The 72089-nt window shown below is 37.2% G+C and overlaps 1 protein-coding gene and 3 non-coding genes across 5 annotated transcripts; all 4 read right to left on the bottom strand.

Annotated features, from left to right (window-relative positions):
• Nucleotides 1-22665: 22665 nt before the first annotated feature.
• On the bottom strand, nt 22666-69716 carry Smp_150970.1 (putative rab6-interacting protein 2 (ERC protein 1); the record flags this gene model as incomplete). Of its 2 annotated transcripts, XM_018797499.1 has the most annotated exons (17): nt 69535-69563; nt 69436-69498; nt 69318-69400; nt 68548-68796; nt 67916-68287; nt 66328-66581; nt 65698-65803; nt 61708-61809; nt 60645-60831; nt 56305-56429; nt 54252-54359; nt 53914-54144; nt 50773-51021; nt 29616-30107; nt 27662-27988; nt 24966-25233; nt 22666-23254 (listed from the first exon to the last, which is right to left on the bottom strand). In XM_018797499.1, the coding sequence occupies exons 4-16, from the start codon at nt 68740-68742 to the stop codon at nt 25000-25002; spliced, it is 2982 nt and encodes a 993-aa protein (XP_018652534.1). In that variant the 5' UTR covers nt 68743-68796; nt 69318-69400; nt 69436-69498; nt 69535-69563. The 2 variants fall into 2 exon arrangements, with proteins under 2 accessions (XP_018652534.1, XP_018652533.1); XM_018797497.1 differs by lacking the exon at nt 22666-23254 and having other exon boundaries at nt 25000-25233; nt 69436-69500; nt 69535-69716.
• Nucleotides 26907-27023, bottom strand: Smp_sma.5s-19.1. The gene has a single exon (XR_001974629.1). It is a non-coding gene; the product is annotated as a ribosomal RNA (ribosomal RNA).
• On the bottom strand, nt 46454-46525 carry Smp_tRNA_02296_Pseudo_TTG.1.1. Its single transcript has one exon. It is a non-coding gene (tRNA).
• Smp_tRNA_00171_Pseudo_TTG.1.1 lies at nt 55953-56021 on the bottom strand. Its single transcript has one exon. It is a non-coding gene (tRNA).
• Nucleotides 69717-72089: the final 2373 nt, after the last annotated feature.

Genomic DNA, 72089 nt, shown 5'->3' with positions numbered 1-72089 from the left:
ATTGTGTTATTACGTCATGTGGTTTTCTGTACAAAAACAAGTTATGAATTGTTGTTTAAATCAAAATGTGATATCGTCTATACCCGTTTCAATTCATTGATCGGACAAATATGTTTTACACATTAATTTTCTGTATAGTTTTCATCTCTTTCAAATTATCTAATTGCACAAATGATTGGAAGTTTTCAGACTGATGTAAACATTGTATTTGTGTGTGTGTGTGATTTAGGACAATACTATTCAACACATTAGTTGACCTGTTGTTGGTATTTAATATAGTTGAAATTACGAACTAATCTTATCTAGACCACAATTATAGACCAGTAAGCACTAGACAGGTGTTTCGTACCAGTATGGGACTCTCCCGTAGTCCTTATTTATAACCCTACCATCAGGAATCGAACACAAAACCTTGAAATGTTGAGCCGGCATTTATTGATGTCTATATGTAATTTCAATCAATTCATGACATGTGAGACGATTATCTATCTCAGGAAATGGGAAATGGTCGCACAATATATGTGATTGGTGGAAGTTAGACATGTAAACCATTGAATGTAGGATCAGCGGTCTCGAAGTGAAGCATTCACGCATGAGACCAAATGTTTTGTGTTCGATTCCTGATGGTAGAGTTATAAATGTGGACTAGTGGAGAGTCCCATACTGGTATGAAACACTTGCCTAGTGCTTACTTGTCTCTAATTGTGACCTTGTTAAGATCAGCTCGTGACAACTATGAAAATTTTACTATATTCTTTTGTTTGATGGAGATTTGTTCTCTGAGCTGGATGATTTGGTCGTGGAGCTTTCCTCATTCTTCAGAACGACATCATCAGCACAAACTTCTACTTGTACTATATCCACAAACTCTTCTACACTAATAATTAGGTCTTGGATTCGGACCTCGCGAGGCGAGGTCGCGGATGCGCACTGCAACCGAGGAGTCCCACAATAGGACGAAACGGCCGTCCAGTGCTTCCAGGTTTTGCCTGATGGTAGGGTTATAAATATGGACTACTGGAGAATCCTATACTAGTACGAAACACCTGTCTAGTACTTATTGGTCTCTAATTGTGGCCTTATTAAGATCAGCTCATGACAACTAAGGAAATTGTACTATATTCTCTTTTTGATGGAGATTTATTCTCTGAGCTGGATGGTTTGATCGTGGAGCTTTCCTCGATCTTCTAAACGACATCATCATCAGCAAAACCTTTTCTCGATCAACATACTAATCTTCATCAATATTTCATTGATATCGAAATATTTTGGGGGTAACCTACACATTCATTTATATGTCTAAGGATGAATTCCGAAAACCCTAGATATTATTCTCATAATTTTTATGTACTTTGTTAAATGATAAATGAAGGTTGTCTGGTTACTATTTTTAATTTTGGCTGGTGTTTCCACGTCATGAATTTTTTGTTTAATTTTGTTTATTAACCTTGAGAAGAAAAATTTCGAAATAGAATAGTTAAACAGCCAATTATAGTTATGGATATGAGTCAATAGGATATATAGAAAACGATTTACAATATTATCGAATGATAATCATTTTCAGATAGGGTTTGTGTGGAGATTACAGTATTTTCATAGTTAAAATCATGAATCCATTGAAGCTAGACCCCCATAGAAAACCTGGAAGCACTGAATGGACGTTTCATTCTATTATGGGACTGCACGATGTTCTATGAGGTATTTCCTGGAGTCCCAGTGAGAAGCAGTGTCCAATGGAGTTCAACCGGGTCTCGATAAGAAGTCGAAGATTATCAATCAGGTCTGTTGTGAGATAGTAACTCACTGAAGACATTGGTGAATGATTGCTCAATTTCGTGGATTGGTTGAAGTTAGACATTAGCACCATCGGACGCCGGCCGGCTCAGTGGTCTAGAGGTTAAGTGCTCGCGCGCGTAACTGGTAGGTCCTGGGTTGGAATCTCGCGAGGCGAGATCGTGAATGCGCACTGCTGAGGAGTCCCACAGTAGGACGAAACGACTGTCCAATGCTTCCAGGCTTTTCTTGATGGTCTAGCTTCAATTGACTCACGATCTCGACCATACAAAATTAGATTTGTCTCACATGAATTATGTTTAAAGATTCGTTTTTTTTTGTCAATTTACTTTATATGAAGGGGTTTATGTGTAGAATTAAAGAATATATACAAAGACTGATATGTTATTGAATAGGTCATTATATACTTACTTACTCCTGTTAACCCTCGTCGAGGAGCATAGGCCGCTCACCAGCATTCTCCATTCAACTCTGTCCTGAGTCTTCCTTTTGAGTTCTTTCCAGTTGTTATTCATCCTTTTCATACCTGCTTATATTTCCCAACGTAATGTGTTCTTTGACCTTCCTCTTTTCCTTTTTATTTCAGGTTTCTAAATTAGTGCTTGCTTCGTGATGTAGTTTGATGATTTCCGTAATGTATATCGTAAATCATTATACAAGTGATTTACAAACTACACTGGAATCAATCAAAGTATCATTGAAAGCAGTATATATTCAGCAATCTTACATGGAACGAAACTCTGAACCTCCAACTCAGTAAACTATTGTATTGAAACTTATAGTTCTACATTTTTGTAATTGTAGTCAATTTATGATATAATACAATACAACACAACATTAGCTCTGAGATGCAGGTACATCCAGCTGACGAGTCCCAAAAAACGCGCGTCCTCGATTCCACTGCTAGCCACTATCCATCTTTACTTATAATACAATTGATATTTGATGCCAGATTCACTCCCAATAACAAAGTCATCTTTGAGGTTATACGATCAGATTCATAAATTTCATATTTTCATGTTGATACACAATGGAATAAAACTTCAAGGGAACTAAACTATTGATTAAATGAATGTTCATAACAGATTTGTTTATGTGAAAATGTTTATAAATGTCATGTAGTCGAATAAGAAAACGTGCCAAAAATGTTGAATATTGATCTGTTTTTTTTTGTTCTACATTTGAACCGAATAAGTTAATAGTCCATTTCATCTTATTATAAATACAATATACAAAAACATGAAACTGTAAGGTTGGCTCGTTGCCAAACTCAAGGAAGTCTCAAGAAGCCCAGAAAGAGCCGAAGACATTCCATCCAATCACCGCTAGAGGAACATTCTAGAATGTTGACATGTAGCTTCCCTATTGGATGAGTAAGAAGGATCCCCTATATGCCTATTGGCTATCCGAAATGATGATTTACTTTCAACCAAAAACTATAAATACATGAAGTCTTTGTACTATATTTGACACTGGAATAATATTCCTACTTACTAGTCTTCTGCCTTCTCATTTTGCGACATGGGAGGGTTATAGCTTTTGAGTACTCAAGTATTAAGCGACATACTAGAAATCTACGTTCGAGATATAACAAAAATGATTTATAAATAAAGATGAATAGTGACTAGCAGTGGAATCTGATCGGGCTAAGCAGATAGCAGGACTGATAAGTACTCAAGACTGCTCATATGGCTTTTGTGTATCATTGCTCTGATCGATAATTTGCTCCTCTCTACTTGGCGAGAATCAGCACATTCATATATCAAACAGGTCACACGCACACACTCAATCATAGAATCCAGGACGCGTGTTTCGAGGCAGTCCGCATAAGATGCACATATGCCAACAAGAGACTGATCAATTGCAGTCCAAAATAACATTGGGAAGACACAAGTAAACAACAAGTGAATACTATTTCCCCGTTTGTTTTCAACATGATATCCCATCTATTTAGCTAAATTGAAAAGTCATGAAATAGATCAATTATAGACAAGGTTTGATTTCATAGATTTCTTTCTATGAACTATTGTTAGATTCCAACTGAACATATTCATTTCATAAATCATAACAACCATTCTTTTCATCTTGATATATCATACATAGATATACCAAATCCTTGGAATTATCTGATGAATAGAATGATAGTGATCATCTTTTGACTTGGATTTTTAATGTTGAGAACTCTTCTCCTACACATTGACAATTTAGTTTATCTGAGTTAAGAGTCATACAGTATATCTGCATAAAGCTTTGAATAATTTCTTCAATTTTACTTACTTACTTACTTCTGTTGCCCCTCTTCGAAGAGCATAGGCCACTCACCAGCATTCTCCATTCAACTCTGTCCTGAGCCTTCCTTTCCAGTTCTTTCCAGATGTTATTCGTCCTTTTCATATCTGCTTCTATTTCCAGGCGTAATGTGTTCTTTGGAGTTCCTCTTTTCCGCTTCCCTTCAGGATTCCAAGTTAGGGATTGCATTGTAATGCATGTAATGAGTTCGAGTCCCAGAGTGAACATCAACTCTGAGATGCAGGTATATCCAGCTGACGAGTCCCTAGTTAGACGAAACGCGCGTCCTGGATTCCACTGCTAACCACTCCTTCAAATATAACTTCAGCTAATTCTTCAAGGCGAAAACAAATTAGCCATTAGACTAAGGGGTAGTATGGAGGGGATGGGAAAATTCATACATCTCCCTGAACTATTTTAATTGTTTATACTGAACTTCAAAATATTATTAATGTGAAAATTTAATTCACTTGAAATTGGTTCGTCTAATTGATGATGCATATTTCACAAGAATAATTCAATCCAGTTTATTGATTATAGTTCCCCACAATGGCAGTCACTTTTTGACCTGATCTTGTACAAATGTTATTTTCTATTTTGTAGTGTGATATGGTCTGCTGGGCTTGTATATAAACCAGGTTTGTTTGAAATAAAGGGTTTGCATAGTGGGAGCTGGTATTGGTGTTGTGTACTCAACTGTTAGAGCTAAGAGGAATAAAAGACCAATAAGGACGTTGGACTGCTCATACCGGTCGAATGTCATTTGTTTGACACAGTACTAAGTTTGTATAAATCATGTTCCGATTGGCGAATGAGTCACATGATAATTAGTCAGGCTTAAATTCACAACATAAACTATTTGAATTCGCTAAGTATTGTTTGTTTGAATCTTCCCATTGATGTTTAGGACTTCAATTGGTCAGTCTCTTGTTGGTATATGTGCATACTGTGCGTATTGCCTTAATATAGCCTAAATTCACAAGCATGGTAAGCAAAGATTGATAGTGGCTAGCAGTGTAATCCAGAATTCGCGTTTCGTCCTATTTGGGACTCGAACCCAGTACCTTTCACTTCAAACGCCATCGCGTTATCCACTGAGATACTGAGTCCTGATAGCCACTTGTTTGTGCAATGTGGTTTGACCATCTCAATAAGAATAATGCATAATGAATAATTGGCTAATTGAATTAAATGTAGTATCCAAACTTCTTATTTACTAATGAATACTTAACGTTTTGAACTGAAGGTTGAGTATTGATTCATATTTCATAATAGAAGGAATGTTAATCACAGTATCACATTTCTTGACTTTGGTGATATCAATTCCGTAACCACAAAATCTATCGCAGTTAAAAAGGTAAGACAACTACTCATTATTAAATTATTATTATCACTAATACTGTGTAACATCAACATTTACAACTGAACATTACTTAAGTAAACTGAAACTCTATTCATGAAGATACAAGTCTAATATGATATACTATTACAAAAATGGAACTCCGCTTGTAGCCCCTTCGGATGCTACTGCCGATCCCAAGCCCGTATAAGGGAGGAGGAGGGTCGAGCGACTCCATCCCGTAGAAAACCAACTTGCTTAAAAAAACGCTAACCAGAAAATATTATTCAAGTTATTACAAAAATAGTCTTGTTTGTTCTACAGAATACATACATAGCTGAATAATAACCAATGTTTTTCATTTAAAGTGTAATTCAATTAGAGTAAGGAAAGATGTTTTTAGAATAATTTCTTTACAAATATAGATACTTATAAGAACAGTATTATTATTATTGAAGTTTCATTGTTGGTGCCACGGCAGGTCGATAGAGCTATGGAGGTCAGCGCGCCGAAGACTCGACATCCTGACAGAGATTTTGGCACAGACTTCAGTGCAAGAAGAAAGTGGCATGACGAGCAGAACCACCACATGAATAAATGCTTTAAAGGGGGTACGAGTGTGGTGTGGTCTACTTATATCTATATAAGTAGTATATAACGATTGTCAGTAGAAGATCGATAAGGAGAGAACGGAAACGGCACGCAATTGGTACGAAAATGCATGAACAATAATAATTGGAGACTATGGACACTGATATTTGCAGAACGAATGGTCAAGATTGAGACAATGGATTGATAGTTTGCACATTAACTTTTTGCTGTATGGTTATCCGCATTTAGTGAGATAGTCTGTAATTTGTGTTTAAATACATTCGATTGTTCAAACTTGGGTTTTGTTCACTACACTATATTTGTCATCTTCTAATCGATCTAATTCATATTCTAATCCATACTCTATCTTGATTATTAATCCTCCTTTAACTGTGAACATAAATTTTTGATGTAGGTTTCTTCTCTGAGTTGAATAGTTTAGTCGTGGAGCTTTCATCGTCCTTTTGAACGACATCATCAGCACAAACTTCGGGTGGAAGTGAAGTGTTTGAATTTCTTCACATGTGATTCACAGCTTGTCCTAAGAACATAAAGACTTTTTTGTATTTTTTTTAAAGAATGTCTCTTTTACATACTTCAATGTTACACAAAATGAGTAAACAACTATCAAGAATATAAAGCAAACTATAAATGTAATGTCACTTGTTTAGTTGTTAAGTGAATTTATGTGGGATTTACCACCTTTATTGATTTGTCAACTAATGAACTTTCTTCATCCAAGGTCACACTATAAGGAAACTGTTTTAATGTTATGGCTTAAATGTTTTCTTCTTAAACACAACATTATTGATACAGTTTTTATGATTTTTATGGATAATGGTAATGACTGTTTCTATAATATATAGATGTCATATGTGGGATTCATACACAAAAGAAAAAGCAAGACTCTCAAATACAACACGGAGAACACCAATCCAATCCTACTTGATGGAAAAACTCTGAAAAAGGTGGAAACATTCACGTACCTGGCAAGCATCATTGATGAACAAGGAGGATCTGATGCAGATGTAAATGCGAGGTTTGGCAAAGCAACAACAGCATTCCTACAATAGAAGAACATATGGAAATCAAAACAACTTTCAACGAATTTCAAAGTCACAATCTTCAATATGAACATCAAGACAGTTCTACTTTACGAAGCTGAAACGTAGAGAACTACTACATCCATCGTTTATGCAAAATACTCAACATTCACTGGTCGGATACTATCAGCAACAGTGTTTTATTGGAGAGGACAAACCAGATTCCAGCTGAAGAGGAAATTAGGAAAAGATGTTGGAAGTGGATAGGACATACATTGTGGAAATCACCAAACTGCATCACGAGGCAAGTCCTAGCTTGGAATCCGGAAGGGAAGCGGTGAAGAGGAGGGCCAAAGATTACATTACGCCGGGAAATAGAAGTAGATATGAAAATGATGAATGTTAACTGGAAAGAACTGGAAAGGATTGCCCAGGACAGAGTTGGATGGAGAAAACTTATGTGCGACGTATGCACCTCCAAGAGGGCCAACAGGCGTAAGTAAGTACGTAATATATGGTATTGAAAAAGCCCTATTTAGGTTTAAGATTCCTAATTTGGAAATCTAACTGTCTGAGACTTATTAGCTAATAATATACGTGTATTTCACGTTGACGGTGTTAATTAATTATCCGTAGCTTGAAACCTAAGAGCACTATAGATTACTGAATTAAGATATCTATCAAGTTATATTTTCCTATTGTAGTTATTACCACATGTCACGTTTGTTGAATAAAAATGGTAACTTTGATGATTTAATAGCTTATCGGGGCGGGACCGTGTATGCCCACTGCTGAGGTGTCCAACAATAGGACGAAACAGCAGTCCAATGCTTCCAGGTTTTCTTTGGTGGTCTAGCTTCAATCGACTCATGATTTCAACTATATATTGAGGAATAGTTTGACATTTTAGATAATGGTTACTGGCATCGAATATCATTTTGGGTATCAACATTGAGGTGTAATTACATTAGGACAGATAGATCCTGTGTAGCCTGTCTCACTTGACATACGATATATTGTATAGATACCAAAACTCATTGAAAATAAGATTCGGTGGTCTAGAGTGTATGCGTTTCCGCACCAGACCGAAGGTCCTGGGTTTAAATAAAACTTGAGCTGTCATAGATAAATATCGTTGAGGAGTCCCCTGCTGATACGAAACGTCCGTCTAATGCTTCTAGTCTTGTTATTGTTGTCTGTGTTCGGTTAATTCTTTTGACGAAATTCAATATTCTCCAAAACTCTATACTAACAGATATCAAATCGATAAACAATCTGTGGTGGAAATCATAACGTTTGAATTTAAAAAGAAGAAATAGGGAACTATATTTAACTTGTTACCATAGTTACAGTTTGTTGTACACTTGACTATGTAACATTACTATACTGTTGAATTGTGATTTCTGTATGCCTTTTTTTTGATAAATTAGTGAATTTTCACATGTATGGAAAATGTCAACTATCTAGTTTTTATGACTCACAGTTAGTCTTACAGTTTTCTTGTTGAAATAGACCTAGTTATAATATAAATGAGGAAGAAGCGCTGGAAGTGGATAGGACACACATTGAGGAAATCACCCAACTCCGTTACAAGACAAGCCCTCACATGGAATCCTGAGGGCCAAAGGAGAAGAGAAAGACCAATGAACACATTACGATGAGAAATAGAGACACACATGAGAAGAATGAACAAAAACTGGATAGAACTAGAAAGGAAGGCTCAGGACAGAGTGTGTTGGAGAATGCTGGTCGGTGGCCTATGCTCGATTGGGAGTAACAGTTGTAAGTAAGTAAGTAATTACTATTACATACATATAGCTAGGTAAAGTTGGGCACCAACAGTCTGAGATGAAGTATGTAATAAAATGAAAACCGTAAAATTATGCAGTTAGTCAAGCAATAGATGAGTAATTAAATGAAACGTAAGAATAATATTTCTTAAGTGATAAAATTATATAATATACCCTTATAGGCCAGGGTAATCTTGCACAGGTTTTCAGGAGAACCAGACACCATCCAAACTTTCAGTTCCAGAAAATGTATTATCAAGACAGATTTCAATCATTTGGAAAGTGCGATTAAATTCTTTGAAGTAGTACAATAGGAAAGTATCATGATTGGCATTGGTTTCTGTTCAACGTTTTGTCTGATAATGTATCAAACAACTAGGTTGAACAAACTCTATTGACCTATCCAGGAGAAATAACGGATATCTGTTCAACACAAACACTTTTACTATACCATAAACTAACCACTTCTCGATTCGCTTTCGAACTTCACAGATAATTTAAATGTGGTACAATAAAGGTGAAACGTTTTCAAGCCATAGAAACTGATATTTCAAAAGAATAACAGGTTAGGAGAATTATCTTTTTTACCATATCCAAATATGCACTGACAGACCTCGGTATATCTGATACTGCAATGACATTTGATGTAAGAAATATTTCGGAAATGACAGTTATGTTAAAATTCTAGTAAACATCTGTTTATTAAAGAACCACTCATGAATATGAAATTTTTAGTCACTAAATATGTGGGCAAACTAAGTTTCTGTCGTTTCCAAGTTTGAAACAACCTAGCAATATAGACCGATCACTTTACACAAGATGTAACATATGAGTTTTGGTGCAAGCGTGATATGGTTCAGCCAAAGATAGATTGTCTAACGATCTACCATTTTTTTTCTAAAAATAGCCGATTCTCTATACAGCTTCATCATTATCTAGGAGGTATTGCACCGGACTTCAGTTAATCATACCTTTTTACTGAATTTATTCGAAGGATTATGTGTTTTCTTGTTCTTAGTATTTATACTCAAATTTTTATAATTATTGAGGGGGGTGTTGAGCATCCTCAGTGGGTGCTTTTGTATTTTTTACTGGATTTTTGTGTTACGGCTAGTAGTGGAATTAGTGATGCACATATCATCCCATTAGGGACTCATTCGGTGAATTTACCCATACATCCCAGTAGAGGTATTTATATGGTGATTCTAACTCATCAACTATAGCTTCAGAATCCAAAGGGTTCTATTCTAACTTAATGATTTCTGATAGTCACAGAACTTGTTGAATGTGAATCATATTCATTGTATGTAAGAAATTGTGTTTTTTAACACTTATTGGTGCCCAGATTCTATAATTCATGTACTAGGTAATCCAACAATATGATTTGAATAGTAAGGGCCAAGTAGTAAGAAATCTACATTTTAACCTTCTTCCCAATCGCTTACAGCCAACATCAAAATGGGCCACGGAATGTCAAATCTGTAAGACCAGTGACCAGACGGTATGTCTTACTGAGTAATTTACTTACCATCAAAGATAAGAGAATAGTCAACGTCAAGTAATCGATTGGTGATTTGGGTTTATTCATAAAATAGTGGGCCCAGTAGAACAATGCTTTTAAGGTCAGTAAAACATTGCTTATCATATTACTGATGATGTTAATTCCAACTACCAGTATTCACAGATTCGGTAGTTATATGACGAAAAGAAATGGAATCTTTTTAACTAGACTCTTAATCTTTATCCATGATTTCAGGGCAAAATTGATGTTCACTCTGGGACTCGAATCCAGTACCTTTCGCTTCAAATGCCATCGAATTATCCACTCAGTTACTGATTCCTTCATCAACTATTGATGAGGTCTTGGTTACTTGTTATTGAGGTATCTTGTTAAAGAAATGGCTCAGAAAATACTGTTCATATAACAAAATCTCCAATTCGGAGAAATTAAGTTTAGTTTCTGAGATCCTACGTTACATAGATTCAGCAGTTTGATGGTTAAGGTGTATAATCGAATATCCATATGAACATCAATGATGAGATCTGAAAGTACATTCAGTTGAAGTGTATTAATGAGGATAAAATGTGAATAAAATATTCCATTGAAAGTCACCATTTAAAAAGAATTATGCTTCATACATCGACCTTTTATAATTCATGAGTTTAAAAGACTAGGTATATTGATTAGTGAAGATATTGTCCAATATGTACTTTTATAAGAGGAAACAAAAAGGAAGAAAGTTTAACCAGTTTGTTCCTTTCCACTCCATAATCAATTCATCACATCCCTTCAAATGTCGCTTAGTTATATAAAAGTAGAAAGCAGATGATTCATACGATGAGTAGTATGTGAAAAATTAAAAATTATTGAATTCACTTAGTATTGTTTGTTTGAATCTTACCATCGATGTGTTAGGATTGCAACTGGTCAGTCTCTAATTGGGATATGTGCATACTGTGCTTATTTCCTCGACATAGCCTAGATACAAAAGCATTGTAAGCAAAGATGGATAGTGGCTATCAATGGAATCTAAGACGCATCCACGGGAAGATTCAAACAAACAATACTAAGTGAATTTAAACTTCACCCCATCGCACAAGCAAGTGGCTATCAGGACTCAGTGGTCGAGTGGGTAACGCGATGGCGTTTGAAGCAAAAGGTACTGCTGGGTTTGAGTCCCAGAGTGAACATCAACTCTGAGATGCAAGTACATCCAGCTGACAAGTCCCAAATAGGACGAAACGCGCGTCAAACTGGATTCCACTGCTAGCCACTATCCATCTTTTTAAAGCATTGGTTATCACATTCTTAGAGTTCAGTGGATAATGTAGGCCGGATTCATTACATATTCTGTCTCTTTCGAAAGTATCAATGGTGTTTTCTTTCGAATCGACGGGTGAACGTCGTGTACAAACGTTTCTAATGTGATATCTATCAGAATGAATTGATTTAATATTTGTGGAAAAAACTAAAACGTTCACCTACATACGAAGTAGGTTTTCGTAATATTATCTAGAACAGTAATGAAAGTTCCATAGGAAGTCTATCTAGCTCAAAGAACATCTGAAATAAAAATCTAGTGAATCATTGGAATGATATATTTAAGTGTTAGGTTGTTGAATGTAGAAATCAGGAGACTCTTGAACCTATGTTCCCTGGTAGTTGGTACTCATAAGCAAGGTCTACATAGAATATTCGGGTATCTGATGCTTCTTGATAGATTTTAAGTTAAACTACTCAGTCGCAATAGCTTCATAGTTTGAGGCGTTATCAGGGATTTCTTGGGACAACAAGTAATCTCTCACAGGATTTACAATAACACGGTGGCAACATATCAGACGATGAAGCTGGATGACACAAGTTTAGATCCCAAATAGAGCATCAGTTACCTCAAGGTTATAAGTATGCCCTGCCGAAGGGTAGCAATAAACATGAAACCTAGATCCAAAGTATCTTGTCGTCTGTTTTCAATCATCTAATATCTCAAAACAGTATACACAATGCTGAGCTGCTCAGAATAGTGTCTACATTGTAAATTTATGCTTGGTATTTGTCCAGCATCAGAGGAAGAGACAAACGTGACATTATTCACTACTCAGTAATCAATTAATGAGAGGTATTTAAAGTCCTGATGTAAACAACTAGTTACATCTTCTGTTTCCATTTTTAACAAATGATACCATAAGATATTCTTCCAGATGCTAGTCAATAATTCAGCCAACAAATAAGGTTTTCATTTACTGGCAAGTGCTTCACCTTGATTCATTCTGGGGTTTGTGTCATTAGTTTGGTCGCGCAAACAGTCCCCACCTGATCATAGTTTATGATTAGATTTCATCTATCAATTAATAATTTATTGATTCATATTAAAAGTCTTCAACTATCCTTCTCTTTGAATAATCGAATACTATTTTAGATGATAAACTCTTTTGGATCGCTAACTTGATATCTCATAGAAATCGGAACTCCCTTATAGAGTTTACCTTATAAGAATACGTTGATAAGCGTTTACGATTTAGTTTAGTGCTTTGATAACGAAATAATTGAGGCCTATGTCAATCTTTCTCTAGTATAATTTAGTGTGCATCTAGCCTTCTTTTGAATAAGTTGAAGCACAGTAGCAACGTCTCAGATTGTAAAGCTGGGTAACACGAGATCGAATCCGTTAGGAAGCATCAGTTCCCTCAAAATTACAGATACACCTTGCTGACGAATGTCAGATAGCACGAAACCTAGGTCCAGGGTTTTCTGTTGGCTACCTCCAACCATCATCTTATCTGAAGTAAGGTTCAAACACCGTTTCTTGTAACTTTAGATTCCAAAAGTTGATCATTCTGTATGAAATCTGCACTCCATGATGTTTAGATTCGCTATTTGTTTTCTCTCACTTTTTCGAGTTATTTTGACCTATATATGTAAAACATTCAACTGGGACGAACTGGAAAGGATTGCCCAGGACAGAGTTGGTGAGTGACCTATGCTCCTCCACGAAGGGTAACAGCCGTAAGTAAGTAAGTAATGTAAAATATTCTTAATGACAATGTTTCTCATTGATGTATCTTGAATTTGAATAAACCAATTGAAGTTGTTATACTTTTCACGTAACCTCTTTTTTTCCTTTTAAATATAAACACACTATCCTTTGAACATACATCACATGGAATTTGCTACATAATGTCACAGTTGGTTTTGTATCATTTTAACTTAATCAATTTAGATATAGTTAAGGGGAAGAATTCTTGATTGAAATATTTGTGTACATAATCAATATCTAACTTTTCCTTAAGAACAAATGAACATAACATACATATATTAAGGAAATATATTAAATAGTTAGATTCATGAGTCAATTAGAGCTAGTTCATCATGGGAAACCTGGAAGTCTTGGTAGGGGACTCCTCGACAGTGCGCATCCACGACCTTGCCAGCGGGACTCGAACCTAGGACCTATAGGTCTCTAGGCTACTGAGTCGACATCAATGTCTAACTTCAACCAATCCATGAAACATATTTAGTGTGTTTTAAACTAGGCGACAAGAATAACCGACAAATTTTTGATAAAACAAATTAATATACAAGACTAAATTTTCATCAGTCAGTCAGCCAGCTACAACGTAGGACCAGGCACATATATGCATCGGTCCGAGTTTCCATACCTCATTAGCACAACAAGATGAAAACACTGAATTCATAGTAGTTAATTTAGTGGTGGCAATATATAAGAGAAAGATTGTATATGAGGATATAGTACAGGAAGGTAGACAGATATGAAGCAATTTTAATCTGATGGTTTAAGGGAAGACAAAGTGTGTATACACTTACACCATTGTGATCGATTTTGAGCCATGTCACCTAGAGATAAATATGCTGCTCTTGCTTTGCCGATCCTCGCCCTCACATCTGCATCAGATCCACCGTGTTCATCAATGATGTTGCCTAGATATGTTATAGTTTCCACATTCTCCAAAGTTTCTCCGTCAAATGTAATTTGATTGGTGCATATTGTATTGTATCGGAGAGTCTTGCTTTTTCCTTTGTTTATATAGAGACCTACTGCTGCTGAGGCTACTGCTACACTGGTCGTCTTCTCCTGCATTTGTTGTTGTATGTGTGATAGAATAGTCAGTTCATTTGTGAAATCTAAATCGTCCAGCTGCATCCTACCTGTCCACTTTATCCCGTGCTTTCCTCCACATGTTGACCTCTTTATGATCCAGTCGGTCAACAAGAGGAAGAGAAAGGTTGAGAGTAAGTAACCTTGCCTAAGATTAAACATCTATTACTTCTTGGTTTTTAATTATTCTTGATCTAACCTGAATAGAATTATCTGATAAATATTTTCATTAATCAATAATAATAATTTTCATAGTTAAAATCATGAGTCAATTGAAGCTAGACCACCATGGTAAACCTGGAAGCACTGGACGGCTATTTCGTCCTATTATGGGACTCCTCAGCAGTGCTCATCCAAGATAATAATAAGACATATTTTGAGATTCATTCAATACCCAATGTTTATTGCAAATATTGAATAATCAATGTTTCATAAAGGAAAGATACAACCAAGTAATCATCAAAGAGTGTACTTCTGTTAATTTCTAAAAATAGTATATTATTTGTAGTAACTAAGGAAACTACTTGAGACAGGGAAAGAAGTTGAGATTTGACAAAATGCAGAGATTATTAGATGAAGATTCTATTTATAATCTAAAAAAAACACAACGACTTATTGATTGAATATACCCATTTATATATTGACTTTTATTGGGATTCGTTTATTAGATAACGAATATCTAAAGTGATTGAAAAATTGAAGACATAGAAAAGGGATTTTGATGGTGAGATAAGATAAACGAATAATGAATATGCGACAAATATTACACAGAATCAAAATATAATATCACATTTTATCCCATCCGAACGCCATTAACCTATGAGTCAGTTAATAGTTGTTAATATGTAATCTTCGCTTCCTACCGTAGTGAACAAGAAGACGAGTGGGGACAATCGAATGTATTTAAGCATAACATTACAGAATATCTTATTAAAATATGAGAACCATATAGTGAATAGTTAAATTACAAACTATCAATCTTCTCAATCTTGACTATTTCTTCTGCAAATATCAATCCATAGTCTCCGATTGTTCATGCATTTTCGTATCAATTTTGTGCTGTTCCCGTTTTCTCCTTATCGATTTTCTACTGAAATACATTCAATGCCCGACCATCACCATATACTACTTATGTGGATATCAGTAACCCACACTACACTACCATCTTTACCGTCGATGATATTTTTCACACATCTGACCTGATTGAGCTTGTCCAGTTACATTTGCAAACTAAAACTCTTGGAAATCCCTCTTGAAGTTGGTTATTAATGAGCATATGATTTATAAAAAATTATATTTTACCACTGTTGACATACCATAGTGGATTTAATCAGTACATGGACATTTAATTAATACATAGACTCTGAACAAATAGATCAACATTATGATAAATCTAAAACTCGATCCAGAGATTTTCAAATAATAATAATACATATCATAACAATAAAACGATTTGAACTCGCTCACTAGAATCGTTGGACATGGTGACACTTGAGGAGAAAACCGAAAGAGGAAGTTTAGTGTTGAAAGTCGAGGTAGAAGGAATAGTAGGAAGTGAAGAAGGAAATTGATTATGAATACAGTGATCTTGAGTGCTGTGAGAGAGGTTTGAGGGCAGTTATCACTGCCCAGTTGCCCTCACCGTGGAAGGGTTCTTCTAGAGGTACCTGAAAAGGAAATTGTGTTAGAAGTGGTCTTAACGACCTGAGAGCGTGACTGCAGTACCCAAGGGACAACTGCTTGAGGTCGGTCACACACGACCTTTTTGTGTTAGCTCCGTTCTTCAAAGGTCCTTACCGCCGGAGACGGAAATCCGTGGGATAAGGCGAGGTGTGCACTTTTAGGGTCGACCTTTTCTAACCCCACCCCTCCTTATGGGAAGGCAGCATCGCTGTCATGCTGGTTGTCTGAAGGAAACACCTTACTGCCGTCACACCTCTGTACAGTCGGCAGTACGACTTCGCCTTCGGACCTTGTGTTTGCTGCTTTTAGTCTTACCGCTCTTCAACCGACCTGTCTGGCATGGCAGGACCTTGAGGAACGATTGTTCCAGCCAGTATAGCTCGATTGATTCACCACGATAGGCAAGCCCGACCACCACGTCAAGGTAGCAGCAACGGTCTGGACTATCTGAACTCAGTAGTCTGACACTGGGTTCCAGTCTTGTTGAGGATGTCAAGACTGAGAAGTGCATACATTTAACCGACGGACCTCAAATCAACATGGCATACACATGTTCTGAACTTGAATACTATTTGTGTTATACGTATTTGTGCTAAACTACTTCCAAGTTCAACTGGTTTAAAACACAACCAACAGTTTCATTTCTTTTTTCGATTTGTATAGCCACTATCCATCTTTGCTTACAGTGCTTGTGGATTAAGGCTATATCAAGGCAATACGCACAGTATGCACATATGCGAATTAGAGACTGACCTGTTGCAGTGCTAAACATCAATGGGAACATTCAAACAAACAATACTATTCAAAGTACTTTTCTACTTTATCCTTATGGTTTCTTTAATAACTGCAAAACGACAATTTCATTACGTAAGGTCAATTCTTTGTAGTAAAACTTGTGTCATTTCATGCTTTGAAGTTATACGATTTGATAAGTAGTTAAGAAGCTTTTAATACTAAAGTTCAATACATTTATAATTAATTTCTGACCTTGTTAAATTGAATATTGTAAGTACTTTAATACTGATCAAAGAAAATTTCTGTCCTATCCAAGTTACACAATAAAATCCAAAACATATTGACTAAGGAAACTAACTTCTTTTCAGAATATTCAAAAATCATCACGTTAAACGACATTTGAAAACCAGGAAGGACTGAATAACTGTTCCGTCCTAGTTTGGGACTCCTTTGGGAGTTAATCAAAGATCTATAGGTCTCCAGGCAAGTGCCAAACATTTAGACTGTTGAATTACGATTTAATGGTTTCCATTTCCAACTTCAGTCCTCTACTTGATAACTACGTTAGATGATTTGAGGCAATCAACGAAAAGCTATGAACCTACTTCTGTAGTGGTGGTACTCCGAATCCAATGCCATCTACCGTAGTTCGGGAAACCGAGTGGTATCATTAGCACTCACACTTAGAAAGTGGCTCAAAGGAAGGTAAACGAAGCCCTACTTGATGAGTTGACACAAGATTTATAACCAAGTGATATCCAACGTTTAATCACGAAGTTCTTTATAAAGCCATCAATCTAAGCGTCCAGGCACTGAAGCGTACTATAATAAATATCAAATTATCAGAGAAGACCGATTCAAGTAGGCCTCGTGATACGTAACACACATCAGCCATGAACATTCTTCGACCATAGGAAAGCTAACAATTCAGGAGTATGGAATAGATACCGTTCAATATGGTTTTCAGAAAGGTTGATAATTTAGTATGTTATTCAAAATACTTATTTGAGAAAACAGGAAATGGACACATCTACATTGGACGGCCTGCTTGAATATCTAGGCTATCTGTTCCTGCCATCTAGATATTTCAATACGTTAACTGTTTTTTCCTGCTTCAAAACATTGTGTCTATTAATCGCATAACCCATTCCTATGCGTTTATGAAAAGTACACGACCTTTCGCTTTACAAGTTATAAAAAAATACAATAAGAGACATTATGGTGGCTAAAAATATGCATCGAAAAGAATGCACACTATTTAGAAATTGATTGATTGGACTGCTAACTTCTAACTCAGTCAGTCAGTTACAACGTAGAACTTCGTATGTACGTACATCAGTTCGAGTTGCCATACCACATTAGCACAGAGATATAGTTGTCGATTCAAATCCCATAGTGGTAGAAATAGTAAGAGTTTAAGCAGTCATGTGAAAGATTAGGGTTTGGACATGTTATTGAAGGAGTATAATCCAGTGAAATAAATTTGAAAAGAGGAAACAGGTAGAGACATGAAGAATTCTAACTAGTGACCATTCAATATTTGTCGTCAGGATAGATCAAGAAGTAAGAAAAGGAAACTTGTTGAAATACTTTGTGCTGAGAACACTGTACTGTACAAAAAATATAATACTGAATAAAGCTATTTATAGCAACAGTAATAATAATAGTGATAATCAATAATCTACCCGAAAATCGTAATAGAATATTCAAGGACATGGAATGGACCGAACAACGTCAATTCATCTAGACTACTGACTGCATTGCAACTTCGCCGATAGGATTCGATCTGCTCCGAGAAAGACCTGACACAAATGACATTGACCACCACCCAGTGGTCAATCAATTCTGAATACTTTTTCAGTTTATTATATTATTACTGACTTACGCCTGTTACCCCTCGTCGAGGAGTATAGGCCGCTCACCAGCATCATTGTATTATATTATTACAAAAAGGTTAAAATCTGTATACAAACGTTTTATTTGAATTAATCAGTTTTAAAAATTGGAAATAGTAATTTTCATGTCAGTCAACTCTTAAATACTAACAAAATGCATCATTAGAAAAATTCTGTGGGTCACAAAGTAAAGGGGTAAGAAAGTTTTATACTTTAAGGTAATGGGTTCTAATCAATAGATTGAAATCGTACGTAAAAAATTTTAAATCAGAAAGGGTTTTGTAGAGAATTTAGTATTTTCATAGTTGAAATCATGAGTTAATTGAAGCTAGACCAACATGGGAAAACTGGAAGCACTGGACGGCCGTTTCGTCCTATCATGGGATTCCTCAGCAGTGCGTATCCACAACCTCTCACTTGCGAGATTCAAACCCAGGACCCATCTAAGGTAATGGGTTCTAATCAATATATTGAAATCGTACGTAAAAAATTTTAATACAAAATAGGAATTGTTGTATCATAGTTATTGTGATAATAAAAACTGCTAATAATAAGAATAGAGGAAAGCCGAAGAAAACACTACGTCGGAAAATAAAAACAGACATGAAAAGGATGAATAGCAACTGGAAAGGATTGCTCAGGACAGGGTTAGATGGAGAATGCCGGTGAGCGCCCTGTGCTTCTTCGAGAGGGGTAACAGGCGTAAGTAAGTAATAAGAATATCAAATAAAGTAAGAAAGTTATTTGAAATCATGAGTCGATTGAAGCTAGACCACCATGCAAAACCTGGACGAACGTTTCGTCCTATTATGGGACTCCTAAGCGGTGCGTATCCACGATCCCGCACTCGCGAGATTCGAACCCAGGATCTACCAGTTTCGCGCCAGAGTACTGCTGAGGAGTCCCATAATAGGACGAAACGGCTCTCCAGTGCTTCCATGGTGGTATAGCTTCAATTGATTCATGATTTCAACTATGAAAATACTGAAATCTCCACAAAACCCCTTCTGATTAAGAAAGATAAATGTATAATTAACAATAAGAAAAATGTTATAGGTGTAAAAACTAGATTGAAAGGATAGTAGATTAGTGTTGAACTGTATTATCGAAATTACACTAAGATCTTGATGGCCAAGGTAAACGAAGAAGTTGAATGTATCTCTTTTTGTATACATAAGTCAGGTTTCTTTGAATAAATGAGAATCACGTCATATGCATACAGCAAACATAGCTGTTTGCTCTAATATCCTTCGTTCTCTAACATTGCCTATTGTTCAAGTGATATAAGGTAGACTTGATTGTCATAGGAAACTATGACTTCTTTTAATAAAGAATGAAATAACTTGACAATCCTACCTAATAACCTTTAAGTTATGTTAATTATGTCAAAGTGCACAAACATATAACTTTCCTTTTACATATAAGTCCATTACCTGCCTACACTGAACATACTACTTATATGATCAATATTCCATATGCGCCACAAAGCCAAAATCACATTCGTCAACTAATCAATTTCATTCCGGTAAGATCAGTTGCAATGGAGCAAATGTATCCATCTGTTGACCTCCCCTAAACTGGCTATATAATAATAATGCAAATTAATTCTCATTAGCTTGTGATATTTCATACTTCTAATACCCTCCCCGTTTTACTATTTGACTAACATAGAAACTAATAAATCTTGAAGAATTGTACTTCAACCTTTGTGAGTGTTACATCCCGATAACAATAGTGAATGGTAACTTAGGGATCCATTTATGGACCCATATTATGCATATAATTTCTATCGTATATTTGATAAATAATTAAACTACTCATGTTCATGTTCCTTTCATTGTGAGCTTTATTTTGACCCTTGGACTATTATTGTACGATTTACCATTCCTGAGTTATACCTAGTCTATTAATTACTGCTCCCCCTATTCACAGCCACATTTGGCTAAATCTTGTACAAATGTTATTTTCTATTTTATTGGTACGATGTGGTCAGTCTGTTTGGTATAAAAACTCAGTATGTTTGAAATACAATGATTCATACCACAGAGGCTGTTATTGGTGTTTTGGACTTAACTGGCTGGGCTAGACAGAAGCAGGACCGACTGCTCGCACGGTTTTCGTGTGTCACTGTTCCAATCGATAATTCGCTGCTCTTTGATTGGCGGTCTTATCAAGTCATACGTTAGCAAGGCATCCACTCGGCCACAAGATATAACAGTTAGCTTATTTAGATTGTAATAGTGTTGAATCAAACTGGATTATTCAACACACAATAAATTCGAAATAATTCAGTCAAAGGTTAGTTGTAATCACATGGTTATACTCTCATCGAAATCATGATTTACAACTTTTATCTTTCAACTCATTTAATATTATAATTGCTATGTTATGGTTTCACTATTCATCAGGTCTTAGAGCACAGACCAGTCAGATCACTTAATGTCCAAATACATAAAAAGGGGCCAAAATCATCTTGCGATAACCATAGAGGGATTAGTCTGACTAACATAGCATCTAAAATACTAGCCTCAATAATTATCGGGCGCCTAACTAAGACTCGTGAACTGCAAACACGAGAAAATCAGGCTGGCTTCAGACCTGGTCGTGGCTGTATCGACCACATATTCACTATTCGTCAGGTCTTGGAGCACAGACACGCTTATCGGTGTCCGACAATGATAGTTTTTCTTGACTTGAAAGCAGCATTTGACTCTGTAGACCGAGAGGTTTTGTGGCAGTGTTTGTCATTGAAAGGCGTACCTCAGAAGTACACAAACCGTGTGAAGGCTCTTTACTCGAACACTACCAGTCGAGTGAGAGCTTACGACGAACTGTCATCTGATTTTACAATCTCAAGTGGTGTTCGACAAGGATGTCCACTATCCCCATTTTTGTTTAACTTCATTATAGACCTGTTGCTGGAAATAACACTGTCTTCGACTGAATCTACAGGAATTGATCTCCTACCAGGGGGACCACTAAGCGACTTAGAATACGCAGATGACATAGTCCTGTTTGGTGAAGACGCTGGCAAAATGCAGAGTCTTCTGTTGGAACTCAGTAATAATGCCAGGATGTTTGGGATGCGTTTCTCCCCATCCAAATGTAAATTGTTACTCCAGGACTGGTCTGCGTCAACACCCGAACTAAGGATAGGGAGTGAAGTAGTCGAACGCGTCGACAACTTCACTTATGGTTGGAAAAGAGTTAGGGGCGGCCAAACCAAAGCATGGCATCAGAGCTTGAAGTCACTAACTTCTAGTCTGAGCCATGTTGGCAGATGCAGACTACTTGGTTGGGGTCCGCGTGACTATCGTAACCAATGGTTGGAGACTCTAGGTGACATGGCTCAGAATCGATCACAATGGCATAGGTGTATACACTCTTTTGCCCTGGTACGGCCGAGAGTGGGGAGAGTCCGCTCTCCCTCTCCAAATGCTCTCTCATGGCCACGCGAATATATAGCCTCTGCCACAGAAGTCCTACTCACTGCCTTCTCGTGCCATTACCCTTGTTTACGAAATTGAGAGGACGAAAAGCGAATGTCCACAGCTTTAACCGGGTTGGTGGACACGGAAAGTACACCTAGGGGAGTTGGAAAACCTTCATTCCAAACCAATGGTGCACATGGGCTCCAGTATCCTGAAGAAACAAATGGCGTATGAACCAACTATTGATCACCGGCTATCATGGGACTGCATCTCCTTACGATGCTCCACTGCCTTGTGGATCAGACCTTTAGGTCAAAGGCTCCGGGTGTGGTCCCCTAAGAAAACCACCTGCTTCAGTTTGGGCAATATAAATTTGGCTATCACTAATATTTCGACTTTCCGCTTAATTCCATCATCATTCTTCAATGTTGGTCATCTGAATCGAGGAACAATCACTTTTATTGTAAAAACTATATATTCTTGAAATTATGTTTGTTTTCACTCAGCAACTATACAATATCTAACTTTTATTTGTAGAATAAAATAGTTTTTTTTTAAAAAAAGGAAAAAAATATAAAGAACCGGGATCAGCTAATACGGTTTCTTGTTTTGGTTTTCTCCCTTCGTGTACACACTAAAAATTCTGTAAAAAAATAAACTAATAAAGGCATTAGACAAACATGTTGATGATAACGAAGGCAAAATGAAAGATTCAACAGTATTCAACACCAATAGAATAAAGATGAAAAAAGGTAAGTACAGAAACGAAATCGAATGTACAAAAAAATCTGAAGAAATTAATTAAAGGAGATTGTGGAATAGGAAGTACCATTAAGGTTTATGAAGTACAGGAACAATGAAATAGTGTGCATGTATGTCTGAGTTATGTAAAAACAAAGAAGGTAAGTGTGTTCACTGGAATGCATTCCAATGAGGAAATTGAAGAAGAAAATGAATAGCTTCTTAGATGAAGATGATGATGTTGATAAGGATACTTGTCCAGCTTATTTTTCGCGGTTCAAGGTGAACAATTCAGATCACAAAAGTATCTAAATACAAAAATAATAAAAATATATGACTTGTTTAGCATGTAAGCATGAATTACGATTATGATTAATGATACACAAAGCAATTACGGAATACTTGATGCTAACAGTAATAATAAGAATAGTTAACATCTTAGTAAAATCTGAGAGCCATACAGTAAATATGTCGTTTGCAAAATGTCAATCAATCAACTCAAACTTCATTGTTGAAAGCGCGAGTCGATTGAAACTAGACCACCATGGAAAACCTGGAAGCACTGGAAGACCGTTTCGTCCTAATATGAGAATTCTCAGCAGTGCGCATCCACGATCCCGCCTGGCGAGCGGGATTCGAATCCAGGACCTACCAGTCTCGAGCAAGAGCACTTAACCGATAGACCACTGAGCTGGCATCCAACGGTTTTAATGTCTATCTTCGAATGATCGACGAAGTTGAGCGACCGTTCACCAATTGTATTCAGTGAGTTTCTATCTCACAAAAGACGTGGTTTGAACTCCACTGGTCACTGCTTTTCACTAGAACTCCTGGATGTACTTCTCTATGTCAGTCACTAGTGAGCATATGGTTATATTAATTATCAGAAGGGGTTTTGTGGAGATTTAGTATTTTCATAGTTGAAAGCGTGAGTCAATAATAAGACGAAACGGCCGTCCAGTGCTTCCAGGTTTTCCATGGTGGTCCCAAATGCCCTGGTACGGTCGAGAGTGGGGAGAGTCCGCTCTCCCTCTCCAAATGCTCTCTCATGGCCACGCGAATATATAGCCTCTGCCACAGAAGTCCTACTCACTGCCTTCTCGTGACATCAGTGTTCTTTATGAAATTGAGAGGACGAAAAGCGAATGTCCACAGCTTTAACCGGGTTGGTGGACACGGAAAGTACACCTAGGGGAGTTGGAAAACCCTGATTACAAACCAATGGTGCACATGGGCTCCAGTATCCTAAAGGAACAAATGGCGTATGAACAAACTGTTGGTCACCGGCTACCATGGGACTGCATCTCCTCACGATGCTCCATAGCCTTGTGGATCAGACCTTTAGGTCAAAGGCTCGGGGTGTGGTTCCCTAAGAAAACCGCCTGCTTCAGTCTGAGCACCTGGGGAGTATCACAGCCCTCACACAAACCAAATGAGATTTGTGAGGCGCATATTTATCTGGTGCTTTTTTGTACCAATATTTATGTGTATAAATAAATAAATAAAAAGCTTCAATTGACTCACGCTTTCAACTATGAAAATACTAAATCTCCACAAAACCCCTTCAAACTTCATTGTTCTTTCGTTTCCACATCAATCATTCTTTGTTCTAGTTCTCTTTTCTTAGATCTTCCGAACCTTCTGTCTTCGAGCATTTTACTTTCGATTGATGATACATACTACTTACATCTGTCAACATCAGTAGCACACACCATGGTATGAAGACAGATTAGTTAGAAGGAAGTGAGAAATGACAAAATATCTCACTACACATATGTAACTTAAACAGGTTAATGTTGTATCTTGATTCGATACTCATTGATATAACATAAATTATAGTATTTCATCAAAAATATTAAAAAATGGGGTTCAGGTATAACAGGTGACAACATTGACATAGTCAAGTCAGAAACTGTACGAGACCAAAGATCAATATATTCAGAATCTACGATTTCTCATTAAAGAATTAAAAATACACCATGAAACTTTCGATTATGATAAAAGTAGACATCCACTTACATCAAATAAAATGTACATTGTTGACCATCAGAAATCATTGAGGGATTAATGGAGTTGAAGTATTAGTGGTTGTTCTAGTTAATTTAGATGAAGAAAATGCAGATTTACAATTAAAATTATTTAATTTCTTAGTTGATTGTCCTAATTTTCGTGATTTGTTGTTATCACTATTGTTATTATGATATTGAGAGGATAGTTGTGAAGTTGGAGCTGGTAAACGTCGTACAGTTACTTTTTGATCATTCTTAATTTCGAAAGCGATTGAACTCTGTGTATGTGTGAAAAAGTAGAAGAATGATATGAAGTGAAATTATCAATGAGATTTAAAAAGAACAAAGAAATTCTGAGCTATTACAAACTAAAATAAAACAGATAAACACTATCGAGGAACAAACTACTACAAACCATGAAACACAGAGACTATGACTATAAAGGAAAGAACTAACAGAGACAGTGGACGATTTCGGTTGAGTTTTGTTCTCAAAGCTGGATGGTTTAATCGTGAAGCTTTAATTATCTTTCTGATGTTTTACAGAAGGATAATGAAAATTTTATGAATAAAGAATCTAGGTAAAAGCATGAAACTTTACCAAAAAGAGCAAACTGGAACAGGTACGGATCTAGAATAATTCTGAAACTCAGGGTCTAAAGGAAGATAAAGAGTTAGTGCATCTAGACCATCGCAGACAATTTTGAGGCGTTATCTAGCGCCTTTAACCATTGATAACGATAAGATATAATCAATGACTTAGTGATTTGATACCACATGTTCGTCTGACGACTATTACAGTCGAATGTAGTGAACTTTCTATTACTGGTCTCTGTTCGTTACCTCTACATTTCCTTTTGGAAGCAATACCAAATAATGTACGTTTTTTTTCATTCTTTATAGGATGTAAGGTATAGCTGAATGATTTTTATATCACAGCATTACGTATGGATATTACATTGAACAGAGATGTAAACATTACAATCCTACAATATACACATATTACTGGAAACTATCAGTTATATATAGGTAAATCAATTAGAAAACATTTCTGGCATTATTATGGACATTAAGTTTATATCAAATGTCAATATCCATCTAAGTAGTAGTGTTAATAGCAGTGGCAAATACGTGTTTTGAAATATTCTAAGTTTCTTTATTGCATCGCATCACATGATACTGTTATTACTACTTGGAATTGAGTGAAGGGCATTGACAAAGGATTTGTTTGATTGAAGTATCCGAAATCTCTAAGAGTTATTTGTTTTGGAAGTAATATCAGTTAGGAACAGAAGTTGACCGTTTTTAGATTGATTATTCAGCAACTAGGAATTGCCAACTACATCAGACCACCTAACATCGATAAATTCTAGTTAACATGAAACCTGAAATGTTGGACATGATAGTTGAATGTCATTAATAGTGTATATGTATGTATGTACATGTGTGTGTGTGTGTGTGTGGTTAACGGGTCATTTACATGTTAGATTTCTTAAAATGTTTACAAAACGATGTCATGTATTACTTAACCTCTCAACAAATGCATGAACATATAAATGTTCGTTTATTCTTAACACTAAATGGATAAGCTTAGCCTAAAGATGTTTCATTATGTTTGTTTGTTACTTTTCATTTCCATTAATTGATAGAAATATGTCAACACTTGTTATAACTGATAGAATCAGTAAGTTTATTTAAATTTTAATGCATTAACCTGAATCAACAGGCTTTTAGTTTGTATTTAATAACTTGATAGATTGATGCCACATTTTTTTTAAAAAAGTACCGTTGAGATGGGCAATGAGTCAAGACAGGTAACATATCTTCTAATCACTTCAAATGAAATATGTTCAGTGAAGCTTTTGAGAAATCTATATTTTAAAGAAAAAGTGAAAACTATGCTGAGCTTTCACTACACACACTAATCATTTGATAGATCATTTCAAAATAAGTCGGAGACCATACTATGTTGAAAGCACCGGTTCTTGTCCGATCAACGCAGTTAAGCAAAGGGGGGCCCGGTCAGTAATTGCATGGGTGACTGGCTGGGAATACCGGGTGTCGCCGGCTTTAAATCCTACGAGCGACATTCCATTGAAGACCCCAAATGCCCTAGTACCGCCCAGAGTGGGGAAAGTCCGCTCTCCCTCTCCAAATGCTCTCACATGGCCCCGCGTATACAGCCTCTGACAGGGAAGTCCTACTCACTTTCTTCTTGTGCCACAGGTGTTGTTTACGAAATTGAGAGGACGAAAAGCGAATGTCCGGCCCTTCGACCGGGTTGGTGGACACGGAAAGTACACCTAGGGGAGTTGGAAAACCTTCATTCCAAACCAATGGTGCACATGGGCTCCAGTATCCTAAGGCAACAAATGGCGCGTGAATCTATCGTTGGTCACCGGCTACCATGAGACTGCATCTCCTTACGATGCTCCACTGGCTTAGGGATCAGATCTTTAGGTCAACGGCTCTGGGTGTGGCCCCTTAAGAAAACCACCTGCTTCAGTTTGGGCACCTGGGCAGTATCACAGTCCTCACACAAATCGAATGAGATTTGTGCGGCGCATATATATCTGGTACCCCCTTGTACCAATATTTATGTGTATAAATAAATAAATAATAAATAATGAAATCGAATTCCTAAGTTCTGTTGAGGCATAAATAAATCTTAAAGTATGAATTAGGATGAAATCACAAGAATGCTAACCTTACTACTTCGAATACTTGATGCACCGCTAAGATCATCAATACTTTGTACAGAACTGGTTGATGAAATACCATTAGTACGTGGAGTAGAATAGGTATCAACTTTTTTACTTCTATGACGATGAACATGAACAGGATCCAATGGTTTAACAAACAGATCTGCATCAGTGAGTCGGCGGCAGGCAATATTTGATAAAGGAGGATTCATATTTTCATTATCAGAGGATAAACCACCGCCGGTACCACTATCAGTTTTTAGTTCATACACATATTTTGCATGATTTTTGTTATATTTTGGAAATGTATCAGGGATACTATCACAGAATCCCTTATTTTGAATTCAAAAAAATCAAGACAAAACACATAAATCACAAAGAAAAGATAAAATAATAAGTTTAAAATATTAAAAATATAATGAATTTTGTAAGGATGCAGAGGTTCAGCATCGTGTGTTCGGATGCAGAGACGATAATTTAATTAATGTCACCATCTTGAAACACCGACTTCGGTGGCTTGGACATAATCTACGAATGTCGTCCCAGAGAATTCCCTGTCGTGCATTATTTGCCGACGCTGGGACTGGTTGGAAAAAGCGGAGAGGTGGTCAGTGTAGGACATGGTGTCGTGGCATGAAAGAAAGCTGCAAAGGGCTAGCTTCTGATGGTCCTTCACGACTCCCTGGCTAGAGACGTTATCAGATATGGCTCGGAATAGGAGCCAGTGGCGAGCCTGTTGTAACCTTCTTTTACTTTCTTCATAAAGAGTGGTTATAACTTGCTTAACTGAAAGAGTCTTCTGGTTTTATATTTCAGTTCCCTCCATCATCACTCTTCTCTTTTTTTCATCCTATTTTTTTTCTTTTATACATACGCATCTTCCCCCTTTCTCTTCCCATTCTCATTGGTTTGTGTGGCGCATATGTATCTGGTGCCCCTATGTACCATTATATGTGTTTAAATAAATAAATAAATAAATAAATAAATAAAAGGAGTTGACTAATTCACAAGTTGCTTTCATCATCAGGAATTGGCACCAATCACAGAACCACCTTCAACTAAATAAAGAATCAAGATTAGATTACTTTACGAATCAGATACTAAACAGATAAATGTCTTTGGAACATCAATCACATACAGTGAAGTCGTCTAGTTAGTAATATTTAGATCAGGAGTAAGTTACTAGGTAGAGAAAATGCAACCCGATTGATAAATTTACATGCTTTTATCATATTGAATAACTAGAAAACGTATTATGGATACCTAACCACCGCCTATGACAAATAGTAATCCTGATGAACAGAAGAATAACAGAGACAAGACGTACGAACTGGTAGACCAAAACAGAGCATTAATTCTATGATGTTAGTGACTACTATTTTCAGCCAGATTGACAGTATCAAAACCGTCCAAAGTCATCATAAAAATTGTGTTAAACATAGATCAAGAATGATGATAGCCGATCACAAGTCATATTGAGATGCATGCTACTCCGGTTTGCAGACATAAGTATTGTGTAACACCAGTCGGAAGTGTAGCTATGATTGTGCACCAAACAATAAATTGGTTTTCTCCACTTGAATGTTCGTTTATTACAATATTGTTTAAGGGTCTCCACTCAGGAAATTCGGATCACTCTACATGGATCAAACTAACATTCATTGACTTTATGAACTGATTCTATGTTGCGGCTTGACCACTTTAGTCTTTTTAACCCATTCTTATGGTAGACATTACCGGATATCGGGATAAGCGATGTCTGAGGATGTGTTAGATATATCTTAGTTGTAGGACTCAAAATGAGCATATCTTAAGTCATATAATAACTCAAAGATTTTATATCCCTCAATCTAGTGACCTTTGAACATAATTGTTTAAGACATTGGGATACTTTAGAAGTAGGGGATGTTCAGGTACCAAAAACGCATACAAAATCATATAGTGAAAGTAGATACTCACAGTTTTTCTATCCGACGTTGAGATATTTACATTCTGGATACTGGGAGACAAGGAGTGTGATGATTTACAGCCATTATTATTATTATTATCGTTATTAGTATTCACAGACTTGATAAGATTAGGATGTGTAGTTAATACATAATCCATAGCTTTACTATCCACAGATGCAGAAATAAGCGCTTCACTAAATGATTGTATATCTTTGGGGAGGGGTTGATAACCAGCGGCTAATGGTGAAGGCGTTGATTCCTGTTCAAAATTATTATCATGCATAGATTTGATATGCGAATTCTTTTGGTAATCATTTGATAATGAAGAGGGAACAGTTCTAGCAGTAGGATTGTTACTAACATTGCTTACAGGAGGTTCTTTATGATGAGAATTATTACGATGCATTTTTCGACCACTTGCTCTGATTCGATTAGGTGATTGATTTACATTGTCAGTAGTCATTTGGCTTAAAGTGCCAACTATATCATTTGAATTGATCACCTGTAATGAAAGGGAGGGAGGAAATCGGAATTCCATAATTGTGGATATGAAACAATATACACAGACGAGTTGGTTGCAAAATAGTACGGAAAATCTTTAGTGTTCATCGAATATAATCAATCATGAAGGTAAGTGGCACGATATTGTGGGTTAGCTTATTTAATGTTGTGTTTCAAGCCGATCAGAGAGATATTTCAAATCTAGGTTTCACATGCAGTGGTAATTTCATTAGTAACACATATACACTCGAATATAAACTAAATTGAGACTGGGACATTGGATTTTCTGAATGGTGTACGTCAATCTGTATTGAGGATTAAAATACAATTATCTAATTTACAAATGACATTTAGCCGCAGTGAATCAGTGGTACTATCAATAGTTGTTCTGATTGGTCGTAATGACCATGACTGCCATAGACAATAACACATTTCCTGGTTTAGCTTAAAGTTGGTAGGAAAGCTAATTGGTGAAAAATCGAGACATAATTCAGCTTGCCAAATAATTCAAATTTTTAAATATTGGTGTTTTTTCTAACCACATATCCAAGTTATTTAACTAGGGGACAGTCCCAACAGCTCTAAAGCATTTTGAATATGAGATTAGTACACAGTGAACTAAGTCATATAGATCAGTCAAATCTCGGTTAGCTCAATAGTAACGTTTCGGACTATGAAGATGAATGACCTGAGTTCACATCAGACAGGGAATATCAGTTACATTAAGATTTCAGGTAAACCTTGATGATGAGGACCAAATAGCACAAAATCTAAGTTCAGGGGTACTCTGGAAACTACCATCAACCACTTAACATCAAAACACAGTGCACGCGTTGCGAGTTACTCATGCTAATGGGTTTATTGAAGCTTGATTGATAGAATGTGAGACCTAGTTCGTTAGACAGTATCATATCAGTATGAGCAATCTGTCTTATGTATATACATATAGGTAAATTTTATGGCAGGTTGATTAGATACAGAAAATTTCAATTCAATACATTATAAAATTGGAAAACGTAATTTATATGAATTGCTCAGTAATTAGAAGTGTTTACATTTAGAAAACTGCATGGGAACAGGATGTATTACTGACAGATGTAACTGTAATAAAACCATCTAAGATAGTCAGCAAAAGGAGGAACTTCGATCATTCATTCGCATTGAGGCTGAAGCGAATCACTTCAAGCTAAGATGAGTCAGTTTCACCCGAGAATAAATCCTGCTTCATCAAATAAGAACTGTTAAGTGAACCTTACAAGATACATAAAAAAGAGTAGGAATAATAGTAGTATCGATAGCATTAAAAGCGTTAAATAATAATGATGTTTAAATGGTTTGAGTTGTGAAGACTTTAGGTTGAAACATTGGAGATGAAAAAGGTACATCATTTGTTGAAGAATTCAACTTTAACGTGATAGGCAATAATTCCTAACTTTAGTTTGGGTTATTCTGTCATGGGAAAAGTGTAAAACTTAAGGAATAATAGTCCCAACCTTTATTTACTTTACCGTATTGCATAAAATCAACTCCGCCTGCAGCTCTTTTAGAGTTACTGTCGGTCCCAAGCCCGGGTAAAGGAGGAGGGTTGGGCATGGCGTCCCATCCTGTAGAAAAACTAACTCGCTAAAAGAATGCTAACCAGAAAAAATAATTTAGACCATTTAAACTCCGCCCTGGGAGTTGAAGGAATAAGCACATATGAAAAAAATGAATAACAACTAGAAAGAACTGGAAAAGATTGCCTAGGACAGAGTTGGGTGGAGAATGCTGGTGGGTGGCCTATGCTCCTCTATACGAGGTACAACAGGCGTAAGTTAAAAAGTTAAAAAAAAATTGCATAAAATCAAGAGGTTCCCAATGGTTCTTATTTTAATCTTCCAAGTAGAAATTGATATTTCTGAACCTGGGGTATTGTAATGATTGACAACAAAATTCAACTTTACCATCTACACTTCTACAACTTCAACAGTGAAGAACTAACGAGAAAAACTCAACTAACCTGAGTTTCAACTGGATAACTTGATCGTAAATGTGAAGGTTGTAATCGATTACGTAAGTGCAATTCTTTTAATCGATTAGGATCTAATTAAGAAGAGCAAAAATAAACAATATACAATTATTAATAACATATAAACTGGAATAAAACATACTGGATCATGCTTTTTAACTAAAGCATTAGACAAATATGATGAAAAATAACAAAGACAATAAGGAGATACACAGTTTAAATGAGAGAAAAATTGATTGTCTGTAAGATGATGGGGAATATGAATATCAGTGAATGTAGGTTTTACAAAAAGCTCAACGTTCCTGCTAAACAGACAGACAACATTACTAAACAAAGTTTAGTAAATATACATCGATGAAACATGAAGAATGAAGTTCAATCATGGATAAAATCATGCATCAAGCCATAGGATATACATGTTGCGTAAAGAGACTAAAGATATAATTATGTTACCGAAACTCCAAGAGGATGGTATTGGGTCAGAAAGTCTAGAACCGGAACCATTGAGCTGAAACGCTAAAATGACAATAGAATCGAGAATATTACAAACTAAATCTAACAAAAACAATGGTTAAATTCCACGCGACTACCACAATCCCCACTAAAATGTATCTTACGTGCTCTGGAGCGAGACTGATAGGTCCTGGGTTCGAATCTCGCGAGGCGGGGTCGTGGATGCGCACTGCCCCTGAGAAGTCCCACAATAGGACAAAACGCCGTCCAGTGCTCTCAGGTTTTCCTTGGTGTTCTAGCTTCAATTGACTCACGCTTTCAACTATTGAAAATACTAAATCTCCACAAAACCCCTTCTAATCAATTTAGTCAAGTTAACGAATGTTAAATATAATCCCTGTAATAGATTAAATCAACATGTTATCAGTATTGTACTTAATTTGACAGTGGAACAGTGAATAGATGCTTTATTCTGAATAAGGAACATTTTCCCTACAGTTAACAGTCAGTCAGTCAGTCAGCTACAACATAGGACAAGGCACATTTATACATCGGTCCAAGTTGCTATACCTCGTTAGAACAACTAGATGAACACCGGATTCAGAGTAGTTAATTTAGTGTTGGTAGTAGTATATAAATTATAGGTTGTATATAAGAATATAGTACAGGAAGGAAGAGAGATATGAAGCAATTTTAGTCTCAAGGTTTAAGGGAAGATAAAGAGTGTATACACCTACGTCATTGTGATCGATTCTGAGCCATGTCACCTAGAGTCTCCAACCATTGGTTACGATAGTCACGCGGACCCCAACCAAGTAGTCTGCATCTGCCAACAGTTAATAACGAAGCTAACCTACGCAAGATTTGAGGGAATCATACCATATTTTTTACTTCAAACACATGAATAAATTATTGTTATTAGAATCTGTTGGTGATACTTAATCTCTAGTAGTTACATAAAATGATGAACTCATCAGATGCACAGAAGCTACATTTACACATTCCTGGCTCTTAGCAGTTATCTATCCAAAGTGAGTACATGTCAACCACAATTAAGCAAATTCAACGAACCTTCTATATACCATACATTCTAATATTGCTAGGTAACTGGATCCCGATCGTTGCTGCTACCTTGACGTGGTGGTCGGGCTTGCCTATCGTGATGAACCAATCAAGCTACACTGGCTGAAACAATCGTTCCTCAAGGTCCTGCCATGCCAGACAGGTCGGTTGAAGAGCGGTAAGACTAAAAGCAGCAAACACAAGGTCCGAAGGCGAAGTCGTACTGCCGACTGTACAGAGGTGTGACGGCAGTAAGGTGTTTCCTTCAGACAACCAGCATGACAGCGATGCTGCCTTCCCACAAGGAGGGGTGGGGTTAGAAAAGGTCGACCCTAAAAATGCACACCTCGCCTTATCCCACGGATTTCCGTCTCCGGCGGTAAGGACCTTTGAAGAACGGAGCTAACACAAAAACTACCCACAAAAAGGTCGTGTGTGACCGACCTCAAGCAGTTGTCCCTTGGGCACTGCGGTCACGCTCTCAGGTCGTTAAGACCACTTCTAACACAATTTCCTTTTCAGGTACCTTTAGAAGAATCTTTCCACGGTGTGGGCAACCGGGAAGTGATAGCTGCCCTCAGACCTCTAACAACACTCAAGACCACTGTATTCATAATCAATTTCCTTCTTCACTTCCTACTATTCCTTCTACCTTGACTTTCAACACTAAACTTCCTCTTCCGGTTTCCTCCTCAAGTGTCACCATGTCCAACGATTCTAGTGCGCGAAAAGCTGTCCCAGGTCTACTAAAACCTCGCTCCAAACTACACATTGGAGCCTTCAACGTACGTACCCTATGCCAAATCGGTCAACAGTCCTCCTTAGCTAAAACCCTAGAATCTCGTACCATTGATGTATGCTGTGTCTCCGAAACACGCATACAGGATCCTAGTGTGGTCATTCACTTGACCTCACCTCGCCAAAATGGACAGCCAACGAAATACACCCTCCGTGTATCTGGCGACCCGTTGGCTAGTTCTCGTGGACTTGCAGGTGTAGGCATAGCACTAAGTACAAGGGCAAAACAGGCACTATTAGAATGAATCCCCTTTGACAGTCGCCTGTGTGCTGTCCGGCTAAATGGCTCCGTAAGAACTCGGAAGGATAGGGACACACGTCGTTGCCTTTTCGTCGTTTCTGCCTACGCTCCCACTGACTGCAGTCATGGTGAAGTGAAAGATGACTTTTACAGAAAACTCTCTGAGCTTCTTCAGAAAGCTAAGCGCTCAGACATAGTAGTCGTAGCGGGTGACTTTAATGCCCAGGTAGGCAGCTTAAATCAAACAGAAAGACATTTAGGTGGGTGTTTTAGTATCCCGGCTCAACGAACCGATAATGGTGATCGTCTGTTGCAACTATGCTCAGACAATCGTTTATTTTTAGCAAGCACTAATTTTAAACATAAGGAGAGACATCGTCTAACATGGCGACCACCTGCACCAAACCAACGATGGACTCAAATAGACCATATTGTCATCAGTCATCGTTGGAGAGGCTCAATAGAAGATTGTCGCTCGTATTGGAATACTTGTTTAGACTCTGATCACGCTTTAATACGAGCGCGCATTTGTCTGCGCCTCAATGGACGCAGGAAAATTACACTAAGAAGACCCATTAGGATTGAAGTGGAGGACGAGAAAGCCAAATGCGAATTCCAGAAACAACTGAGTTCACATCTAGGCAGTTCTGTAAACGAGACTGACCCAGATGCTGCTTGGAAAGACATACGAACAGCTGTGGAAACAGCAGTAACATCTATTAGTCATTTAAACCATAGGGCTCCAAAAAACCAGTGGATTTCCTCTAAGTCTATTTCACTGATGGATTCGCGTAAACTCATCCCATCAGGCTCTGAACATGACGAAGAGCGTAAACAAATTAGATCTAGGTTAACTAAAAGTCTAAGGAACGATCGTGAGCAGTGGTGGGCAACGAAAGCAAAAGAGATGGAAAAGGCAGCGGCTGTAGGCAACACCAGGCAACTATTCAGACTAATAAAAGAAACCGGAATTAAGAAGTCAAGTGTAAGTGAGACAATCTCGGAAAAAGACGGAACCCTTATCTGCTCTCAACCCAAACGTTTAGAACGATGGGCGGAACACTTTAAGGAGCAGTTTAGCTGGCCTTCAGCTACTGCACAACTACCCACTATTCCTAGAAAACCTGAATGGAACATTGAAGTAGGCCCCCCGACCCTACTTGAAGTTCAAAAGGCTATAGGTAATCTGAAACGAGGAAGAGCAGCTGGTCCTGATGGATTGGCTCCAGAGGTCTTTAAATATGGTGGTCCAATTTTAGCGATTAGGTTGACTAATATTCTGGCTAAAATCTGGGAGACGGATGTAATCCCATCCGACTGGTCACAATCACTGATTGTCCCAATATATAAAAATGGGTCAAAATCATCCTGTGATAACCATAGAGGGATTAGTCTGACTAACATAGCATCTAAAATACTTGCCTCAATAATTATCGGGCGCCTAACTAAGACTCGTGAACTGCAAACACGAGAAAATCAGGCTGGCTTCAGACCTGGTCGTGGCTGTATCGACCACATATTCACTATTCGTCAGGTCTTAGAGCACAGACACGCTTATCGGTGTCCGACAATGATAGTTTTTCTTGACTTGAAAGCAGCATTTGACTCTGTAGACCGAGAGGTTTTGTGGCAGTGTTTGTCATTGAAAGGCGTACCTCAGAAGTACACAAACCGTGTGAAGGCTCTTTACTCGAACACTACCAGTCGAGTGAGAGCTTACGACGAACTGTCATCTGATTTTACAATCTCAAGTGGTGTTCGACAAGGATGTCCACTATCCCCATTTTTGTTTAACTTCATTATAGACCTGTTGCTGGAAATAACACTGTCTTCGACTGAATCTACAGGAATTGATCTCCTACCAGGGGGACCACTAAGCGACTTAGAATACGCAGATGACATAGTCCTGTTTGGTGAAGACGCTGGCAAAATGCAGAGTCTTCTGTTGGAACTCAGTAATAATGCCAGGATGTTTGGGATGCGTTTCTCCCCATCCAAATGTAAATTGTTACTCCAGGACTGGCCTGCGTCAACACCCGAACTAAGGATAGGGAGTGAAGTAGTCGAACGCGTCGACAACTTCACTTATCTTGGAAGTCTGATCAGCCCTAATGGGTTGGTGTCTGACGAAATATCAGCACGGATTCAAAAAGCTCGTTTGGCTTTTGCCAACTTACCTCACCTATGGCGTAGACGAGATATCCGTCTATCAATTAAGGGACGAGTATACTGCGCATCAGTTCGTTCTGTTCTACTTTACGGCTGCGAAACATGGCCATTAAGAGTAGAAGATACTCGTAGGTTACTAGTATTTGACCACAGATGCCTTAGAAATATTGCTCGCATCTGCTGGGATAACCGGGTAAGTAATAGTGAGGTTAGACGCAGGGTATTAGGGAACGATGGTAAATCAGTTGATGAGGTGATGAATCTTCATCGACTGAGATGGTTGGGCCATGTGTTACGTATGCCTGAACACCGATTACCACGACGCGCTATGATGACTAGTATTGGGGACGGTTGGAAGAGAGTTAGGGCGGCCAAACCAAAACATGGCATCAGTGCTTGAAGTCACTAACTTCTAGTCTGAGCCATGTTGGCAGATGCAGACTACCTGGTTGGGGTCCGCGTGACTATCGTAACCAATGGTTGGAGACTCTGTGTGACATGGCTCAGAATCGATCACAATGACGTAGGTGTATACACTCTTAATCTTCCCTCAAACCTTAAGATTACAATTGCTTAATAATTTTCTTTCTTCCTATACTATATCCTTATATACAACCTATCTTTTATATACTACCACCACTAAATGAACTACTTCTGTGAATCCGGTGTTGATCTTGTTCTAACAAGGTATGACAACTTGGACAGATGCATATATGTGCCTGGTCCTACGTTGTAGCTGACTGACTGACTGACTGACGTGGTCATTTGAGAGAGCATTTGAAGAAGGATAGAAAACTCTTCTCGTCCTCAGCCGTGCCGGAGCATTTAGGGACAACAAAATTCAGCGAACTTCAGTACGATTATTGGAAGTAGTGTATATTAATAATACACGAATCAGCAAACGATACGAGTACAACCGGCGAAATCTTTTATCTCACTGAACTATGAAACATCAGAATGTAAAACCTAATCTGTGATTGTAAAGAATTAATATATTGAAACAATATTCTATGTACATTTCTAAGCTTTCTGTAATTACAATATAGTGACAAAATAATATGTGCTAATTGGTTCAATAATATAGTGGATTCTCGAATAACGTTCTCCCAATCACTCAGCAGAATGAATAAATATGTAGAGTAGAAAGTTGGCGAGACTATAATTTATGGACGACCTTTAAACCAGTCTTAAGTGACCTTAAGAAATGTTAGCCAATCAGTATACAGTCAGTATAGAGTAAAAACATATTATACAAAACCAAATAATTAAAGTGGATACACTTCTTTTATATGGTCTAAAAACTTAGCAAGGTTAGAAAAAAGTTCAAAGATTCCAAAATCGTAATGCATAAGGTAGAAGAACTCATTCATATGGCTCCATAATAGTTGGTCTCTGGAACCATAATAAGGTAAAAAAAAACCTTTCAGCCTCGACCATGTAGCTTCATTATTGTTTGTGCACTCCAGTTGTGTAAGTTTATCATTTTTATTATGGATACGTCCCTACAATACTCATGCCACTGAAAAGCCAAAGCTTCAGTAACATCTGTGAATATTGTAGCCAATGTTACTGGTGCTTTTATTATACAGTTTGCGGCAATTACTATAATATGCCTTAGTGTCAATCTGGATCAAGCGATAAAGGTTCTTATTCTAGCAAACATCTTCCTTCAACATATATTACATCGAAGGACAACATCACGGTAGTCTGCACAAGGTCTACAAGTCATTTAATACTCGTAATTAAAAATACAGGAACTTCTTAGTAGTTTCATTTGTTGTAGCCGCTTAATTGTCAAGCCTTCTCTAAAATCCTCTGTGAACCGATCGTACATGAGCGTCACATACTGAAATTGGCGCCGTGACCTTGAAATCCCTCAAACGCTTCTGATTGGCTCGTCCATAAATTATAGTCTCGCCGAAAGTTCATATTTCACTAATCAATAACTCTAAATATTGAACTATAATTCAACCACTTCTTATCATTTTTCACTATAATAAAAAAGAAGTTTTATGGTTTCGACGTAAATTTTTCCTGGAATTCTATTTTTTCGCTTCCCTTCTCCAGCAACAACTACTGGAGACAACATTTGAATGTCGTCGTCTAGAAGCAGAACGTGCTCGTGTAGCTGAACGTAATTCTGACTTACAACGTGAACTAGAAACGACTAGAATTTTGGTCGACTCATTGAAACAAAATTCTGAATCTAAATCAGTTGAATATTCAAATCATATTAGAAAAAGTGCACCGATTATCTTATCAAATCTACATTTACCCTCTTCAATGCCTAATGGTAATAATAATAATGGTATTTATAATAGTAATGGCTTGTATTCAAAGGGTTATAAAGTCAGTCAAAGATGCCTTAGCGATTCACTTGAAGATTGGGAAGATAGCGATCATGATCATGTTGATGTCAATTTTTCACCATCACATCAAATTCGATCATCAGTATATCCACATGAAGTTAAGAATAAATTAAATCATCACTATCATCGTGATTATTCGTGCATTGTAAATGATCGCATAAACGATGAGTCCTGTAAACCAGAATATAATCATCCTAATACTGAAGAGTCAAGATATGTAAAGTGTAAAAAACGTCATTCAAAATTACGTACAGATTCAAAACAGTTAGATCGATTGGCTTCTAGAACACAAGAATTGGAAGAGTTTGCTATTCGATTGCGTGAACAATTTAATCAGGTAAAACTTAGTATTTTATGTTCTAGCTACCTTAAAATTTTCATATTCTAATATTCGATCACAATAACTGTGATTAGCGATTAGAAACTTTATGTGATACAACTCATAATCAGTTACCTTGATTCAACTATCTTTTTTCTCTTTCCAAATTTATTTCACTGGATTATTCTCTTTGAATAACATCTTCAAACCATAATCTCTTTTCGATTACTGCTTATACTCTTACTACTTCTACCACTATGGGATTTGAATCGACAACTGCATCTCTGTGCTAATGTGGTATGGCAACTCGAACTGATGTACGTACATACGAAGTTCTACGTTGTGACTGACTGACTACCTTGATTCAAATGCATTAACGCTTGACCTTCTTCTAGATATTAAGTTTCAAAATTACCTGATACTGTTTATTCCACCAAATTCATTCTTCCTGAATCTCTGTCTAAGCCCAATCTTTTCTAAAAGCACTGATACTGTTCTTCCTATTACTCTGATAACTTTTATCTTGTTGTGCTGATATGGTTTGGCTGCTTAAACCAACCTATATATGTGTCAGGTTCTACACTCCTGAATGACTAAATGAATCACCTTGTTATCTCTTTTCAATTAGTTTCATTTGTGAGTGATATATTTGACATGTATGAAAGAGTACTGATTAACAGAGATCACCAAATTTCCTAATTTCTCCAACTTTGTCCATTCTCTTTTCATGAGTTTTTGTCTACTGTACACATGCAATCAGTTTCTGTGTTCGTTTTGTCAATATCGTTTAATATTGTAGAAAATTCTTTTCATTTCTTTTATGAACTTGTTTAATTTGATCTTGTACAGATCTTATCAGAGGAAGAAGAGAATTCTGAAGTACGTCCAAGAACTGTGATTCCCTTAATCTTCTGTACATGTATACATATATGCATGTGGTAAACGTATAATTAGCGTAGGCTTTTCAGTTTTTAGTTTATATCATACTTCCTATTTTACCGAAAATATAAAGATAGCTTCCCACCCTAGAATTGCATGCTAATATTGACATCTTTTTTCATATTTAAGATGCATGACTTTTATATACTAGACATCGTTGTGTTTAAATCTTATTGAGTAAGGTGAACAAAGTATACCCTGTCTGTGAGTCATGTAATCCTTGGATCTATTATTTCAATTCCTATGTTTCTCATTGTTATCAGAAAGGTTTGTTCAAGTTATGTGTTCATTCACATACATCAAAGCCCCGTCTCTCGTATTGTTAACTACCATCATTCATTATTTTGTATATATGTATATAGCCCATCGCTTACTGGGTTGTATAATTGGCTGCGAGCCACACTAAATGTTAAGGACGAATGATATTTGGTTGTCCAAACCGACTTAGGTGTTTCAGGATGCAAACCTGTAACTTAGTGACTAAAAGTCGACCGCTTTAACAACTGAGCTATCGGTTCACTTTCGTCTACTTCTAATTTAAATTCGATAAGTTGAGTGATTTCTCACAGTTCTTCTGTATAATATCACATCAAATGAAAATGAAGTTCAGTAAATTTATTCACTAAGATCTACTCATTTTTCTTACATTTCTTTCATCGGTCATCTTTTATTAGCATCAATCCTCCACACAAGTTAATCCTTCATCTGTAGGCGTGTATCCCGATCTGATGGATGTTCATAATAATCAACATGCTTTGAAAAATACTCCTTTAATGATACCAAAGAATCAATTTCAGTTACATGGTTTTAATTACGAGCTTGTTGATGAAAATGGTGATGATATTGAACAAAGGGAGCAAGATACTGATGCTGATTCTTCAGCTTACACAGATTTAAGTCAAGTTTCTCCGGTATCTCAACCTGTTGATTCAGGTTAGTTTTAATATTCAGATTGTTTTTTAAGCCTATCCCTTGTGATATGTTTTATTTATTACACCCTGTACGGCTATTCAAAACAATTAATTCTAGTATACTTATTTATTTATTTATTTAAACACATAAATATTGGTACAAGGAAGCACCAGATAAATATGCGCCACACAAATCTCATTTGATTTGTGTGAGGGATGTGATACTGCTCAGGTGCCCAGACTGAAACAGGTGGTTTTCTTAGGGGGCTACACCCGGAGCCTTTGACCTAAAGGTCTGATCCACAAGGCTATGGAGCATCGTGAGGAGATGCAGTCTCATGGTAGCCGGTGACCAACGATTAGTTCATACGCCATTTGTTCCTTCAGGATACTGGAGCCCATGTGCACCATTGGTTTGGAATGAGGGTTTTCCAACTCCCCTAGGTGGACCCTCCATGTCCACCAACCCGGTTAAAGCTGTGAACATTCGCTTTTCGTCCTCTCAATTTCGTAAACAAGGGTAATGGCACGAGAAGGCAGTGAGTAGGACTTCTGTGGCAGAGGCTATATATTCGCGTGGCCATATGAGAGCATTTGGAGAGGGAGAGCAGACTCTCCCCACTCTCGACCGTACCAGGGCATTTGGGGGCAATTCTAGTATACTGTCGTGATAAGTTTGAAATTTATATATACGATTTCATTGGTTGGTGTTTGCTGAGATGTTTATTATAGCTTTCTTGTTTAGTAAAATATTTGATAGATTCATTGATTTCACACTGTACGAACACTCGGAAATGTATTGCTACAAAGTTCAGTAATGTCTTTATTTCTGTAAAAAGTCCTAAAGTGTAGTCTGTTGTGTACAGTTTTGCATCACTAACTTCTAATCTGAGCCATGTTGGCAGGTGCAGACTACCTGGTTGGGGTCCGCGTGACTATCGTAACCAATGGTTGGAGACTCTAGGTGACATGGCTCAGAATCGATCACAATGACGTAGGTGTATACACTCTTAATCTTCCCTCAAACCTTAAGATTACAATTGCTTAATAATTTTCTTTCTTCCTATACTATATCCTTATATACAACCTATCTTTTATATACTACCACCACTAAATGAACTACTTCTGTGAATCCGGTGTTGATCTTGTTCTAACAAGGTATGACAACTTGGACAGATGCATATATGTGCCTGGTCCTACGTTGTAGCTGACTGACAGTTTTGCATATGATGAATAGACTGGTTGGTCCTGGGTTCGAATCTCGGAAAGCGGGATCGTGGATGCGCACTGCTGAGGAGCCTCATAATAAGACGAAACGGCCGCCCAGTGCTTCCAGGTTTTCGATGGTGGTCTAGCTTCAATTGACTCATGATTTCAACTGTGAAAATACTAAATTCTCCACAAAACCCCCTCTGATCTATTTTTTATAAGTCAATCTTCAAACAAAAATGAAGTTCAAACTTGATGATTGAGTTTAGTTCTCAGTCGTTATATTCATGTCTCGTAAGACAATAATTGTTCTGGTTCTCCTTTTCTTTAGGCTTTTTTGGTTATTAACTATTAATCAGATTCAGGTTTTGTTAATAACAAATACTCAAATGGAATTTTTCTTAACCTTCATCAGCTAATCAATAGTATTGAGTATTCAGGTCATCAAGTCATACACATCTAGGCTTTTCGTATCATATAACTATTTGTGTATATATTATCATTGTTTACACTGCCAACGTTTTGACGATTCATGGTCATTATTACGATTATTTCAAGAGTTGTTGACGTATTGACTGTCTATTGTCAACTTGGTGTGTGTGTGTGTGTATGTATTTTTGTGTATCTGTGTAACCATAACAACAGTAATAACAACAATTTACACTGTTTTAATGTTGACATTATGCTTAAGGCAATTATGTGAATGCATACATTTTTCACACTGTTTATTTCGTTAATATATAGATACTATTTAACAAAATTCCATTTCTCATTGTTCGTTTGTTTAACATAACAAGCAGTTTGTTCACATTGACTACTAACTAAGTGATCATATCATTTTTATTATTTATTTAAACACATAAATATCGGTACAAGGAAGCACCAGATAAATATGCGCCACACAAATCTCATTTGATTTGTGTGAGGGATGTGATACTGCCCAGGTGCCCAAACTGAAGCAAGTGGTTTTCTTAGGAGACCACACCCGGAGCCTTTGACCTAAAGATCTGATCCACAAGGCTATGGAGCATCGTAAAGAGATGCAGTCCTATGGTAGCCGGTGACCAACAGTTGGCTCATACGCCATTTGTTCCTTCAGGATCCTGGAGCCCATGTGCACCATTGGTTTGGAATGAGGGTTTTCCAACTCCCCCTAAGTGGACCCTCCATGTCCACCGATCCGGTTGAAGCACCGGACATTCGCTTTTCGTCCTCTCACTTTCGTAAACAACAGTAATGCTACGGAAAGGCAGTGAGTAGGACTTCTCTGTCAGAGGCTATATACGCGTGGCCATGTGAGAGAGCATTTGAAGAGGAAAAGCGTACTCTCCCCACTCTCGACCGTACCAGAGCATTTGGGGGCTATCATATCATATCAAACAACATAAGAGTTTATATAGACATACTTACGAAATAATTGTTGGTGATGATGAATGCAGTTTTCGTAAAAAATTTCATTCGAAAGAAACTTAGTACGCTTTATGCAGTTAGCAATCTGCATTGATCAGTTTATATGTGCATGTGTTTTATATTTTTTTTCCTTGCAGTTGGTTTGTAGTCTCATAGAAGAAATCATATCTCCCTCTATTTCATTATGATGTTTTGTATAGTAAGGGCTATTTAGCTAATCTATGGTTTCAATATTGAATTATTTAGTTTAGTGTATTGCAGTATTAATTCATTGTTTTTCATTTCTCGTGAGCACTTTTCATATCGAAACGGATGACATTACCAACATTAAACAAACCGTTATGATCTGATAGCGTAGCCAAAGTGGTTTGGTTAATGGTTTCAGATACGAACTTCCTTCCTCCTAATTTAGGCTGAGTAGCTGATTATTATTAACATTAACCCTCACGTTCAGTATGGTTCGAATCGAAGTACATTAATCTGTATATAGTGCCCTATAATTAATTATATTACACCAAGAGACTACCCAAATCAAATTGGATGATACATGATGTTCAAACTGAATGTTTAATATTCCAGTGTTTCTATTATCAACACTATTAACCTACATGTTTCGAGTTTGTAACCTACTTTGTTTTGGACATCTATATAGTTTGTATCATTAACTCTCATACCAACAGTGTGATTTAAAGCTGAGTGCATGAGCATTTACTTGGTGGATCAGTTAAAAAAACGTCATGTTAGTGTATATATATTCAAATAGACTTGTCTTGGACCACGAATGCTTGTTTGTTTTTTCTACTGAATTATTCATTCTTTGGTGATTTCTAATATTTTAACCAATGTGTTACTACTGAGCACAATATAGTATATCTTTGCTTTTAATTGGGTTCATTTTTCCCCCCACAGGATGCCAGAATACTAAGCTAACAACAAATAATTTGCAAACTAACGCATCACATAATGGTCAATCGATGCATCAACATCACTCACAATCTGTTGGGTTTATGCCATCAATCTCGAAGAATTTAAGGAGTAGTTCCCCTTTATCTTCTGGTATTTATTATTATTATTGTATCTTGTTTATATTTTGTTCATTTCCTTTCATTGGATTTCAGTTTCTTTTTTACAGTGATTGCATACTATCAATTGTGTCATTTTGTCGTTCAGTTCTATCTGAGTTTGCTTTTTCATTACTCTGACTTTTAAGATAAATAATCTTACTATGATACTTAGTTGATGGAATTCACTGGGTTAGGGGATCATCTTCGTAATATTCTTATTTCGATAGCCTTGACCTCCAGGTGAGAAGTTGAATATCTCGTTGAATTTCTGGGTTCAACACTTTATGATGAGCGCACTAATGTCTTTTGGGTAATAGCTTTTTACCATTCCAGATGTATCCAACCTTTAGTAGTCTGATTCAAGGCGTGAATACATACACCAACTGATAAAAGTTTAGGGTATCCAAAAAAGCCACAAAAAAGCAAATGAAACGTTTGGTAAGAAATCTCGACTATATCCAAGTAACCACCTGAGAAATTCTCTTGTATTCACAGTTTGTGACTTTTAGTAATTCATGTCACATTCTCGTCTTATTGAGTTCAGTTGTCTGTTCTAACTCTATACTCTTCAAGTATATGAGATGATAACAACCACCCTGATGGGTTTTGAGCCACAGTTTTTATAGTGAGAGCTGTTAATATAGTCTGAATAAGTAAACATCCGTTTTAGCGTGTAATCCCGATGGTTGAGAACCAATGTTTTCATCATTAAATTACTACATGCTGTATTTATGTAGTAATGCACTTCTCCTAATAGATACATTATTTATTTAAACACATAAATATCGGTACAAAGGGGCACCAGATACATATGCGCCACACAAATCTTATTTGATTTGTGTGAAGGCTGTGATATTGCCCAGGTGCCCAAACTGAAGCAGGTGGTTTACTTAGGAGGCCACACTCTGAGCCTTTGACCTAAAGATCTGATCCACAAGGCAGTGGAGCATCGTAAGGAGATGTAGTCCCATGACAGCCGGTGACCAACGATCAATTCATATGCCATTTGTTCCTTCAGGATCCTGGAGCCCATGTGCACTATTGATTTTGAATCAGGGTTTTCCAACTCTCCTAGGTGAACTTTCCGTGATCACCAACCCGGTTTAAGCACCGGACATTCGCTCATTGAAGCTTCATAATTATAAGCCAAATTAGCTGTTAGAAAATATAGAACACTAAATTTATGCTCTGTATAGTGTTATAATCGTAACAACTATGATTTATGAGATGATAGCATAGATTAATAACTCCATTAAAAATCTGTGTTTATACACTGAATTCCTTAATAAGTATTGTAAGCATAGATGGATAGTGGCTAGCAATGTAATCCAGTTCGACGCGCGTTTCATCCTATTTGGGACTCGTCAGCTGGATGTACCTGCATCTCAGAGTTGATGTCCACTGTGGGACTCGAACCCAATACCTTTCGCTTCAAACGCCATCGCGTTATCCACTCAGCTACTGAGTCCTGATAGTCACTTGATTGTGTAATGGGGTAAAGTTTTAAATTCACTTAGTATTGTTTATTTGAATCTTCCCATTGATGTTTAGTACTGCAACTGGTTAGTTTCTAATTAGAGTCGAATTGAATTAATCGTATCTAATCATTAAACTTCATTACTTAAATGATATAATCGATTCATATACGATACACACATATAAACAAACAATCTAATACATTGTACTGCACAAATTTAATGATCGTCACATTTTTTTGAAAATCAAAACCTGTCATCTATTTAACTAATTATTCCTAATTTTGAACATTCACTATCACTGTCATTCTCATCATTGATTGATTTGTCATTTCTTACCCGTGTAAGATTGGATATGATGAACAACAAGAAATTACCCTTTTTTGTTTCTATAGGTGTATGTATGTATGTATGTATCTATCTATCTATTGAATTGAATTGAATGGAATGGTATTAAATGTAACACAATTCTGTCTAATTTGATGGATGTCATCAGAATCATATTTTACATTTTTACAGAAAGGGTATTTTAATTAGGCCAAACACAACACTACATCACTTACTTTTAGTTGTACAAATAATATCGCACACATGAATCATTTGTACGGTAGTCATTGTGAATATCCAGTTACCTCAGTCAGTCAGTCAGCTACAACGTAGGACAAGGCACATATATGCATCGGTCCGAGTTGCCATACCTCGTTAGGACAACTAGATGAACACCGGATTCAGAGTAGTTAATTTAGTGTTGGTAGTAGTATATAAATTATAGGTTGTATATAAGAATATAGTACAGGAAGGAAGAGAGATATGAAGCAATTTTAGTCTCAAGGTTTAAGGGAAGATAAAGAGTGTATACACCTACGTCATTGTGATCGATTCTGAGCCATGTCACACAGAGTCTCCAACCATTGGTTACGATAGTCACGCGGACCCCAACCAAGTAGTTTGCATCTGCCAACATGACTCAGACTAGAAGTTAGTGACTTCAAGCTCTGATGCCATGCTTTGGTTTGGCCGCCCCTAACTCTCTTCCAACCGTCCCCAATACTAGTCATCATAGCGCGTCGTGGTAATCGGTGTTCAGGCATACGTAACACATGGCCCAACCATCTCAGTCGATGAAAATTCATCACCTCATCAACTGATTTACCATCGTTCCCTAATACCCTGCGTCTAACCTCACTATTACTTACCCGGTTATCCCAGCAGATGCGAGCAATATTTCTAAGGCATCTGTGGTCAAATACTAGTAACCTACGAGTATCTTCTACTCTTAATGGCCATGTTTCGCAGCCGTAAAGTAGAACAGAACGAACTGATGCGCAGTATACTCGTCCCTTAATTGATAGACGGATATCTCGTCTACGCCATAGGTGAGGTAAGTTGGCAAAAGCCAAACGAGCTTTTTGAATCCGTGCTGATATTTCGTCAGACACCAACCCATTAGGGCTGATCAGACTTCCAAGATAAGTGAAGTTGTCGACGCGTTCGACTACTTCACTCCCTATCCTTAGTTCGGGTGTTGACGCAGGCCAGTCCTGGAGTAACAATTTACATTTGGATGGGGAGAAACGCATCCCAAACATCCTGGCATTATTACTGAGTTCCAACAGAAGACTCTGCATTTTGCCAGCGTCTTCAAATGACCACGTGTACACATTCACTACCAGGGAACCCTTGATTACTGTGTTGTTGCAGGGGTGTTGTCTACAAAATTAAGGAGACGAAAAGCGATTGATCAGAGCTTATGACGTGTTTATAGGTACAGAAGATGCACCTACAGGAGCTAGAAAACCCTGAGTCCATATAAACGGTGCACATGGACTCCAGGATCCTGAGGGGACAAATGGCGTATGAACTTGTTGTTAGTCACCGACTACCATATGACTGCATCTTCTAACGCTGTGTTCATTCCCATTTTGATAAGGTCTATGGGTCAACTTCTCGGAGAGTAACCCCTTAACAAAACCAAATATTTTAATTTTGGCACCTGAACAGTATCCCAACCCACGCACAAATTCATTATAACTACTTTGTGTGGCACAAATGTTTAAGTCAAAGAACCAAATTTCAGAAGTAAAATAATACTCAAACTTGTATCTAGACAAATCAGTTAGTTTTTAATTATTAAGTTACATGTTTCAACTCTATTTAGCTTTATTCAATTCGAACAGATGGACAGTATCATTAGCAATCACAAAAAGCAAATGGTTCAAAGTCCATTATGTAGATGTGTATTGGCACACGTTTAACATTTTTTCCGTCAGTTATTAAAAGCACAACAACTAGGGACGAATATACATGTCGAATTTTACATTCTCTAACAGAAGGATACACAGCGGAGAATCTTACGAAAAACAACTCGTGGTAACAGTCAAAACGAACAAAAAAAAGTAAAGAACGTATCCATATATACATATTTGTGATTGATTTTTGAACCATATTATGTCACAATCCAATCACTTCATACTATCACACAACAAGTAACCATAACGATATCAAATATAAATAATGTATATACATATCATAATTATCAGATCCATTGTGTCATGATTTATAAAATATATGTAATAGTATTTATTATTGAATAAACATTGAAATGATCAGGTTATTTTAATTAACAAGTTCATATAGTGTAACAGGAATGCCCTAAAACAAAACTCCTCCAATGAATGTTACACAAAACACCTATATGTCATGGGAACGGTTATTTTTATCAATAAAATTATCATATAAATACATCAAATAATGATAGGTGTCACAATATATATATATATCACATACTGATGCTATATCATTTAGTGTCGAGTTTAATTAAACACAGTCATATACAAAATTGGAGTTCACATTATGTGAAAAACAAAATGTTCATAGTTGAAATTATGAATCAATTGAAGTACACCACCATGGAAAACCTGGAAGCACTGGACGGCCGTTTCATCCTATTTTGTAACTCCTCAGCAGAGCGCATCCACGATCCCGAATTCGTGAGATTCCAACCCAGGATCTACCAGTCTCGCGCCAGAGCACTTAACCTCTAGACCACCGAGCAGGCCGGCATCCAACGGTGTTAATGTCTAACTTCAACCAATCCACGAAGTTTGAGCAACCGTTCACCAATTGTCTTCAGTGAGTTGATATCTCACAACAGATGTGGTTGAACTCCACTGGTCACTGCTTCCCACTAGAACTCCGTGAAATATCTCTTGAAGTCAGTCACTAGTGAGCATATGATTATAGATCAGAAGGGGTTTTTGTGAAGATTTCAGTATTTTCATAATTGAAGTTAGACATTAACACTGTTGGATGCCGGTCGGCTCAGTGGTCTGTCTATCGGTTAAGTGCTCTCACTCGAGACTGGTAGGTCCTGGGTTCGAATCTCGCTTGCGAGGCGGGATCGTGGATGCACACTGCTGAGGAGTCCCATAATAGGACGAAACGGTCGTCCAGTGCTTCCAGGTTTTTCACGATAGTCTAGCTTCAATTCACTCATGATTTCAACTATAAAAAAAAAGGAAATTGATAATAAATTTATCTAAATTTAGTTTTATCGTTTCCTAAAACAGAAATGACAATTAGACTGGTTCAATATCACGAATTAGTTGAAGTTGAACCATCAAATTCAGTGATTAGATAGTTTAAAAATTCATCCTGGTCGTTGAAACGCTGAGGTTCAGTTATATAAAACGTTATAAGCGTATACTTACATTCACAGTGATTTGGTTACCAGTTAATCAATAGTGAACATTGGCAGCAATTTGATTTGTGAATTAATGGCGTTTAACAAATCGACGTACAAATTACTTGCATAAATGTCAAAACTGAAATCGATCAATCTCTATTGGCAAATATGAATTGTGAGTAGATTGTAACGAATATTACTATGTGCACGGATATCTAGCTAACGAGTTTTAAACTAAAGCCTTAGATTCCACTATTGAAAACAATCCCGATACATTCCAAGTCAAATATGCTATATGAAAACTAAAAACACAAATTATCAGTTGGCAGAGAAGTAACTGACACAGGATAAAGTTCTGAACAAAGTCATGCCTGAGAACAGTCAGTCAGTCAGCTACAACGTAGGACCAGGCACACATATGCATCGGTGCAAGTTGCCATATCTCGTTAGCACACACTAGTTTAGAGTCTGAAATTATGAAACTGTAACACAAAAACAGGATGTATTAAACGCACACACACACACACACACGAAAGTCGATTTACTTAACTTACATTTAATAAGCCAATTTCTTTCTCATAATTCATACGTGCTGCTTCAAATTCAGCATTATTTTCTGCAGTCATTATTGCACCACCACGAGAACGATCTTCTTCATTTGCCAGTAAATTGTTTTGTAATATTCTATGTTGACGCTGTAATTCACGATATTCTTGTTCTATCATAATCCAATTTTCTTGGTTTCTGTTACTTAAAGTAGTTTGATAGATTAATTTATCTTTTGTAGAGTGTAATTCACCTTCCTGTAGCAAATTAAGAAAGTTATACTACATATACATCCAAATGAATAGAAGTAGGTTGGATCGCTAATTAACAAAAAATATTGTGTTTAACACGATGAAACAATTATTACTGTACCTTAAATGAGTAGGTACTCAACAATCGAAAAAAGTAGTTAAGAATCTGATATTTACAGATTCGAAAAAGGTTGTAGATTATCACAAGTATTATAAGTTCCTGGACCGAAATCGCTCTTCGCTATACTGTTTATTTGGAAACGCTCATGGTGTTGCAACTATGTTACTTTTCCCAGCGTGCTTTTGTTTTTCTTATATAGTTTATTGAAGAAAACTCTGTCCGATCAGTATTAATGGCTATTCCTATGTTGCACTCTGAAATGTTTTCATTCATAACTATGCATTGCGCGAGTCTTGTATTACTAAAGTCTTCATGACAATGTTTAATCAAAATAACGCTATGAATGACATATTTTCAAATAACGTACATATACTTTCTTATTATTCGTAGAAAAACTTCACACAGACATAGGAAATAACTTTATATTGCGAGACTATTAACACGTCTATTGTAATGTAGTCTCCTGAATTATGCAGCTACTTTACATTGATAACAGAGAACTGATTAAGGACACCAGTCGCTAGTTGGTTAGTGTTGGATTAAGTTACTTGAGGTAGATCCATAATCCCGTCAATCTATTTAATTTTCTTCCACTGAAGGTAATAGGCTTCGATAGTTCTATTGTAGTGTGTGCTACTTCTTACGTCGACAGACATAAGTACTATGTAAAACCAATCAGAAGTGGAATACCTGGCACCAGAAGGTTGATAAGATCGACTTGAAGAGAACAGGAATGAAGGAACGATGAAGTTTGTAAAAGACAACTGATGGGAGATGTGCAAATGAAGCATTTACCATATGATTTTTTTTCATATTTTACGAAGACATTTTTGTAATATTGTGCCAAATAATAAAATGGTCTTCTCCACCTGAGTTCGTGTTCACTACACTATCAGTACGTGTATTAAAAAGATATTTTTCTTCTTAAATGTTACTTTATTTATAAGTCTGAAATGCTACTTATATCAACAATTACAAATTTAAGTACTCGGTTTTCAGTTGCACGTTTATGTATGACGATTTGTCATATTACCCGACTGCCTAAACCAAAGTAGGTAAAGTAGGGTTTCGAGTTGACTGGCTGGAAGACAAATGCTTTAACCATTAAGTCAGGCCACTGCACATATGCTTATGGGAACCGGAAATACTGTTGTATAAGAACAACGACTAGATACTTATCGATTTGGATTTCAAGGCCATTCATTGCAATAGTAGCAACTTGTCAACCAATCTGTATTTAAATATCGAAATATTTAGATTTAGATATTGTGTCCAAAGTTATTTCATGACGAACAGTAATGTATAAATCTGTTTCTTTGACAAAACTTAATACCAGACTACTTCAAGTGATGTGTATACACCTACTTTTCATGTATATATATACATATATGCGTGTCTGGTTACTATCTTATAAGGTAAATGAAATTCAGTAAAGAAAAATGTCTATTTTCTATTTGATGATATAATTGTCTGAAATTGTGTTTACATTAAGGTAGTTTTCTTATTAGTACACTAGTTGGCATAGTCACATTTTGGAAAATACAACCATGAAAACGGTAATGGATTATGTAATGATGTGCAAGACACGATGTGTGTACGTATGTCCATGAAGTGATAATAGTTGAATATGATATTTTTATTCCATAAAAAAAATAAAGTAAAATATTGAACAAACTTATTGAAGAAATAGATGAACATTATCAGAAGGGGTTTGGTGGAGATTTTAGTAATTTTATAAAGTTGAGATCATGGAGTCAATTGAAGCTAGACTACCATGGAAAACCTGGAAGTAGTGACCAGTGGAGTTCAACCAAGTCTGTTGTAGAGATATCAACTCATTGAAGTTAGACATTAACATCGTTGGATGCAGGCCGGCCAGCTCAGTGATCTATCGGTTAAGTGCTATGGCGCGAGACTGGTAGGTCCTGGGTTCAAATCTCGTGAGTGCGGGATCGTGGATGCGCACTGCTGAGGAGTCCCACAGTAGGACGAAACGGCCGTCCAGTGCTTCCAGGTTTTCAATGGTGGTCTAGCTTCAATTGACTCATGATTTTAACTATGAAAAAAGTATTAGCCAAGAAAGAACGTAAGAGATCAGAATATAACTGTAGATTGTAGTATTTATTTCATAGTCAGTCAAAACAGAAGGAAATGTGAAAGAGAAAATCAATGTAAAATAATTTCTTAGAAACCTAAAATAATCGATTTTACAAGCTGAAAGAAACAATTATAAAATTGATGGTCACATGACAGGAATATTGACACTAGGTGGTAGTTAGTAAAAATAATAGTAGTGGAAAACAATCCACAGTACACTTCTACAAATTAATGCGACCCATTCAATAAGTAAACGTTAAGGTACTAGACTTTTGAGCCATACTGTATGTGAAGGCTAGTGATAACCGAATCGCCAAACTAGGATGGGTGAGTTGGAGTTCGGACCTCTGAAGGCCGAATGCTTTAGCTACTAAGTCTCCACCTAATAGTGAATTAACAATTAACCCCAACTAAAGTAGCAAATGGAATTTTTACGATGAAAACGTATCTCATATTTAACCGACAAAGCACACTAGTTATCAACGATTCGACATGTGAAATAAACATCCTGATCATTATGATTTCACAGTTTGAATTACTTTTTAATGGAGTAATTGCATTCATAATTACATTGTCCTTGAGTAGAGGTGAGAATACATGGAGCAAGTATCTTACACACCTGCACATGACTTACACTCCAGGCTAGAAAACATTTTATATAATGTCAACGAGTAACTCACCATTTCAGTTAACCGTTGTTCTAATTCACAAGCATAACTTTTTGATTGAGCTATTTCTTCATGTAAACGAACTAATTCGTTTGAAAGACCTCTTCGATCTGCTGCTGCCGCAGCACTATACGCATCAACCGTTAAGGCGGGCAATAATTCCGGTGATAACAATTCATTAAGACTAGTTGTTGTCGTTCTTGTTGTACAAGACATTTCAGTTTGAGTAGTGACATCAGTAGTCTGTCAGAAAATGAATATAGGTGAGATAAAAAGCAAAGATATCCTTTATTTAAGAACAAAAAAGGAAACTTTTCTATATGTTAAAAAGATTTATGCAGGATTCCTACCTCAGTTATGGATAGCCTATTACTGATAATTTGTTCAAGCTCACACAAACGTTTAGTTTTTTCCTCAAGCAGTTGTCTAGCTGAACCAAGTTCTTCATCGAATTGTGACTGAAAGAAAAAGGAAATTTACATGATAAGGAAAATTTTTAAATATATAGGAATCAGAAAATATGATGACGTAATAGTGGTAATGATAATGATAATAATAATATTATTAATAATAATAAGAATCCCTTAACTACCGATTGGTTTGATGGGAACACGCAAACTAGGAGACTAACAAAATATTTGCTGTGTGATTTACAAAAAATTGTGATAGAAACGAACAGAATAGTTTTAAATTTTAGAAGGAGAGTGAGCCTGTGTTGAATCGCAATAAGCAAAAAATGCTTTCTGTGGAAAACTTGGAAAGTATTTTTATGTGTACTAATCAATATAGACTGGAATGTCTAATTAGAGTGTGAAAATACACTGTACGGTAAACCAAATTCACCTAGAGAACTATGATGGATATAGGTTATTTGTTTATAAATCAATGTGTGAAATAGCTATTTACTGTAGCCTCCAAATGCTCTGGTACGGCCGAGAGTGGGGATAGTCCGCTCTCCCTCTCCAAATGCTCTCACATGACCACGCGTATATAGCCTCTGACAGGGAATTCCTACTCACTGTCTTCTCATGCCACAGGTGTTGTTTACGAAATTGAGAGGACGAAAAACGAATGTCCGGTGCTTTAACCGGGTTAATGGACACGGATGGTCCACCTAGGGGAGTTGGAAAACCCTCATTCCAAACCAATGGTGCACATGGGCTCCAGGATCCTAAAGGAACAAATGGCGTATGAACCAATCGTTGGTCACCGGCTACCATGAGACTGCATCTCCTCACGATGCTCCACTGCCTTGTGGATCAGGCCTTCAGGTCGAAGGCTCCGGGTGTGGTCCCCTAAGAAAACCACCTGCTTCAGTTTGGGCACCTGGGCAGTATCGTAGCCCTCACACAAATCAAATGAGATTTGTGTGGCTCACATGTATCTGGTGTCCCCTTGTACCAATATTTACATGTTTAAATAATAATAAAAAAATATTTACTGTCAGTAAGTCTAATAAAATATATCAACAGATGTGATCCGGAGAGAGTTAAGTATAATCAAACGAAACACACAAATTTGGTCATAGTTTAAGTAAGTAAGTATCATTGTGTTTATAACGAAGTGACTGACACTTCAGATTGTCAACTATTAGAATACATAATACTTAATGATAGCAATGTGTTTGAGAACAAAAGGTGCGAGTATTACCTTTTGTCTCAGAAGTGAACGAATGTCCATGATAAACTGAATAACGAAATAACCATTAGGCCTCTGTTGGTTATTTAAATGTTTTATTAGAAGTAAAAAACATAGATAAGCAATCAAACAACTATATGAATTTTATTACTACAAAAGGGTTTCTATACAATACAAACCGAATCATTGGATCATAAACTTAAACTCTACTTGACTTAATGAAGTTTGAGCAAACAGGTAACACTACTAATTGGCATATGTGTATACTGTGCGTATTGCCTCAATATAGCCTTAATTCACAAGCATTATAAGCAAAGATGGATAGTGGCTAGCAATGGAATCCAGTTCGACGCTCGGACGCGCGTTTCATCCTATTTGGGACTCGTCAGCTGGATGTACCTGCATCTCAGAGTTGATGTTCACCCAGGGACTCGAACCCAGTGCCTTTCGCTTCAAACGCCATCGCGTTATCCACTCAGCTACTGAGTCCTGATAGCCACTTGATTGTGCAATGTAGTGAAGTTTAAATTCACATGGTATTGTTTGTTTGAATCTTACCATTGATGTTTAGGACTGCAGCTGACGAGTCCCAAATAGGACGAAACGCGCGTCCTGGATTCTACTGCTAGTCGCTATCCATCTTTGCTTACAATGCCTATGAAACTATATGTTATATTTAAGACTCTAAGAAATGACATCAGAACTTATTGGAAATCAACCTATGAAAGAATAAATGAACAAACATATCGATTGAAATGTGCTTACTTGCAGTTTTGATATGAATAAACGGGCAGATTTTAAATCATCCTCTAATACTGTTCCCAAATTTTCACCAGGTTTCAAAAGTGACAAATCTTGACATGAATTATTCAAAATGGGATGCTGATCAACTTTAGGAGAAAAATGAAAACAACAGTGTGATTTAAATAAACTATAAACTTAATAAGTCAGTCAGTCACAACGTAGAACTTCATACGTACGTACATCAGTTCGAGTTGCCATACCACATTAGCACAGAGATGCAGTGGATAGCATCAGTAATTAGAACAGAAATAATATTGGTGAGATTTCAGTGAATACAATTAACAATATTCTACATTATGCAAGTAGTTAGACGTACATAAAGCTCCACATAAAAATAGGGATTTACGGTGTTAAAGTTATCAGAAGGGGTTTTGTGGAGATTTAGTATTTTCATAGTTGAAAGCATGAGTCAATTGAAGCTAGACCACCATGGAAAACTTGGAAGCACTGGACGGCCGTTTCGTCCTATTATGGGACTCTTCGGCAGTGCGCACCCACGAACCCGCACTCGCGACATTCGAACCCAGGGCCTACCAGTCTCGAGCCAGAGCCCTTAACCGATAGACCACTGAGCTGGCATCCAGTCAAAGTTACTATTTCTTTCATATAACTCATTTACCAAGTATAGTTTTGTGTGTTCTACTTTGAGACAGGCTAGTTATATGTACAGGTTAACGATACAACTCAGTTGTCTTGAAACAAAGGCACCTAGATTAGAACTTACAATTTACTAGTTGAAAGAGCTATCAAGTATCATCCTATTTTTAATACTTGTTCACAACTGGCATGATTATATGATGGAAATGAGTTGATCAGAATTTTCCTAAGATACATTCATTCAATAAAATGATCAGTACGTGACGGCTAAATGACAATGAAAGCCATAAGATATAAGTAATATGTACAAACAACACTCAAAAAGGAAACTCATAATTTAGGCAAATTTAAAATAATATATGCGGGTAACTAGAATCATGTTTATTATCATTATATCTACTTAATAAATTCGTTCAGGACCAAGTCTAAAATTCTAAACTAGATCTGTTCGGTGAAACCTGATGATACTTGATATACCGCGGTACGATCATGGAACTGCAAACCAGACTTAGTGAGTCGAGTAAATAAGATGACACAAAATTAATGCCGTAGATTTACGACATACAATTACAACTAACTGGAACAGATGGTGAGTCAGTCAGTCATAGTCAATGTAGAATCTGACAGTCAGTCAGCTACAACGTAGGACCAGGCACATTTATGCATCGGTCCAAGTTGCCATACCTCGTTAGCACAACAAGATCAACACCGGATTCATAGAAGTAGTTAATTTAGTGGTGGTAGTATATAAAAGATAAAATCTGACAGGATGTGTACTGCTTAGAAACTGTATAGTCCCCTTAGTAACAGCAAATCAAACGTGTTTGGATATTCGTAGTTGTTTGATTTACTGTTGTTGTTTTTTACATAGGATATTCTAGTGACTTTCATCAGTTGGAACATTGATAGAAACATGAAATTTTGTTAGTCTGATTTTTAATTGAACAGAAATTCTGTGTATATCCCCACTTCTTTATGTACATATTTATAACATAATCTGACCGATAATAATACGAATATTTAACTTCTAGTCAGTGTGTTGCAGTTAGTATCAGTAGCTCTTAAATGTTTATTTTCTGTGCAGATTATGTAAATTGAAATGAAGATTCATTAAGATAAAAAGAGGCTACAAATTAGATTTCTGAATGTGTAACCAATGAATTGCCTGACTAATTCAGCCTATAGCTCCTCCGGGGGCTGTTGCCGGTCCCAAGCCCGGATGAAGGAGGAGGGGGTTAGGCATGGGGTTAGCAACCCAATCCCGTAGAAAACTAACTCGCTAAAAAAAGCTAACCAGGAAAATTAAGTAAAAATTTATTTATTTAAACACATAAATATTGGTACAATGAGGTACCACATACATATGCGCCACACAAATCTCATTCGATTTGTGTGAGGGCTACGATACTGCTCAGGTGCTCAAACTGAAGCAGGTGGTTTTCTTAGGAGGCCACACACCGAGCCTTCGACCTGAAGATCTGATCTACAAGGCAGTGGAGCATCGTAAGGAAATGCATTCCCATGGTATCCAGTGACCAACGATTGATTCATACGCCATTTGTTCCCTCAGGATACTGGAGCCTATGTACACCATTGGTTTTGAATCAGGGTTTTCCAACTCTCCTAGGTGAACTCGCCATGCCCACTAACCCGGTTGGAGCGCCGGGCATTCGTTTTTCGTCCCCTCAATTTCGTAAACAACAGCCGTGGCGCGAGATGTCAGTGGGTAGGACTTCCCTGTCAGAGGCTATATACGCGTGGCCATATGAGAGCATTTGGAGAGGGAGAGCGGACTCTCCCCACTCTCGGCAGTACCAGGGCATTTGGGGGCTCGTATTTTTGGGCGACTATTATTCGACTGAATCTTAAAAACACCGGTGAACTCAGGTTTTATCTAACAATATTTGCGACTGTACTGATCACGTTTAATGAGTTTTATCAATCATAGTAATCACATGCAATCGATTTTACAATTATGTTCAGAATTTGGTTCATTGAAAAAACAGTTTTCGTTTCTATACTGATGATGTTAAACTGTATTTTCTTTTTGGAAAAATAGTTTACAGACATTTATTTTAACTGACACATTGGACAGAGACAAATCTCCTTTATAATCTACGGTTGGTTTATTGGATGACACCATGTGAATAATCCATATTTCGTTGAACATAATTATAAACCGGCTAAGATGGAAACTAGGGACGGTATGAGATAAAATTTTCAACATTATTTTTTATATTCACATATTATTTATTTACATTAATTTGACAATCTGAACAAGGTTATTGGGACTACAATTCCTTAACAAAATAAAATGTCACCCGACCAGGGAAAATCCACTGGAACCAGTGAGTGACAGTTTCAATCAACAATGTCAACCTGTACAGCTACACGAGAATGTGTTTTCAACCAGATTTAGCCTTCGCTAATCTCCATGATCTGTAATGGAAACTATGTCTATATGGAGAATTATAGTAAATAAACCTGTTGTTAGAAAATCTGATGGTAATATTGACATGAAGCAGAGGATTAAGATTGGGTACTTAATAAAACGATAGACAAGAGCTTTGTTGAGTCATCTGTGAAGCAGACAATACATCTGTTTACATATTGAGAGATAAGAATACTTAGCATAACTTTAGGGGTATGAGACATGATCATCTTGACTGAGAACATGCATAGATCACAGGGATTAGATAAGAGAAACTTTTCAAATAATGCTTGAAAATAGTGGTACCACCAAGTACATAGTGCCGACATCAGAATTTTTTCCATACTCACACATTTCCATTCACTCAATTCTCTTCACTTATGCAAACTCTTCAAATCCTGTTCAATTATTACGTAACCCATCTTATCAGTTTTTTAATTCCAGGAATCTTGTGTAAACCCTTCATTACCTCTAAAATTACCATACAATTTATCTTAACTGTCAATGAAACTTAATTAATGCATCACTCACCCACCCCCCTGTTTTTGATTCCAGCACCAAATGACCTCTGACCTGTTCCTGTCAGTCAGTCACAACTTAGAACTTTGTACGTACGTACATCGGTTCGAGTTGCCATACCACATTAGTACAAAGATGCAGTTGTCGATTCAAATCCCATAGTGGTAGAGGTAGTAACAGTTTAAGCAGTAGTTAGAAAGATTAGGGCTTGAAGATAATATTCAAGGAGTATAATCCAGTGCAATTAATTCGGGAAGAGAAGAAAGATAAGGACATGAAGAATTCAGAAGATTAGAATTTGGGAGAACCCAGAGAGTGGATGCACCTTCGTCATTGCAAACGATTTTGAGCCATGTCATTCAAGGTCTCTAACCATTGATTGCTATCATCTCGCGAATCCCAACCAGGTAGTCTACACCTACCAACATGGCTCAGTCCACTTTTCAGTAACCCCATGGATTTGTGCCACATTTTAGTCTGGCCGCCCCTATCTTTATTCCAACCTACTCCTACACCATAAAACATTGCACGTCGGGGCAGTCGGTGGTTGGGCATACGTAACACGTGTCCGAGTCATCTCAACTGATGAAGTCTCACTATTTCATCAAGCTATTTGCTATCCTTACCTGGTACCCGTGTGATGTATGCTGTATTTGGGAATCTATATAATTTCCTCAATATAAATCATTAGAGTAGAATATTAGTCAATCATAGAAACTAGTGTATATAATAATAAAATAATGCAGTAACTTACCAACTTTATTACCTTGTTCGGTACATTCAATTTCTTCTACATTACAATTAGATTGATGACAATCTAATGATTTATTATTGGGATGTAACTTTTTTACGGAATATTGCAGTTTAAGTTGTGTTGACATTTCATGTTGCTGTCTTATATCCTTTTCGATTAATTCACGTTCACGTAGCTGTTGTAACAACTTAAAGAAATTACAATAGAAAACGTTTCATGAGACACATTATGAATAGAAAATAACTATGTTAGAATACAATATGAATTTTGACAGAGAGCTTGGATGATATGGTAGCGTTCGAACCAACCAACACCTAGTAAGATTATACTACAAAACAGATTGGAGATATACCATAATGATGGATATTAACTAATTAATTAATGCCCCCAAATGCCCTGGTACGGCCGAGAGTAGGGATAGTCCGCTCTCCCTCTCCAAATGCTCTCACATGACCACGCGTATACAGCCTCTACCAGGGAAGTCCTACTCACTGCATTCTCGTGGCGGGGTTGTTGTTTACGAAATTGAGAGGACGATAAGCGAATGTCCGGTGCTTTAACCGGGTTGGTGGACACGGAAAGTACACCTAGGGGAGTTGGAAAATCCTGATTCAAAACCAATGGTGCACATGGGCTTCAGCATCCTAAAGGAACAAATGGCGTATGAACCAATAGTTGGTCACCGGCTACCATGGGAATGCATTTCCTCACGATGCTCCATAGCCTTGTGGATCAGAACCTTTAGGTCAAAGGCTCGGTGTGTGGCCTCCTAAGAAAACCACTTGCTTCAGTTTGGGCACCTGGGCAGTATCGTAGCCCTCACACAAATCGAATGAGATTTGTGCGGCGCATATGTATTCGGTGCCTCTTTGTACCAATATTTATGTGTTTAAATAAATAAATAAAATAAATAACTTATATTTCTACAGACTCGTTGTACAGCTTCAGTAAATGGTATCGTTGGAAATATAATTATCTTCACTGAATTACATTTATCCTCCATTCAGTGATACAATATGTTACTCAAATTATTCAAAAACATTCTCTTATATATGAATCTTACTTGAGCTTCAACATCACGTAATTTCGACTTGAGTTCTTCAATTTCACTACATTTAACACGTCTTTCCTTGAACTCTCTTAATTGAGAAAGCTGTTGATCTACCTATCAATAATAAAGTTTAGAATGTTTTTTTTGTTGTTTTATACTAATATGACAAAAAAAAACGAAATTTTATGAGATTCCGTAAAAAAAGTGAACACAAATTGTTAGTGTAAAAAATATGCTCCTTTTGAACCATATATCAATACAAAATGATACTAGTTGAATAAGTTAGTAACTACTTAACTCATTAACTGAATGGAAAAAGCATTGGCGTTTGAAGCGAAAAAATGCGTTCCATTCTCAACGTAAACATCAACACGGATGATGTAGGCGCATCCAGCTGATGAGTCCCAAATAGGAGGAAGCATGTGTTCTGAAATCCATTGCTAATCCCCAATTCATCAATTCTACATTCCTCATGTTTACAATTTTGGTGGAGTCAATATTATTTGATTTTCTTTCTATGTTTTTTTAATCTTGTTCATTTTTGTCTTTCTCATCGTGCTAATGTGGTGTGACAACTTGGATTAATGTATATTTATTCCAGATGATGGTATTTGATTATAACAAACTGGTTAGGTTACGTTATTCAACTTTATGAGAATGGTCACACAAGTTTATTGATATAAAGAAAATAGATCAGTTTTGGAGGTCAGTAATAAAATGATAGCTCATAAATGCCCTGGTATGGTCAAGGGTATGGAAAGTCCGCTCTCCCCTTCGAAACGCTCTCACATGGCCGCGCGTATATAGCCACTGCCGGAGAAGTCCTACTCACTGACTCCTCGTGGCATGGGTGTTGTTTACGAAATTGAGAGAATGAAAAGCGAATGTATGGTGTTTTAACCGGGTTTGTAGATACGGAGAATCCACCTAGGGTAGTCGGAAAACCCATGGGGTCCAGGATCCTAAGGGAAGAAATGGCGTATGAACCTATTGTTGGTGATCGGCTACCCTGGGACTGCATCTCTTAACTCAGTGTCCATTCCCTTGTTGATAAGACCTTTGGGTCCAATGTTCCCAGTATAATGCCTTGAAGAGACTACTTGCTTCGGTCTGGGCGCTCGGGAAATATCACGGCCCTCATACGAATCAGTGATAACTACTACTGGAAAAATCTCTCTTGCTTCAACGCTCGCTCAGACAAACCTTATCCATGATCAATGATCAGTCAGTCAGTCAGTTACAACGTAGAACTGATCATGATCAATGATAACATTCGTCTTCACTTCCTTTATACTATGTCAGTTATGTATTCTCCTTTATTCTTATTTTGCGTATTTTTACAGCGGCCCATCTACGGCGGAAACCCTATCCTATCTAAACGACCTCGAGTCACTGACTGGTCAAAAGTTGAATGCTACCACCGAATACGAATACTAAAGCAGTTTTTCTGAAACCACGTATACCATTCAAACTGGCCACTGTCAACGTTCGCACACTAATGCAGATTGGACAACAGATAGGGTTGGCTATGTCTATCCGAGACTCGCATTCAAGACTCTAGTGAAGTATCACAAAAGCGCTCCCCATCTGCAACTTCAAAAAGCTTATTTTATGTGCGTTTATCTGGAGACCCTGTGGCATTTTCGTCTGGTTTTGCTGGCGTTGGTGTCGCACTAAGAGCTAGAGCTAAGGCAGCACTGACCGATTGCATCTCCATCAACAGTCGGTTATGTGCTGTTGGATTAGAAAGTTCCACCAAAGTATGAAGAAATCGGTGTGAGAAACGATGTCTTTTCATCATCTCCGTCCACGCTCCGACAGATTGCAGCCCAGATGCGATCAACGATGAGTTTTACCACCAGTTAACTGTTCTGCAGAAAGTGATTTCGACAGATGCAGTTGTACTAGCCGGAAACTTAAATACTCAGGCCAGGCGTCTTGGAACAGAAGAATAATTTAGGTAGCCAATGGAAACTTGTTAGTCGCAGGTCAAATAACGGTAACCGTCCACTGCAACTTTGTGCAGACTACAACCTCTTTTTAGCTAACACTAACTACCGGCACAGTCATTGCCGACGTGCTACCTGGTGTTCACCCTCTGCATCTCGAACCCGGACTGAGATTGATCACATAGCGATTAGCTACTGCTGTCTTGGTTTTGTACAAGGCTCCCGCTCCTTTTGGAGTACCTATCTGGACACTGACCAATGAGTTGGAAGCAGCAGCTGCGTCTGATAACTGCAGTAAGCTTTTTCAACTCATCCGAGTCACTGAAAGCAAAACCTCCGATGTGAGTGAAACAATCTGTGAAGATGATGGGATGTCAAATACTAATATCTACTGACTTATTGGACGATGGACAGAGTTTTTTGAGGAGCAGTTCAACTACTCTGCTGCCCCGGCGACATCGACCAGACTGTCCTACCCTCCATGGCCTGTGACGACTGATTCACCGAATGAGGCAGAAGTCCGCAAGGAAATCCAACTCTTGAAGCGACACAAATCACCAGACCTAGATAACATACTTCCGGTGATTATTAAAGATGGTGACATTCTGGTTAAGGAAATGACTGAGTTGTTTACAAACGTCTGGCGATTAGAGAGTGTTTCGACATCATGGAATGATTCGATAGTCGCCCCTATCTTTAAAGAGGGTTCACGTCGTATCTGTAACAACTATCGGGGGATAAGTCTACTTTATATTGCGTCCAAACTATTGGCTTTCGTCATACTTCGTAGAATATTCAAAACCCGAGAAAAACTGACTCACGAGAAGCAGGCTGGTTTTCGTTCTGGTCGACGATGTATTGATCATGTCTTCACCCTCCCCCAAATGTTAGAGCACCGTCATGCTTATCATAGGCCAATAATCGTAGTGTTCCTTGACATTAGGGCTGCCTTCGATTCGTTGGACGGGGATGTTCTCTGGGATTGTCTAATGAAGAATGGTGTGCCTGAGAAGTTTATTAACATCTTAACAGCCCTATATACAAACACCTCAGTCAGAGTGAGGGCATACAACCATCTCTCTCTATTGTTCCATTCTGGGAGTCTCATCAGCTCTTATGGTCTGGTGTGTGACGAAACCTCAGCACGGATACAGAAGGCTCGACCAGCTATTGCCAACTTGCGTCATTTATAGCGTAGGCGAGATATCCCTCTACCAACAAAAGAACGGGTTTACTACGCAGCAGTTCGTTCCGTCCTACTTTATGGCTGTGAAACATGGCCGGTAAGGTTAGAGGATACTCGTAAGTTACTAGTATTCGATCATAGGTTTCTTCGAAGCATTGCTCGTATATCCTGGGACCACCGAGTAAGTAATGCAGTTGTTAGGAAATGGGTACTAGGTAAGGATGTGTTATGATAGGATGAAAAGTCAAAATTAGACTGTTCACTCATTGTGATTTTTATTCAACACTAATTCTGTCTAATTCAATTTTATGATCACTCAGTACAGTATTTGTTTTGTTTTCCCCTATGACATTTTATTATGTACGATATTCCTGTATGAAGTTGTACAAGACTGGCTTCTGTTGGTGCTTCACGACTTTCCGGTTGGGATTCTAGAGACGGTGCAACACTGGCCAGAGAAGCTATCAGACATGACTCAGAATGGAAGCCAGTGGCGATCCTGCCGTGACTTTCTTTTACCTCATGAAAAATGAACGTAACTGTCCCAACTGAAAGGATTCTTTCTGGTTGTATTTCTCCTAACTGAATTGTTTCTCCTATTATTATTATTTCACTCTCATACACTAATTTCTGTTCGTCGTTGTTCTTTTATCACGCGCACTTCGCGTTATCTATCTCTTCACAACCTCATTGTTATTGGGTGACGCAAATATATTTGGTGCCTTCTTGTACCAATGTTAATGTGTTTTAATAAATAAATAAAATGATTGAGTCAAACCGCAATGACGTCTAAGCAAAAAAGACTAGCCTACACTTGGATACTTTCATATAGAATGAATGAAGGTACACATGTAGTAACCTACTTACTTTCAGACGAAGATCTTCACATTCTTGCTGTAAATCAATTTTTTCCATTTCCAACTTTCGTGTATGAGCCATTAGGTCTTGAAAGCCCATAACGCGTAGTTTCAGACTGAGTAAAAAAAGGAGTCACGAAAATAAATTAGTACATGAAAATTTAATTTTAACGAATATTCATTTATTTATAACACGAAACGGTACAATGGGGGATTTAAATAGCATCGTCTAGTATAAATATGTCATCTTCATATTCAATGAGTCTTTGCTTTAGATAAAGAATTCAAATAATCAACACGTACTTCCTTCAAAGCTTCTCCCAAAAGATTGCTGACAGCAAGATCAAAGAGGAATGGAGGGGTTGTACAGACCTGTCTACCCTTACATTTGGACTGAAGATAGTTCTATGACCTTATTCTGAGGTATTTGTGTACAGAGACTTACTAAATGCACAATTATTCAGCAGAAACATCGAATACAGCTCTAACCAACAAACTGAAGTGGGCCCTGACATCAAAAAAACAACTTTTGGTCTGCAGGTATGACGGTGTTCAGGTGTTTGGAGAAGAGAGAGGATGGACCAAAAGATTCACGGCCCAGTCATCTGTTATACAAGAAATAATGATTAGGACAACTTACTTCTTAATTTCTTCCTCTCGCAAAGCCAATTCATTACGACAGTGTGCTAATTCATCTCCCTGATCATGAAGGGCTGCTAGTTCACGAGATAAACGGAGAGCCCGAGATTCTGACTCAGTTGCTCGAGCAGCGGCTTCTTCAAGCTGTTTTCGTAATCCAGAAACTAAACTCTCCGCCTCATCTCTACAAACTCGTTCCTTCTCAAGTTCCACTGCTAAACGACGCTTTTCACGTTCTGATTCTCGAAATTGTGTCTGCAAAAATGAGCCAAAATAGGTCTTATAAGTCTTATAACCATAAAAACGCGAAATGGATATTTAGACTAAAAAAACAGGACTATGGCACGGAGGGTAATAATTACACCTCGTAATTGGATCATTAAGTAGCCGATGAAATCTAGGACCTCACTGCAGTGTTTATTTTCCTCTCTCTCTCTTCATATCAGTTTTGAGTAGATAACATAGTTTCAGCAAAATCGTTTAGTAACTATGCAATGTGTAAAGGTTTATGTTGTTAACTAAGAGTAGGCCTGCATAATTTGTATTGAGCACCCAGACTAAACCTCAGTAGGAAGCACTACAATCGGCATGAAACAACATTCAGAAAAGGTGCAGAGAAGCTTGAATAAATGCGGCTTGCAGAGATAACCTCTTAATCAACCATGGCTCTGAAAACTGCACCAAAAACGCGGTAAGAAGTACCACCGAGTTTACGTATGACCCAGCAGCTAGTGTCATTTTCAACAGATGTCAGTATATTTTTAGCACTAGTTTCATGAAAAAGGTGCTTGAAAGGTTTGTGTAATAGGAAATTAAGACCAGTAGCAGATAAATCAGTCATTCAGTTACAACGTAGGACCAGGCACAAATATGCATCGGTCCAAGTTGCCATACCTCGTTAGCATAACAAGATGAACACCGAATTTATAGTAGTTAATTGAATGATGGTAATATATAAAATAAAGATTGTATTTAAGGATATAGTACAGGAAAAATATATGAAGCAGATAAATAGCTCAATTCCATACTACCCCAGAGTCAAAAGACTGAATTTTCGTCTAAAACAACGAAAGCACTGATTTAACTTAATTGTTAGATACATGTTAATGCACTCAGTTTTGAGTCACAGTTGGGCATGAAGTCCGTGTATACTTAGCTACCCAAACTGGAGTTTCTAGGGGTTCAAACTACCTTGATGGTTCAAATTGTAGTGATTTGGGTAATGTCAGGAAACAAAGCTTAGTCTACCTACAACCATCGTCAAGTCCAAAATTAGTGGTTATCAGCGGAAAATGTACGGTAATAATCAATGAGAAGTAAGTATATAAATTGCGATCAATAGAATAGCAGTGAATGTAGTTTGACTAAAAACAAAAAGGGAGATATGATCCTGTGTTACATCAGCAGTTATAATATTATGGAACCACTTAGTGTAGAATTAGTAGAAGAAATTCCCCAACATGTCAGTCCAATTTAAGCCTCTTTAAACAACTAAATACAAAACTGAGGATTTTAAATAACCGTGGAAAACTTCATGAGTTGAGGTGAAAAATAGTTCACAAGAACATCAACAAGACATGTATGTTTACCTTGTGTGTCAAAGATGGAGAATCTAGGAGACACTTTAAGGATGTGAGAGGCGAGGCTAAAGGTGGAGGTGCATGATGAGTATGATTCGCATTATGTTCCAAATTATCGGTTAAATTCAATCTGGATGCAATGCACAGACTTCGATCAGGAGTGTTACACAAAGAAAGATTATTAGGTCTGTGATCAAGACCATTTTTTAGTTTGTTTGTATGTCCATTAGCATATTCTGTAGGTGAATTAGGGCGAGTGAATTCAAATCCGAATGTGTTCAATGAAAGACCAAAATTTCTATTGTCAGTACAAACTACTTTCTGTCCGTTACACATGCCTGTTGAAGATGGTGGCTTAGATGATGGTTCTGAGATTTCTTCCTGTATAAGCAAATGAAAAGTTACGATTCAGTAATAAAATAAAATTAGATAATTGTCTATATAATAGTTATAAATAAAAGTTGCTGTCATAAAACTCCAACCAACACGTTAGTTTATTTGCTAGGACGACACGCAGATCTTTCTATAAGTTAATGTGCGGTGAAGCTTGGATAGTAGTGATTATGATTAATTTTATTGGAAACATTTATTAGAAAACTTTGAAGGTTTCATCTGAAGCTAAGTACAAATGTAGGACTTACTTCTACTTTACAAGTAATGGTTTGATGACGAAATGGCAAGTTATCATTGTGGATACACTGTGATGAATCGAGAATTCTGCTTGTGACCAGATCCCGAGTGAACTCATGATGGAGCGATAACTGGGTCATAGGCACTTGAATTAAATGGAATATAGCAGTTTGCATATCCAAACTCAAATCCAGAGCAGGATCCATGAATGACTGTTTGGAGGGACATTGAAGACATCCCAATAAAACGGTTAGGCATAACTGAAGAGAAATAAAATAAGTCCAGTTCAACTTTATATATTACAGTGAAAAGTGAGAAAAGCATTTTTATACACAAATAATATTGCGGGCTGCATTTAAAGAGCTACTACGCGGCAAAAGACGAGAAGGCTCTTGTTGAATAGTTGACAACTTGGACATCCTACCTGAGCAAGTAGCAACAGACAACACTAGACATTTTTAAGGTTATCCGGAATCCTCATTAGAGCTTTACTGGTCCACTTTTTCATCCCTGGGGACCGGATAACCAATAGAGAAAAATGAGATTACACTAAGTATCCATTTCCAAATGTAAGCTTATCATAAAACATTCCTGATGCTATCTTTTTGTTTACTTGATATGATCTAAACAACAGCAAAAACACCTACTGAAGTGTAGAAGACGAGGAAAACATGCAGGCATTAAAATATATCAAGTGTGTACCTACAGTAACCATTTTCTACGTGCCATAAGGCTACAGGAACAGCTACAATAACTCATGGAGACTGAAAATATAACTTACCCCAAACAATTCCACATCGTCAGCTTTCCCAGAAATCACCCCTTCAACGTCAAATAAATTAGAAACTCCAGGATGAAAAATTGCTGAATACAATGAACGTGATGACTTAATCACTTACCATCCAAAAACGAACTAATTCGCTCCTTGTAACATTCTGAGGTAGTAACTGATGGAAAAGCACCTCTAATTATTGTCATATACCAAACTACTAACTTACGAAAGGTCTATTAGATTGTTGAGGACTTCGCCGTCTATGAGGCTAACATTCCTCTCAGTTATTAATGAAATCCATTTTAATAGGCTTTCTTTCATAAAACCATCCATGAAACACCAGAAATACACAATTTTACACACTAGGTTTGTGGGGACTATTCAATAGGAAAATAAGGAAAAGAAGGCAAACGATGAGCAATGCCAACCAAAACTTTGACTTCCTATTGCGCGCATTATGCAAACGCTCACCGCGCGACCAAGGAATCTGATTCATGTAAACTATTCATGTGGTTCAAACAATTAGGAAGAGAATAGAATAGGCTTTCACCTAGCTAGCTTCCATATCTGGTTACAATCAATCACGGATGTCTCTAACTAAGGATCTGAGTACATGGAACGTAAAGAAATGGATGATATTCAGGTAAATCATTTGGTTTTAGTTTGAATGGGATAAAAGTCTGTGTGGCTAGTGTAAGCCCTGATGATGGAAGTATCTTAGTTGATATAAGTTTATTTTGAATGTCTTGACAAAAATAAATTCAACCATATATTAAATTAGAGAATTCTGCTAGTTGGTGACTCATTATGGTCACTAGAAGTAAACCCTAATAAAAGTGTAGTGATGCAATTAAATAACTACGATGATTCGTATCACTACACAATATGTGGTCTAGTGTTGCCCAAAGTAAGAAACTATAAAGATTTAGGAGTCATACTAAATAATGATCTCAAAACAACCAGTCACTGTAAGGCTGCTGCTGCAAAAAACTATAGGGTATTATGGTCTATTCGTAGATCTTTCCAGTATCTGGATGGGGAAATATTTAGATTATTATACCCAACTTTCGTATGGCCACATTTGGAATGTGGGATTCAAGCAGCGAGTCCTTGTTTCAAATATGAGGCGGATATGTTGGAACGAGTCCAACGCCGCGGGACAAAAATGGTAAAAGGCCTATCTGGCCTATCTTATGAAGACAGACTGAGACACCTCAACTTATTTCCGTTATCTTACCGGCGAACACGGGGTGATCTAATATTGGCATATCGTATCCTGAACGATTACCTTGGTACTAACATGTCCTATCTTTTCCTCCCTTCTAGGGCTGGTCATTTGAGAGGACATTCAAAGAAAGTCCAAAAACCGAGATCAAATCGTCTACGTCTGGAGTTTCGTTTCTCGCACCGAGTAGTGAATTACTGGAATTCTCTACCAGAACACGTAATATCAGCACCTTCTGTTGATATATTCAAGACGAGATTGGACCTCCACAGTGTAACAAACTGAAAGGATTAAAATAGGTCACTAGACCTCCTATCCTTATTACTGAAGACTGAAGACTGAAAGTTTGAAGTTATTTGACTAGTGAATGGTTCTGGACTAGTGAACATTTCTGGATTCTTCTTAGAAATATTGAGTTTTGAAATATAGGAAAAACGAGGGTAGTTCAGACGTGAAATCATCATCAAGTAGCTCAAAGACTATGACTAAGTTGCCTCTAATCCTATGTGACAGGGGAAATAGGTTTACTTTAGTCACTCCCTCATTATAAGGTTGTTTTATGGTTCCTGGAATCAACTTAGCTGAGGTTCTTCGAATATCTTCCAACAGTTCAGTCTTTTTCAGTCAGAAGCTGGCTGCTTGTATGAGGTACTCCAGCTCGGGTCAAATGAACATCGTATGCGAAATCAAAAAGATATAAAGACTAGAGGTTGTATGTATTATTCAAAGAGTTCTAAAGCTTTTAGAGGCTATTGCACGGGAGTGCTAATCAAGTCTTGACTGGTAACAACTTCTAAACTAACGTATCAAACTCAAATGTAGTTCGAAATCATTCACTGTGCATGTATTTGTGCCTTGTTGCCCAACATGCATTATTTTTCATTTGCAAGCATGTATTGGCAACTAACAAATCCTAGATAACTCAGACCATTTCCGCAGGTATTTAGAAATTAAAAATCAGTTCTCTCTTTTATCACCCTCGATGTTTAGATATCGTCAGCATGTAAATAGACCGATGATGTTAGTAGAAATGATTTTACAAATATTAGGAATTTCGCCGGTCCCGAAACTTATAGCAGCTTCTCTATCATGACGTTCATGTGCTTTTTAATCCACTTTCGGATAGATGAATCAAATAAATCATTTTGAGCCATTATATGGACATATATTTGTCCTTATTAGTTATTCGCTTGTGACCCTGAGCATTTTTATGGGAGCATATGTGTTATGTAGTAAGAATCTTCAATACAAACGTCAAGACAGTTCTACTGTCCTGCTGAAACATAGAGAACTACTACATCCATCGTCAAGAAGGTACAAGTATTTATAAACAGTTGTCTACGCAAAATACTCAACATCCATTGGCCGGATACCATCAGCAACAGCCTTCTGTGGGAGAGGACAAACCAGCTTCCAGCTGAAGAGGAAATTAGGTAAAGACGTTGGAAGTGGATGGGACATACATTAAGGAAATCGATATAAGTAGTATATGGTGTTGGTCAGACATAGAATGTATTTTGGCCGAAGTCCGATGAGGCAAGAACTGAAATGAAGCG

The sequence above is a fragment of the Schistosoma mansoni genome, chromosome 4 (genome assembly GCF_000237925.1).
Source record: "Schistosoma mansoni strain Puerto Rico chromosome 4, complete genome".
NCBI lineage: Eukaryota > Metazoa > Platyhelminthes > Trematoda > Strigeidida > Schistosomatidae > Schistosoma > Schistosoma mansoni.
Note: the sequence above shows the minus strand (reverse complement) of the source record. Positions and strands in the feature narration are given on the sequence as shown.